The 59950-nt window shown below is 34.4% G+C and overlaps 1 protein-coding gene across 1 annotated transcript; it reads right to left on the reverse strand.

Annotated features, from left to right (window-relative positions):
• Positions 1-9900: 9900 nt before the first annotated feature.
• Positions 9901-35976, reverse strand: LOC308654099 (UDP-glucuronosyltransferase 2B31-like; the record flags this gene model as incomplete). The annotated part of the gene is made up of 6 exons (XM_081303071.1): positions 9901-10180; positions 19990-20209; positions 21085-21172; positions 23012-23143; positions 33790-33938; positions 35253-35976. 6 exons carry the CDS (start codon positions 35974-35976, stop codon positions 9901-9903), a joined length of 1593 nt encoding a protein of 530 aa, XP_081159197.1.
• Positions 35977-59950: the final 23974 nt, after the last annotated feature.

Genomic DNA, 59950 nt, shown 5'->3' on the forward strand with positions numbered 1-59950 from the left:
ATCGATATTAAGTATGTTACAAGGTTAAATTTTTGTTCCGTATGTATTAACTGGCTACATAGGGTTAACAAGATAAACCTTGAGATGATATCTAGTTTTGCTCATGTCATAGTATATCTTCCCCAAACAGTTTTTGAAAAATCTTCATCTCAGCTTCATAACATGATATATACTGTCCCCTTCTATATGATAATTACATATCTATCCCATTTAAACTAAAATTAACCACTGAAACACTAACTAAAGAATGTAACTATGCATTTATGCAATTTTGACATGAGTTCAACTTAATGGTATTTGGTTTTGTTAATAAACCAAGAAATTATTTTATGACAGAGAGCCATGAGGATTCTTTCCTATCTGTATTTATACACAAGATATTTATCACCTGGTCTATGAACCTAAAAATATCTTAGGGACTGCAACACAAAAGGAATCTACCCAAATCTAAAACTATTAAAGGTGAACTCTGACAAATGACTTGATTTCCCAGCCTTCAGAGGAGATTAGAATTTTCATCTTATACTCCTAGCAAAAAGATTCAACAAGGCAAGCTTACAAAGCCCTAGGTAGACAATTTCCATTCTTTATGTACTGATGTAAATAACAATCCTATAAATCCAAAGAAGTGAGTCACATTTTGTCAAGAATAACATTATTTAGATTATCACTGATCGTAAATGAGCTTAAGAATTGTAGGTACATTTTATTAAAATGGAATGTTATAGCACATCACTTTGTGCTGCTTTAACATGTACGTTTAACAGTTTCATGTGTCCACACTCAATGAATTTTCAATTCTAATTCCTTTCAATATGTGACTATAACTACCAAATAAAACTGCAGTATTTGCTCCAGGCCTCCTGACTTTGTCCATAGAGAACTATATCCTGACTTCGCAGATACTTATTGGGCTCTCTAAAGATATCCCATCTACTGAAGTTGAATGCTTTCAGGTTTTGCTCTTAGAAATAACTGTGACTGTGATATTGATACCTATTTATATTGATCACTAAAAATTCAAATTGTACACCAGAAAATTTGTCAGATGGCCATTCCCATCCTCACTCCATCAATGGTGATTTGGACTGAAGACTAGAGATCTCAAGTGACTTCCCTCACAAATGAGACACCCAAGAACCAAACATCAAACTTTTTGTTTTGTTTTAATGGAATTTATTTTTCATTATATATCTCAATGCTAACATCATTCAGCAAATATTCTCTGCTACCAGTCTCAACCTAGGACAGAGCTGGTTGAGAAAACAACGGAGAGGGATGAGATAAGTAAATCAATTTAGAGTTTTCAGAGAAAGAAGTGATTTTTCCCTCATTGACTACAAGGGAGTATTGATGCAGATTCTGTCCTTGAAAAAGTCTGGTCAGAATCTTTAGATCTCTTTTCTCTTCTAGATTCTGACTGTTTAAATCTCAGCTATTTTTTGCAAAGTTCAGTTTTAGCTCGAATCCTGCAAATCAGTCTAACAAGAATTCTTAACCTTTTCTCTCTGGTAACCATGGATATTGTATCACTTTCCTTACCTTCTACCATTCTACATATGTTGACTGAGCAGCGTTCTGTGTTCAGTGAGAAACTTGTTATGAGACTCTTAAAACATAAGAAATAAAATCAAGAATTAGTAAATGGGATAATATAAAACTAAAAAGTTTCTTCACTGCAAAGGAAACAAAAATATGAACAGAGAGCCTATGGAATGAGGAAAATTTTTTGCCACTTGTACCTGAGATAGAGCATTGATCTCCAGGACATATAAAGAACTCAAAAAATGGAACACCAAAAACACAACTAACCCAATCAATAAATTGGCAAAGGAACCGAACAGAATATTCATACAAAAAAAAATATGATCAGTCAACAAATATATGAAAAATATTCAACATCACTAGTAATTAGAGAATTGCAAATTAAAACTACAGTGAGATTTCATCTCATTCGAGTCAGAATGGCAATTATCTAGAATGCAAGTAATAAGATATGTTGGCAAGGATGTGGGGAAAAAGGTACACTCATACATTGCTGGTGGAACTGCAAGTTACTACAATCAATATGGAAAGCATTATGGAGATTTCTCAGAAAACTTGGAATGGAACCACCATTGACCTAGTTATCCCACTTCTCAGCATATACCCAAAGGACCTAAAATCAGCACACTATATTTATGAAGCCACATCAATGTTTATAATACCTCATATAAGAGGTTGTGAGGGGAATGGGAAAATAAACAAGGAGAGAAATGAATTACAGTAGATGGGGTAGAGAGAGAAGATGGGAGGGGAGGGGAGGGGGGATAGTAGGGGATAGGAAAGGTAACAGAATACAACAGTTACTAATAGGGCATTATGTAAAATTGTGGATGTGTAACCGACGTGATTCTGCAATCTGCATTTGGGGTAAAAATTGGGAGTTCATAACCCACTTGAATCTAATGTATGAAATATGATATGTCAAGAGCTTTGTAATGTTGTGAACAACCAATAAAAAAATACCTCAATTCACAATAGCTAATTATGAAACAAACCTATGTGCCCTTCAACAGATGAATGAATAAAGAAAACGTGGTACATATACACAATGGAATATTACACAGTCATAAAGAAGAATGGAATTATGTCATTTTCTGGTAAATGGACGAAACTGGAGACTATTCTGCTAAGTGAATTAAGCTGATCCCTCAAAAGCAAAGGTACAATATTCTCTCTGATATGCATTTGCAACTCACAATTGGTGGGGTTGCAGATGTGGGGTGGAGAGGTGGGGTTTATTGGATTGCACAGGGTGACCTTGGGGGAAAAGAGTGGGGAGGGAAATGGAAAAATAGTGGAATGAATCAGATATATATTTCCTATGTGCTCCATGTTCAACCACAAGAATGGAAAATTATACTCCAGGTATGCATAATATGTCAAAACAGATTCTAGTGTCATGTATAACTAAAAAGAATAAATAAAAATTCTAAAAAGCAGAACATTGTTACTTTGTTTTCATGAGAATCTCCTTGACTTCCAATATTTGTTCTTACTAATATTTTTTCCATGGGTCTCCACCATGCATATTCATTATAAATCCTTTTTGTTATTGTTGTATTCATTGACAAGCACAATGTCTCTCCTATCTTGCATAACCCCATCACAATGATCCTTAGAACTGCTGAAATGGTCCTAAAATTTTTCTTCCTTACTGCTTTTAAACTTGCTAAGATTTTCATGAAAACTTTTTACATAAATGTAGTGAGGTGGATATTTAGGACACCTTGTATGTAGGTGATATTGCCATGAAATAATATGATAGTTTCTACTTTCATAAATTATTAATATATATTCTTCTATTACAGTATGCTATATTTCATCTTTATTTGTACTTGCTTGTAGTTCTGCTAAATCACTTGTGTTTATTTCAAGGAAATTATCTTGAAATTTTTAAAAAGTCAAATTTCACTAAATACTCTTTGCAGATTTTATGATTTGTCTTTTTTTTTTTTTGGTTTTTGGATTTTTGTTCTGGTTTTACTAAAAAAACCCATTTATTACTAACCTGTTTTTGGTGCAAGATTCTGTTGTACAGAATACTACACAATAATATGATGGTGAGGATTATGTGAGGCAATATGGTGCATTTCTTGGTCCTTTCTTTCTCTAAAAGTAAAATTAGGTACAATTCAGATGATTTTTTACTTACCCTTCTCTGTTCTCTAAAATTCCCTATAATTTAAATTTAATAATAATATAATAAATTTCATCTTAAATCCTTGTTATCCTTGGGAGTTTAAAAATCACTGGAGTTTAGGATTCTGGCATTACGATTTAGAATTTCTATGAAATAGTTATAGGTCTATTGATTCTCCATACAAATTTGTGGCTACGTGTTTGATGAACATATTTCTTTACTTGTTTAGTTATGGCATGTTTGCCTTGAATTCACATTGTAAAACTGAGATTTGAGTAGATTGTGCTGCCTAGAACTGGCCATGACAAATTCTTGTTATCACCTTACTGTGTCTGCCAGATAAACTTGCACAATGGTTGGAGAGCTCCACCAGGCTTTTCACCAGTAGAGATCTAGGCACACAATTCTTTATCTCACATTAATCTTTAGAAAAGTCCTGAAGAAAAAGAACATGCTTCCTGGAATTGTCTTAGAATTATCCTAACAGGTGGTTTCTGATTCTTGCTATATTTATATTCTATACAAGAAGAATTCTGCTTGTTCAATAAAGTATCCCCAAAAATATGAAATGGGGATCCAAAAATTATTGGAAATTTGACAAAATTATTTTCTTAAGTTTCTTATTGTTTTTATTTTCAATTTATTGTTTTGTGTTTTCCTCTGTGAAACGACGTCTACATACTCCCAAACTAATTAGTATATTTTGCTTACTAACCAGTGATTAAATTTTGTTTGAAAAAAAGGTTTAAAGTAAAATTGAAATAAATTAGTATTTAGCTTATAGGCCATATATTATCTGTAGAGCATTGTCCAAAATTATACTTTTAGCTTGATGGCATCTGCTCAGGATGAATGCAGTGTTCCTGTGACACATACAGTACATCAGATATTCTATGTGATTCAGAAGACCTTTAGTACTGTAGGCAATTTTATTCACTATTTAATCTCACTGATGCTCTGCTAAATCCTCCTACATCCAGGTTGTGGAAAATATTTTCTCATTATTTAATTAATTAATTAATTTAATTTATGTATTACTTACATAATTAAGTAACAAATCTTTCTATTATTGATTAACCAGTGATAATGACAAGACATTCTCATTCTGTAACACAGTTGTAAAATTAAAAAGTTTATTATAAATATTGAAATATTATGAAAAAGGAAATTAGTTACTAATAATCTCCTTGTTGTTCAAAATTTAAATTGATTTAGTTATTTTTTTAAAGGCTGGAGATATAGCTCAGTATCTCAACATTTGCTGAATATGCAGGAGGACCTGGTTCCATCCTAGATATCAAACACATATAAATATGAGTGTTTTTGTTCTGTTTTGTTTTCTATTCATACAACTAAGTGTATATATAAGGCAAATATTTAGAGAACTCTAATCCTATTATATACAGTTTTTTTATCCTCCTAGAAAATAATAATCTTACTTACCATTTGCCCTCATTTTCCAAATATATTTGCATAATGGCTGACAGTGGGGTTGAGTATTCTTTGATAAGATGATTGTAATAACATGAAAGAAGTATAAGCTTTAACATCACTCTTCCATATTATGTATGTAATTAACTTTCAGTGTTTGTCTTATCAATAACTACTCTAAATATTATGTACACCTTAGTTATTTGTCTCTATATAATTTATAAATTTAATTGTAAAGTAAATGACAAAATGCACTTTTATTTTTTCTCCTTTACTACAATTTGTAAAATTTTGATTTTCTCATAACAGTTATGTAATTTGAGGAGATTGGTGTGATAGTACAATACATATATATATATATATATATATATATATATATATATATATATATTGGTGTGATAGTACAATACATATATATACTATGTAATGACAATGCCTGTATCACCTCAGGCATTTATGAATTCTTCATATTGGGAACTTTCCAAAACCTTACATCTAGCTATATTAAAATATACAATAAATAAGATAATGTGTATTTTTCAGATTTTTGATATATTTTCCAAATATCTGATCCCTGTAAATTACAGAAATTGCTGGGAATCTAATAGCAAATGGTAAGGAAGCTCTTTGGAGCAATTAGAATTCACATAGATCTGACAATCACCAATGTGGATGTGAAACTTGTTCCCAAAACTCTTCACTACCATAATAGACTTTCTTATTGGTCGTGATTAGTCTGCTAATCATCCTTTTTCTTTTCTTCTTTTACCTGTTCTCTTAACTTTTCTATTGACACTGTCATTATCCCTTATATTGAATGGAGAAATCATTTAGCCAAGGGTTGGACTTTGCAGAATATTCATTTCTCTGCTTGTGGAATGGAGAATTAGTATATTTGGTTCTAAACTTTGAATAAAATCAGATTTTCTGTCTACTAAGAAGAAAGTAACCAAAAGCATCCTTTGAAAGATCAAGTAATGATGTAGTAGAAAATGCTTGCTTTCAAATTATGTCATGAAGATATGATATTCATTAAATATACATTAATTCTTTGATTCTTTTAAAGAATATGTTTTTAGATCTGTTTATAATTATAAATCAGGACACCCTACTAATACAAGAGGTACAAATTAATAGGTACTCATTAAAAACGCACAATTTGTATTCCTTGATACACGTGCAACATACATTTTTTACTGTTCTGTCAGGCAGTTGTGCTATGGAGACTCATGTCCTCTCTGGAAGTTTTCCTGAGAACACCAGTACCATTGGGTAGACAGGAAACACTTCCGGTTTTTCCTTTCTTATAAGAATTTTCACACAATTTCTCTTTCTTGCTCACAGTCTAACTTTCAATGCAGAATGAAAGGGTGTTTGGGGCAGAGACTGTGCTACATTGTTTTTCTGCATATTCAGCACTTTCCTGTGGTACATGTTAGTCCCTTCTCAATATTCTTTCAGAGAATGACTGGTATTTTCTTATGTTTTAAGTAAAGAAAATCTTCATTTAATTGACCCTATCCTCAAAAGTCCCATCAAAAGTCCATATTCTTCTGTAACAAAAATGAAATTCACTTATTTGTAGTGGTATAGACATGCAAGAATTTAAATTTATAGGTATCTTTGCTCCATTTCAGGTAATTCTGTCACTGCTAGTGAGTCATTTTGAGCAAGAAAGAGAGAATCATACCTGATGAAGATGTAAGAAAGATAGAAACAACTAAATGGGAATAGGTTTACTTTGGGCAGAGGTTTGGCTGGTCTGCAGTGGAGTCCTCCAACAAAATGAACATTTGGTAGGGTTGGGAAAGAAAACTCTGAATCCCAGTAGGTGTGAATGAGCCAGATATCTGCTTTGGCCTCTATATCTGATAATGTAGTGGGTCATACTGAACAGGAAAAGGAAGATTAAAGCTATAGTGCTACAGCTATTGGGAAATTGTCATGTAAATACACATATGGCTGGTGTCTGAAAGGACTTTCCATAATGAAAGCAAATATGTTGAAAAGTGCATGTAGTTTAATAAACCTATGTGTTTATTTACTATGTGTGCATGGAAAATGTGTATATAATCCTGTTTATTACATATATGTCACTTATATTTACATATCTGTAAATTGTGTCATATAAAAATATATATGACACAATGTGAGAAAATGTGGGGAACACACTATGTGTAATAATTTCTTTATTCCAAATCTTAAATATCATCATAATAAGCCAGCTGGTATAGAGGTAATCATGTATTTTTTATCCTCTAAATCTGGAATGATAATAGAAACAAATGTAAACAAATATTTTGAGTTATAAATTCATTCAATGTATGAGACTAATGGAAAGAACTTTCCAGCATTCTTCCATCTCTTTTGTACAATTCAGAGGAAGAACTCTGATCCTTGTTTCTGCAAGTGAACTGAAAGGAGTTTGAATATGACTTTTGCTCTTTATATCTTCTACTGCTTTGAGTTCATGTTAGGAGCTTGCAAATATTTATTATATAAAAATAATTTACATTAAGAGATGGAAGTAGTTAAGAATATATAATAGAAATTCTTTCACTCATTTTTTCACTTTACAATTTAAAACACAAGTCTAATAATTTTCATTTCTATGATTTAACATTATATGCCTTAAAGAGAATAAATTGCACACTCTTAGTAAAGAAATATGGAAGTGCTAGAACCACAGTTATAGGCCTCCTAGTCTGGTACTAAAACATTTTCACCAAACTGAGAAGGAATTCATTAGGCAAAATGACAAAATTGTTTCTAAACTAAGAATCTAATTGAACTAAAGAGAAACAATTTTCTGGGTGCTACATAGACAGTTGAACTAGAGAAATATGTGCATAAGTCCTCAATCTGTGTGCTTATATTCATCAAAACATTTCCTGAAGTTTAAAATTAGTTTTCAAAAATAAAGAGAGTGAACATTGCAATAGTAAACTGTATTCAGTTGCCTAGAGAAGTCCTCAGAGTTCCATGTGTTGGGTATATGCGTCCCTGGTGTGTCTTATACAAGTGATGGCCAAAGCTTTCTGACACTTCAATGTACATTTTTCTTCAGTACTTTGAGTGTATTAAGTGATAGTTTTAAAAATAATTCTTCTCATTAGGAAACAGACATTTGAGAATAATGGGAACACAAATTGAAGAGAATAATTCTCTAAAATGGGCTCACTGTGCTGACCCCCAACATGTTTTATTTTCCAAGAAGCAATTGACCTGCAGCCCTGCCTGGCCTAAGTGGACAGGATATGTCACATTTCTCAGCAAATTACCTGTTAACTGCAGGAAAATGCAGACTCAAGATAATATTAATGGGAGGAACCTAAGAGACACTTGTCTTAAGATCCTAAAACTCTGGAAGATAACAATAGTTCTTCCTCAATGTAAAATCTGTAAGAATGTGTAGTTAAGAATCCAATTAGAAGCTGAGCACAATGGTGTACACCTATAATTCCAGAGACTCAGGAGGCAGAGGCAGGAGGATCATGAGTTCAAAACCAGGCTTCGCAGTTTAGCAAGGGCCTAAATAACTCAGTGAGACCCTGTAAATAAAATACAAAATAGGCCTAGGGATATGGGCTCAGTGATCAAGTGCACTGAGTTCAGTCCCAGGTTCTAATATAACAACAAAATCCAATTGGAACTACTCAGCATGGGTCTTCCTGCTCCTCTCTGAGAGGAAAGATTCTCTCCTTTGAGAGTGTCCCCTTTCCCTTTTGGTATATCCCTTCAGTAAACTCATTCCTGTTACTCTGAGTGACATATCTGAAATTATTCTGAACTGATCATAAGACTTGGGGTTTGAAGGGGGTCTTTGCATTGCCTCAGTGTCTCAGAAGTTTCCAGCTCTGTTAACACTATGACTTCATAATTTTGTAAGATTTTGGAAGCCGTATATGAATTATGGGTTTGTTTGAGCCAACATAAGGCTGGGAAGCTGCTTTTCTGGGAACTCCTGTGTGAAATTCCCAAACCCCTGATCATGCTGGTTCTCTGCCTTAGCTCAGAGTCTTAATCAAACAACAGCGCCCCAGAGTTGGGCAGAGATGGCCTTGACCTGCTAAGCATAAAACAACCTGTTTACCAGAGGATCCTCTGCTACACTGAAATCTTACACCTACTGAACCCCTTTTGTCTGTACTGTTATAACAAAAGCAAACACAGGCTATTTCTTTGTTAGAGTCAGATCCTTTTGTCTGTTCAATCAAAAATCAAAAAAAATAATATTTTATATATCCACTGAAAGAAGGAATGAAAATGAGGACATCTAGGTGAACATTTTTAAAGGGCTAAGAGCAAAAGTGAATGAGCTCATGAAACCAAATATTTTCCACTTACTTCTATTTAATAAGAGAACGCAGGTAGGCATCACTACATTTCTAAAGCCACTGACAAATGACTTTGTTTCCTTCATCTTTCAGGATAGAGGGATGCTGGGGCTGAATGTACAATGAAAGGTAAGCATCGCTTCCAGTTTCCTGGAAAACAAATGGAAAGCAAATCACAACACTCTAATTAGAGAACTCTATCTTCAAAGAGGTGAAAGCTACAAAACAGAATCAAATGGGAATATAAACGCATATGGTTTAATTTTATTTTCTCAAATAACTTTTCCTTGAACAGAAATATTTCTGTCTCTTACACAGGGAGTGAATTTCATGAAGATAAAATTTGACTTGACAAAGTGATTTGAGAAAAGTTGTTAGGATAGGTAGGAATCTGGCCATATAGCCTCCTCTAATGGGAGCACCGGGAGAAGCCATGCCTAGATAAATTTACTCTCTTTTTTTCTTCTTTCCAGTTTTAAAAAACATCTGGAAACAAAACAGACAGCATTTAGTGATGGTGAACATCCCAGTTGCCACACAGGCCAGCAGGAACCCAAGCACATCCAAAGAGTAGTACTGGAACCAGGAGAGGTCATGGGCAGCCACCCGGAGGTGTTTAGCTCCTTTGTGGCGCATGACAAACTCAATCCAGAAGACAGCTCGGTCCAGAGGCTTCACTGGCTGATCATGGTGAATTCTTGATAACTTCATAGCATTCTCTTTATATCTAAAGGTGAAACATACAAGGATCAACATTGAAATAAGTTAATCTGTCTATGCACACGAAGTCAATGAAAGTTTTTCACAAGTGCCATATGGATGATTTAAAATAAATATCAGAGACTTGCCCTGCATATGATTTTTTTTTCTTTTAACCCCACATAATGTCTGATTTTAACTTATGTTCTGATGTATAAATATTTCAAAAGTGCCCATGGAATTTCAAGAAGGTGAGTCAAATTCTTCCATCAGAGGAAATACTTATGAACTATTCTGAGTCCAATAAGTGAGAGAGAAAGCATATAATTTGTAAAAGATCACCTTGAAGCTTTAAAGAGGAATCATATCATGGTGTGCAGTGCTTCCTAACTATTCTCTCTGTTTTTCCTCTTCTTTTTTACCCTCTACTGTATTTTCCACTCAGTAGCCAGTTTGGGATTATTAAAATATACACATCTAATTATGAAGCTCTTCTCAAAATTTTCATGTGACTTCTCATCATAAGTAGAATAAAACTGAAGTCTATTCTTGTACTAATAGATTCTGATGGGTTAGACACTGGCCGTGATTTCTGATATCATTTTTCCTCACTCATTCTATCTAGGCATATGTGTCCTTTTAGTTTTATTTTTATTGACTTTTTTAGTTATATGTAACATTAGAAATAGCTTGCATTTGCTTTAGTTATAGCAGTACAGACAAAACGGGTTCAGTAGTGTAACATTTCAGTGTAGCAGGGATCATCTGGTAAACAGGTTGTTTTATGCTTAGCAGGAAAAGCAAGAAATATAATTTGCTCTAACTCAGCCCCTAGCACTCCTCTCTTCCCATACCCTCCCCTTGCTTCACTCTCTCTACTGATCTTTCTGAAATTTATTTATACTTTATTTAATTAGTGTTTTTTGTGTATAATTGATATTGGGATTCACTGTGATATATCCACAAATATACACATGAACTTTAGCCAGATTTTTTCCACTCTTCTTCCCTTTTCCTGTTCTTGCTTATTCCTCCTCAATATCCTTTGTTCACTCTATTGATCTTTCCTCTCTTTTGATAAAATTCTCTATTCTTTTTTCCCTTTCTCCCCAGCTGCACCCCATTATGTTGGATTAACTTGCTCATATGAGAGAAAATTTTGACCTTTGGCTTTTTGAGCCAAGCTTGTTTCACTTGGCATGATAGTCTCCAATTCTATGTATCTACTGGCAAGTGCTATAATTTCATCTTTTAGGACCAATACTCCAATTATGTGTATACACTACAATTTCTTTATCCATTCATCTGTTGAAGGGCACCTACATTGGTTTCATATCTTGGCTACAGTGAACTGTGCTACTATAAATATCAATGTAGTTGAATTCCTATAATGTACTGATTTTAGATCTTTTGAATATGTACTGAGAAGTGGGATAAGTGAATCATATTGTGGGTCCATTCCTACTTTTTAGTGTTTTAGGCACATGTGTGTTCTCCCTGTTCCCCAGTGTCACCCATGTGTTCTCCCTTGACACCTTCATAGTTTATAATCTCATCTTGCTTTTCCTTGAGTATCCTTTCATACAATACCCCCAGTCTTGCTTCTTTCTCTTGGCTAAGGTCTTGACCATCATGTCACTCCTCAGAGGTACTTTTCTTGGCCATATTAGCATAGCAGCCCTAGGCATTTCTTCTATTATTTTATGTTGTTTTAAAAGTATTTCATAATAACATAAAATATATTACATTTTCTAAAATAAGCCCCCAAGAGTACAAGAAAAAACACATCATATCCTAAGTGATCACCTGGAAGTATCACAATTAACTTTCAGGGATGGTGAAGTAAGGACACCCATGTGCCCACTATTGGATCAAATTATAGGATTTGCAAGTCATATGTAATGCCACTTAGAAGATCCTTAAGAATCAACTAGAAGACTTAAATCTGATAATGAAATACAAACTCAGAAAAATAATAGTATACAAATCACCACACTAAACACAATAGCTTTTTTAATATACAAATAAAAAACTCAGTGAGAAAGAAATCAGAAAAACATTTTCAACAATACCTTCAAAGAAAAATCAGTAGGAATAAATGTAATCAAGGAAGTATGAGTTTTGTACAATACAATTTATAGAATATTGAAGAAAGAAGATACTAGGAGATGGAAAGTCATGAATCAGCAGAAAGAATACTTTGGAAATAGCCATCTGGCTAAAACCAATCTACAGATTTAATAAAATCCCTGTCAAAATATCAATGGAATTCTTCACAGAACTAAAATAAAAATCATAAAATTTATATGGAAGCCCCAAAGACCCCAAATATCCAAAGCAATTCTGAACAAAAGGAGAAATGCTGGAATCATCACCATTCCAATTTTAAAATAGACTACAGAGCCATAATAACAAAAAGAAAATAGTGTGGGATAAAAAGAATCACAGAACAATGAAATATAATAAAAGCCCAAGAAATAAACTCAGACAGGTATAGCCATCATATTCTTGAGAAAGGTGCCCCAAATACACATTGGAGAAAAGACAGCCTTTTCTAAAAATGGTGCTGGTAAAACTGGAGAGCCATATGTAGAAGACTGCAGCTTAATCCCTAACTCTGACCCTGAACAAGAATGAACACAAAATGGGTATAAGACCTGAAACTTTGAACCAACAAGAAGAAACACTTCAAGATATAGGTACAGGCAATGACTTCCTGAATAAGACTCCTATATTTCTGAAACTTATAGGAAGTATCAAAAAATGTGACTCACCAAATTAAAATGCTTCTGCAAAGTAAAGAAAACAACCACCACAGTGAAGAGGCAGCCTATAGAATAGTATAAAAACTTTGCCCTCTCCTCTTCTCACAGGATTAATATTCAAACTACATAAGGAATTCTAAAGGCTTAATACCACAAGACAGGGATGCCCTCTATCACCACTTCTATTCAATATAGTTCTCGAAACACTGGCCAGAGCAATTAGACAGAGGAAAGAAATTAAAGGCATAAAAAGAGGAAAAAAAGAATTTAAATTATCACTATTTGCAGATGACATGATTCTATACCTAGAAGACCCAAAAGGGTCTACAAAGAAACTACTAGAACTAATAAATGAATTCAGCAAAGTGGCAGGATATAAAATCAACACGCATAAATCAAAGGCATTTCTGTATATCAGCGACAAAACTTCTGAAATGGAAATGAGGAAAAACACTCCATTCACAATATCCTCCAAAAAAATAAAATACTTGGGAATCAACCTAACAAAAGAGGTGAAAGATTTATACAATGAAAACTACAGAACCCTAAAGAGAGAAATAGAAGATGATCTTAGAAGATGGAAAAATATACCCTGTTCATGGATAGGCAGAACTAACATCATCAAAATGGCGATATTACCAAAAGTTCTCTATAGGTTTAATGCAATGCCAATCAAAATCCCAATGGCATTTCCTGTAGAAATAGATAAAGCAATCATGAAATTCATATGGAAAAATAAAAGACCCAGAATAGCAAAAGCAATTCTAAGCAGGAAGTGTGAATCAGGTGGTATAGCGATACCAGATTTAAAACTATATTACAGAGCAATAGTGACAAAAACAGCATGGTACTGGTACCAAAACAGGCAGGTGGACCAATGGTATAGAATAGAGGACACAGAGACTAATCCACAAAGTTACAACTATCTTATATTTGATAAAGGGGCTAAAAGCATGCAATGGAGGAAGGATAGCATCTTCAACAAATGGTGTTGGGAAAACTGGAAATCCATATGCAACAAAATGAAACTGAATCCCTGAGTACGGGATTTCAGACGGGGAAGGTAGTGGTACAGTTCTATCCCCCACAAGGGAAACAAAACAATAGAGTGCCGGGGTTCCCAATAGCCACCCTCCACACCCAACAAATGGCAGGCCCAGAGTACAGTTTGAACTGCCGAGAACCATCACTCAGGGGAAATCTGGTCTAGCAGGAGAAACCAAGACTAGCAGGAGAAACCAGGGGACTAGAGGCAAGGCCCTCGTGACTGGGCGGCTGTAAACTGCAGGCCCGCCGACGACAGTTCACCCACTTCCCGCGTAATTGGGCGGTAGGAGAATGCCCGCCCGCTGGCGACTGATCACCTGCCCGCGGCCTGTGATACTGGGCGGCTGGAGACCGCATGCCTGCCGCGACCGGGAGCTGAAACCAAACAGAGACAGTCCAGTCACACCCCCCCCCATTAGGACACCCCGGCAAGGAGACTGGGGCCCGTCATAGCAGAGTAGTGTCGTCACTGGAGCTCGGACGTCAGAATTCCTTCCCAGAGGAATCCACGTTAGCAGGCATAGTTTAACAACACAAAGGAGAGAAATCAGAGTAATACAGAAACAAAACAAATCTATAGAAGAGAGCAGAAACACAACAATCAAATAGAGCTGGAAAGTAACATGGACAACATGAGAAAACAAGGGAAAAAAGGATTACAAACAATGCAGGACAACTCAATTCTACAGGAAGACATAGAAACATCAGAAACAGGGATAGGGAAAGAACTCAAGGCATACCTAACTCGAATGGAAAGGAATATTAGAGAAGACATGAGACAGCAAGTCCAAGAAATAAAAGTATATTTTGAAAATGAATTAAACAAGCAAATTCAAATGGCAAAGAACGAGCTCTACCAGGAGATAGAGCTCTTAAAAAAAAATCAAACAATAATCCTAGAATTGCAGGAAACTATAAACCAAATTAAAAACTCAAACGAGAATATTACAAATAGACTTGATCAAGTAGAAGTCAGAACATCAGATAATGAAGACAAGGTTTATCAACTTGAAAAGAATATAGTCAACACAGAAAAGATGCTTAAATCCCACAAGCAATCTATTCAAGAGATATGGGATTTCATAAAAAAACCAAATTTGAGAGTCATAGGGATAGAAGAAGGCACAGAGATTCAAACCAAAGGAATGGACAGCATATTAAAAGAAATAATTCTAGAAAACTTCCCAGAGATGAAAGATGGAATGGATTGCCAAATCCTGGAAGCCTACAGGACCCCAAACATTCAAAACCATAATAGACCAACTCCAAGACATATAATTTTGAAGATAGCCAACGTACAGAACAAGGAGAGAATATTAAAAGCTACGAGAGAAAAGAGGCAGATTACATTCAGGGGTAAACCAATTAGGTTAACGACCGATTTCCCATCACAGACTTTGAAAGTGAGAAGATCCTGGAACAATGTATTTCAAACGCTGAAAAATAATGGATTCCAACCAAGAATACTGTATCCAGCAAAACTGAGCTTCAAATTTGACAATAAAATTAAAATCTTTCACGATAAACAAAAGCTAAAAGAATTTGCAGCAAGAAAACCAGCTCTGCAAAGCATTTTGAGCAAAACACTACAAGAAGAGGAATTGAAAAATAGTGCCCAAAACTAACAGCAGGAGGTAACTCAGTAAAGGAGGAGGAAAGTAACCAAAATGTAAAACTAGCCTGTTCATGGATAGGCAGACTAACATCATCAAAATGGCGATATTACCGAAAGTTCTCTACAGGTTTAATGCGATGCCAATCAAAATCCCAATGGCATTTCTTGTAGAAATAGACAAAGCAATCATGAAATTCATATGGAAAAACAAAAGACCCAGAATAGCAAAAGCAATTCTAAGCAGGAAGTGTGAATCTGGAGGTATAGCGATACCAGAGGTCAAACTGTACTACAAAGCAATAGTAACAAAAACAGCGTGGTACTGGTACCAAAACAGGCAGGTGGACCAATGGTACAGAATAGAGGACACAGAGACTAATCCACAAAGTTACAACTATCTTATATTTGATAAAGGGGCTAAAAGCATGCAATGGAGGAAGGATAGCATCTTCAACAAATGGTGCTGGGAAAATTGGAAATCCATATGCAACAAAATGAAATTGAATCCCTTTCTCTCGCCATCCACAAAAATTAACTCAAAATGGATCAGGGAGCTAGATATCAAATCAGAGACACTGCATCTGATAGAAGAAAAAGTTGGCTACGATCTACATATTGTGGGGTTGGGCTCCAAATTCCTTAATAGGACACCCATAGCCCAAGAATTAATAACAAGAATAAACAAATGGGACTTACTTAAACTAAAAAGTTTTTTCTCAGCAAGAGAAACAATAAAAGAGGTAAATAGAGAGCCTACATCCTGGGAACAAATTTTTATCCCCCACACCTCCGATAGAGCCCTAATATCCAGAATGTACAAAGAACTAAAAAAATTAAACAATAAGATAACAAATAACCCAATCAACAAATGGGCCAAGGACCTGAACAGACACTTCTCAGAGGAGGAAATACAATCAATCAACAAGTACATGAAAAAAATGCTCACCATCTCTAGCAATCAGAGAAATGCAAATCAAAACCAACCACCCTAAGATACCATCTCACTCCAGTAAGATTGGCAGCCATTATGAAGTCAAACAACAATAAGTGTTGGCGGGGATGTGGGGAAAAGGGTACACTTGTACACTGCTGGTGGGGCTGCAAAATGGTGAGGCCAATTTGGAAAGCAGTATGGATATTCCTGGGAAAGCTGGGAATGGATCCACCATTTGACCCAGCTATAGCACTTCTCGGACTATTCCCTGAGGACCTTAAAAGAGCGCACTATAGGGATACGGCTGCATCAATGATTATAGCGGCACAATTCACAATAGCTAGACTGTGGAACCAACCTAGATGCCCCTCAATAGATGAATGGATAAAAAAATGTGGCATCTATACACAACGGAGTATTATGCAGCACTAAGAAATGACAAAATCATAGAATTTGCAGGGAAATGGATGGCATTAGAGCAGATTATGCTAAGCGAAGCTAGCCAAGCCCTAAAAAACAAATGCAAAATGTCTCCTTTGATATAAAGAGAGCAACTAAGAACAGAACAGGAAGGAAGAGCATGAGGAAAAGACTACAGTAAACAAAGACGAATGGGGGGAGAGAAACGGAGAGAGAAGGGAAAGCATATGGAAATGGTAGGAGACCTTCAATGATACATAAAATTATCAGAGGTTATGAGGGGCAAGGGAGAGGGAAAAAAGGGAGAGAATTGAACAACAGCAGGGGAGGTAGACTGGGAAGATGGGAGGGGAGGGGAGGGAAGGGGGGATAGTAGGGGATAGGAAAGGTAGCAGAATACAACAGTCACTAATATGGCATTATGTAAAAATGTGAATATGTAACAGATGTGATTCTGCAATCTGTATTTGGGGTGAAAATGGGAGTTCAAAACACAATTTGAGTCGAAGAAAATGTGATATGACACACACACACACACACACACACACACGAGAGAGAGAGAGAGAGAGAGAGAGAGAGAGAGAGAGAGAGAGAAAGTATTTTTGAACCATAAAGAAGGAAATATGTAATTTGTAGGAAAATAGATGGAAGTATAGATTTCAGTAGTAAGTGAAGTAAGTAAAAAATCAGAAATACAAATATTTCATATTTCCCCACACATGTGGAATCTGGCAGGGTAGGTGATAAAAAAGTAACAGAAAGACTATTATACATGAGGAAAGGGATCAGGGGAGAAGGAGGAGAGATTGTTAGGGAAATGAAAGTCTTTTAGGACATAATGTAAAACTAATATATTCATATTTACTTCTGATGTTTTAATCTGTATTCTCTTTTTTTATGTCTCTTTTCCCAGTCTTTCTTAATTTCTCTCAGAGTATTTTTATTATTCATTGTGTTAGGATTTTTTCTTGGAAATGTAGTTTTGAATTTGTCCTTTAAGTGATACCTTCGTTAAACCATTATACTAGCATTAGGAGAAATGAGAATTGAGTTGAAGACAGTCATTCTACCTTGAAACTATACTCCATATAATTTCCTTTTGCAGTATGAAAAAGGTTAATTATTGAAGTTTTGTTTTATCAAATATCAGGAAAAACATTTGATTGTGCTTCTAAGATTACCACAATTTAAAAAAAAAATCAACCATATGGAATGTTTGGAAAATATTTGCAAACCATATACCTGATGAGACTCATTAAAATCAATAATTAAAATATAAATAACCTGATTAAAAGTGAGCAAAAGGTTGGAACTAACATTTCTTTCATGAAGATAAGTGAATGACCAAAAAGCACATAAAATGATGCTCTTTAGCCATCATGGAATTCAAGTCAAGACCACAGTGAGCTACAATCCTTTTTACTAGGATGGCTACAATAAAATAAACAGGTGATAATAAATGCTAAAAATAATATGGGAAAATTGGAACTCTCTTATATTGCTTTTATGCTGCAAAAATTTTTGCAACTACTTTGAAAAATAGTTTGGCAGATCTTAATACATATAAAATTATCATATGACCTAACAGTTCTAAAACTAGAAATTACCAGAAGACATGAATACTTATGTTCATACAAATTATACACATTGTTCCTAATAATCAAAATTGAAAACAGAAACCTTTATAAACTGATGAATTGATAAATTACTTTGGATATTTCCAACCACACAATGTTATTCAACAATAAAAAACAATAAAGGCTGACCCTTGGCAAAGTATGATAAAACTAACAACACTAGTGAAAGAAACCATTGAAAAAGACCATAATTTTTATTATCTTTTTATGTGAAATATTTAGAATAGGATGATCTATAGATACAAAAAAATAAATGGAGTTTGCCTTGCCTAGGAGGCAATAAGAAATGACTTCAATGCATTGTCACATTTCTTTGTTGTGATAAAATTTCCAAAAATTATAGTATTTAAGAGTTTTATAACTATGGAAACATCAAATGTATTTGAATTTTAATTTACACTTTTTAATTCAGATATAAATGGTATATTGTGTGTTATACATCATTAGAATCTGTGAAAATATTAATACTCATGAAATAATTTTTGAGTAAAATAATTTATTATTGCAGAAATTTTAAGTATGGATTTAAGATACTGTCATATCTCTATAAGTTTATCATTCTTTTCTTGTGTCGATCCTGTCATATTTAAAAATTAAATCCTCATTGCAAATGGCTTTATATGGTAAGCATTTTGTGTATGTGTAGAAATGGTGCAGTAATCATTTACCTATGTAATTTATAAGATCAATGCAACTTTGAAATACTTATGATATTTGAAGTTTTATATAACTATGAAATAGTAATGGTTAACGTGGTTGAAAATAGATTTAATATGGGTTGAATCTTTAGATTCTTTCAAAATTACCCTCCTCCACAGCCACATCAATGTTTATAACAGCACAATTCCCAATAGCTAAACTGTGGAAACAACCTAGATGCCCTTCAATAGATGAAAGAATAAAAACAATGTGTCATATATACACAATGAAATATTACTCTGCAATAAAAGAGAATAAAATCATGACATTTGCAGGTAAATTGATGGAGTTAGAGAATATAATGCTAAGGGAAGTTTGCCAATCCCCAAAAAACAAATGCCGAATGTTTTCTTTGATATAAGAGGGCTGATTCATAGTGTGAAAGGGAGAGGAAGCATGGGAGGAATAGACGAACTCTAGATAGGGCAGAGGTTGGAGGAGCATGTGGTTATTCATGATGGTGGAATGTGATTATCATTATTATCCAAAGTACAGCTATGAAGACATGAATTGGTGTGGATACACTATGTATACAAACAGAGATATAAAAAGTTGTGCTCTATATGTGTAATAAGAATTGTAATGAATTCCAGTGTCATATATAAATAAATTAATTAATTTAAAAAATTACCCTCCTCAAAATGGGCTAAAATTTATATTCATTGATGAAAAGACAATCCTTCTATGAATACTACCCAATGTAAAACTTGTTGTACTCACAAAGGGTCATTAATGACCATCCTCAAGGCCTTGAGAAGATCTGCACTTGTCAGTGTTCTGTATTCCAATCTAATAGCTGCTCCCTTGGCCTTCACATGAGCAATGTTATCAGGTTGATCCGCAAACAAAGGAATGCCCACCATAGGGATCCCATGGTAAATCCCCTCATAGATGCCATTGGTTCCACCATGAGTTATAAAAGCTTTGGTTTTTGGATGACCTAGGATTGATTTAATGTCAGAAAAAAATATTAATTTAAATCTTAGAAAGAAAATGAGAAATGTGTATTATAAGACATTAAAGGGATCAGTGTGTATTTTAGTAGACAAATTATTGTAAACATGACCCTGCATTAATTATTATTTTTTATATCTCAGAGGAACAAGCACCTTAGTCCACTAGAGTGCTAACCTAAAACTACATGAAAGAGAGAGTACATGATTGAGACTTGAATATTGAATACAACATTAATAAGTAGAAAAAATAGAATATTTTTTAGTAAAAGAATCAACATGCACTTATGGAAAATAAGGTCATGAAGGACATGTTAGCATATTATCTCATTAAAAAACTGAATCACTAAGTTTGCTATGTAGCATGTCCAAAGCAGCAGGGAATAGGATGGTGATGGTACTGAATTCAGAGAAAAGAGAGACTACACTTCATTATAAAATGTGTTTGCACTTCATAATAAAGATTGTGCATCAATTTCTGGAGAAAATAAAGATTCACTGTCCATAAAAAAAAATTCTGGCTGCCATTTTGAAAGGTATTTGAAACACACCTGCAGGAGAAGAAAGAATAAGTGAAAGACATACAACAACACAGAGAGACAATCCAGGAACTCAGTGAAAAATTCTTGCAGAGGTAATTGCACCAGAAATAAAGATAACTTGGATTCTGTATATAATGACTGTGTATATTAAAATTACAGCTTTTTGCTTTGTTTTTTCAAACCATCCCTGGGCCTGGAAAATAATTAAAAAGAAGTTGAACATTGTGTTTGATTTTTTTAAGTAACAAGTATTGAATAAAATGTTTCCTGTCCAATTTTTAGCATCCAGATTGCTTTTCGGACTTATCTCAGAGTCTTACCAAGAAGGTCATTCTGGGGGATCCAGTTGTATATTCGAGTGTTGGGTCCTAATTTATCTGGCTTCTTGCCTTGGTATCTCCAGATGACCTGTTTGGTAAAGAATATGCCTTATTCTATGATTTAAAGTTTAATGTTATAGCATGTTTGCATTCTAAAACTTTAAGAGATCATCTAGTTCAACATTTAACACATAAGGAAATAAGTACAATTTTAAGTAACAAGAATTATGAAAATACAAACTAAAACTCCATAACTATTTTGTTTTATGCATTTTAATCCTAGATTTCATTTTCCAAATTAATATCATTATGTTTATTTATTGTGAGTGACATAGATAAGACAGGACATATATTGTTTAAGATGCTTATTTCAGTTTGCATTGTTTTTTATACATAAAAGCAAACCAATGCAGTCAGCTACTGTTAGAAATAAATTAATACTAACTAGGAATTACATGTAACTTGTATTTGACATCAATTTTATTAAACACTACCTAAAAAAACCTTTTACTTGTATTTATGGACCTTAACCCACACTTCTATCAATATTGGTGAATTTGGAAATTCTTTAAGTTTTAAAAGGAAGAACCCATTTGCAACTTACAAATAATTACATGGATATTGAAATAAAGTTCAAAATATTGAGGTTGCTAAATGTTTTAAAACTGTGTGTTATCTTTCAATGATGCAGTACAAATCTTGGTAGTAGTCTTATATATATCCAAGATGTTTTTATGTCTAGGAATAAAATAAGGAGCTGACTCTGGAAATTAAAAGCAATCTTCATGAACTGGAGTATTATTTCTAAGTATAATTTCATATCTTCTAAATGCAATGGGAGCAGCAAAGTAAATTTAGGTCTACAGAAGGGAAAATAATTGGGTGATTAGGAGAACCTATATCAGATAGGAAATTACAGAGCAGATGCAAAACACTCAAAGACCACAAGAGTGGATATGTTAGAAATTGTAATATTAAAGCATTTTATGGAGGTGGGAACTTTTGAATTTCAGCCCATGCCAGGCTTGCTTCTGCTTGACTCTTCCTTATACTCTCTTCTTCCTTTTTAAAAGGTATTAGTCTGATGTTTTAGAAGCAAAGTTCTTTGGCGTACATTTCATAATGCACAGGGTCCATTTCAAAGCAGAAATAATCTCTACGCTTTCTCTAATTGTCAGACATTGTCAGGATCATGTCCACTAGTGCAAGCTGTTTTTTCTTTTTCTACAAATGCATGTGACTGAGTGGAAATTTGGACCAATGATTTGGGTAGCCTTTCTCCTCAAAACTCCAGGAGCAGTTTATTAAATAAATTTATAGTTTTTTTTTTTAATGGGGAGGGGATGTATTTTGGGCTTACAGTTTCAGAAGTTCAGTCCATATTGGAAGGCTCCATTGTTTTGGGCCAAAGATGAAGTAGAATATCATGGCAAGAATACGATTCTTAAATGAGGGTAAGCAAGGAATAAGGGATTGCCTGGGATATCTAAAATCATGACAAAATTCAGCCTTCTTCAATACCTGCTTAGCATTATTGTGGTGGTCAAGTTATGAGTTAACTTTTTATAGCTTTCTGATAACATTAGCCATGTGTATAGTGCCCTCAGGGATCCTGCAAGGAAAAGGAAGAAGTAGCAGGGACGAATGTGGTACCTGTGTAAATAAATGTGATACCCTTACAATTAAATTTCAAAATGGACCTGTAAAATATATTTTTTATGATCACAATGTTAATATTAACATGAATTAAACACTCTCTACTTTTTAGAATTACCACACATAGTTTTGTTTAAAATATGATTTCTGAGATGAACTAGAGAGATCACAATAGGTTATGTTTCACAAAGGATGCTTCATTAAGCAAACCCTTTATAAAGTTTAACAGACTTTTTATATATTTGGCCACTAAGAGGGCACTTTTGCTTACCTTTTGTGGAATCTGTGCAAGGGCAAATGCAATTATATTGGCTTTCTCTTCTGGCATGTTAGAAACCATCGACCCCAGAGAAAACACCACAATACCATTTTCTCCAGAACTCTGTACAAATTCTTCCATTTCCTGTGAATAAAACATTTGCTCCATCAAAAAAGATGAAGAGGGAGAGGATACAAGATGTCAGATTAGAGGAAGGCTGCCTTCCTAGTTGCTCCAAGGATCCAAATACAAGCAGTGAGAATACTGCTTCTTAGTGAGGTGGGTGAAAGAAGGATTTCACTAAAATTCAATACTGGACAGTGAGAGTGTCTCAGAAACTCAGAAGTTTGGGTTCATTAAACAAAGAAGACTACATTGAAACCAAACTGTGGAAGCAGCTAAATCAGTAGTAATGGTACTGTCTGCCAAAGAGAAATTAAAAACGCAGGGAGGAAACAAAGTGGATATTTGATATGAAAAAAACTGAGATCAGAGAAGCAACATGAAGTTAGCTGATTCAGAGACTCCACTGAGCACTTGTGATTTAATGTGTTTATTTACTGCCTGGGGAGAGATGAGGTGGATTCATCTTGAGGTGGCCTTTCTCCAGTCTCTGTTGCCAGAAAGAAGAGATCTGAGCAAACACTGCTATAATGCCTACTGTGTGGCCTAGAGCTTACCTGGGAGTGAAACAGGCATAGATAAGATTTTACTCCAGGGGATTCAAGTCAGAAAAGCAAAGGGGCAGCACAACTTGCTTTTCCTTTGAGCTGGTGGCTCTTGTGACCAGCTGAAGTGGGTGAGAATCTGAACAAGGAACTTGTGGAAATGTTCAGGGACTGAGCCTAGGAAAGATGTGCAGGTGAACACAGAATGTGTGGAAGATCAGCCCCCCTGTGAAATGAGTAGAATTCTTAGGAGGCTTCTGAGATTCAGACTCCCTACAGAGATAAGCAACTGCCAGGGCCTAGGTGTGTGTCCATCCAATTTCTTCAGAGTATGTACCAAACAAAACCCCTGAGGTCTGATTAGACCTAAGTTTCCTCCATCAGAACTCATCTCATAGAACACTGCAGCAATCCCCCCTCAGGAGTGCATAGATCTGGTCTGTGCACACAAAGCTCCAACTGACACTTCTTCCCATTCCAACCTATGTCATACTGGCAAGAAGGGAAGCTGAGAATTATTTCAAACACCTTCAGACTTAGGCCATTCCAAGAGGTAGCTCAGGGAGAAACACAAAAAGAGGAAGGTGATAATAAAATCCAATCTTTGCTTTTACTCTCAGTATATAGCTAAAAAATAAATGGAATGATGAATAGTTGAGTGTAGTCAGTAACCATCCATTCTGACAATTTTGGCCACCTCAGTGGAAATGATTCCTTCATTTATCATTAAGAATATTTTTACTTTTTATTATTCTTTCTGTGTGTTTGTGTATTCTTCCATTACTGATTGGTTTATGGACATATATACATTAATTTCTTTTATTCAGCATTTTTCAAATGTAGGTATTTTTCCTTGCATTGTCTTTTGAGAGTTAGGGTTTTTTGTTCTGTATATATTTGTTTTGTTTTGTATTTTTTTAATGTTTGTTTCTGTATCTCTCTTTTATTCTCCTGGTTATAGTGAAAATCTATTCTCTATTTTTCTCTCCATTTATTTATTTCTCTTATTTCTCCTCCATCCTTATAACTCTCACCTGCTCTCTCTTCTGCATTCTCTCTATTCACTTTTTAAAATTTCAAACTTTTTCCCTATCTTCCTGTCTCACATTATTTCCTCTTACTGACTGTAATTTTGCCATCTTTAAACTAATTGCTTTATATAACTTTATATAGTTGACACCTGTTTCTTGTTTTAATGTCAGATTTAGTTTATATTTTTGCACTGATTCATTGTTGGCAATTGCTGACCCACTTGTTCTGTTTTTTGTAGCAATTAACATTTTAGAAGTCATAATAGAATCCAGGTATTTATTTTAATGCTGTATATTATTTGTATCCAATGTTGTTATTGTTTATTTCCCTTTATTCTGTGAGTAGCTGGATATTTACAGTGACACTACAGGTTTACAGGGTAGAGAAGTACATTGCTGAAATAAATTCAACCAAAATATAGTTCATCTTGCTTCACATGAAAATTAATGGCATTCAATCACTAACTATACTTTAATACAGAGAATAATAGAGTTAAAAACTCAAACTAATGATAAGGCCTCAAATAGAAACAGCTGGGGGTGGGTTCAGGGTTTCCACCTATGTAAATCCACTGCACAGAAAAAAATAGAGAGAATTAATTCAAAGGCTGTGAACACCATACTTATAAAACAGTATTAATCCAGATCACTCCAGGACACTTTGGAATTTTTTTTAAAGCAGGTAAATATTATGCCTTAAAAATGGAAGAGGCATGGGGTTGTGAATCAGTTGTAGAGTGCTTGCCTACCACACATGAGGCTATGGGTTTGATCCCTAGTACCACATTAAAAAACTAACTAAATAAAAGTATTGTGTCCATCTGTAACTAATTTTTTTTTTAAAAAAGTATGGAAGACAAATATGCATAAAACCCAACATAAGACTATTATAAGAATTATGTAAAAATAAGGTAACATGAAATCACTTAAAAGTTCCTAATTTATCAACAACTGATGCCAAAGATATTGAAATTTTTAAAACATCAGGTATACAATTCAAGAAGTAAATTATTACAAAATATAATCAATAAAATTATCATATTTTAAAATGATCAATGAATTATAAAAATGATCAATGAACTCCAAGAGAACACAGAAAAACAATTGAATGAATTAAAAAAATCATTACAGAATATAAATGAAAAATTCAACAAGATGGAAATATTGAAAAAGAACCAAACATAAATCTTGAAAGTCAAAGATAAAATAAATAAAAGGTCAGTTGAAAATCTTTATACTTCAGTAGACAATAGTGAAAACAGAACAGCAGATATAAAAGAAAAAGTGGCCAGCTGTGAATATTCAGACAGTTCTAAAGTAAAGAAAATAAGCAACCATGATGATAATAATTATTTAATGAAAGAGTCCATATAGAAGAAATAAAAAACAAACCCTGAAGTTCACAAATGAACAAATCTGATGGAAAGAGTAGCTAAGCAAATCAGAAATAGGACCACATTATACATAAATGAATCAAAATGACAGGAATTAATAAACATCTCTTTGTAATGACATTGAATATAAATCATCTCAATTCTTAAATTAAAATATATAGTCTGGAAGAATGAATTATAAAACCAAACCCAATGATATATTGCTCATAAACCACACACCTTACAGGTAAAGACAGCCATAGGCTGAAAGTAACAAGATAAAAATTGATACATAATGCAAATGGAATCAGAAAATAAGCAGGATTATCTACTCTTATCTGACAAACAGACTTCAAGCCAAAATTAATCAGAAGAGACAAAGCTGGTCACTTCATACTGGTAAAGTAAATAATCCAACAAGAAGATATAACAATTATAAATATTTAAGTCATAAACATGGATCCAACTAATTACATAAGAGACACTAGTCAAATTGAAGCCTCGGTTAGACCTGAATAAAATAATTCTTGGTAATTTCAACACAATTCTCTCATCTTTTGATAGGTCATCCAGACATAGAACCAATAAGACATCTTTGGACCTGAAAAATATTATAAGTCAAATGAACTTATGGATATCTATAGAACATTTCATTCAACAGCATCTGAATATACTTTATTCTCAGAAGCTCAAGAAAAACTCTTCCAAAACAGACAATATTTTAGACAACAAAGCAACTCTCATCAAATACAAAACAAGTGGTATTACTTATTATATTCTACCAGATCATAATTGGATGAAATTAAAAATCAACATGACAGAACCATACAAAAACTATATGAACATATGGAGATTGGACAATCTCTATTGTATAAAAATGGATTATAGAAGAAATTAAGGGAGAAATTGAAAAATTCTCAAACTCAACTGAGAATAGTAATATAACCTCTGGCACAGATTGAAAGAATTTCTAAAATAAAAGTTTATAGCTATGAGTTCCTGTATAATAAAATCATGAAGATCCCACATAAAACCTATTTTTTTCATTTCAAGGCCCTTGAAAAAGAAGAACAACATAATTCCAAAACCAGTAAAATAGCAACAAGGAAAGAAAAATAAATAAGAGAAAACAGGAAAGAAAGAAGTCAAATTATTAGTTTGTAGATGATATGATCCTATATCTAGAAGAGCCAAATGACTCCAACAAAAGACTGATATTGCTAATAAATGAATTTGACAAAGTAGCTGAGTACAAAATCAACATACAAAAATCAATTGCTGGGCTGGGGATGTGGCTCAAGCGGTAGCGCGCTCGCCTGGCATGCGTGCGGCCCGGGTTCGATCCTCAGCACCACATGCCAGCAAAGATGTTGTGTCTGCCAAGAACTAAAAAAATAAATAAATATTAAAAAAAAATCTCTCTCTCTCTCTCTCTCTCCTCTCTCACTCTCTCTTTAAAAAAAAAATCAATTGCTTTCTTATATACCAACAATGAATATGTAGAGAAACAAATCAAGAGAATTATTTCATTCACAATAGCCTCAAAACAAAACAACAACAACAACAACAACAATAAATACCGAGGAATAAAACTAACAAAAGAGTTAAAAGACCTCTAAAATTGAAGAATGAAATTAAATAAGACATAAAATAAGATGGAAAGACCCCCATGTTCATGGATAGGTAGAATTAATATTATTAAAATCACCAACTATCCAAAGCAATATACATTATATATATATATATATATATATATATATATATATATATATGTAATCCTCATGAAAATATCAATAACAATCTTCACAGAACTAGAAAAGATAAGCCTAATATTCATCTGGAAGAATAAAAGACCCATAATAGTCAAAGCAATTATAATCCTAAAAGCAATGCTGGAGGCATCACAATGTCTGATGTCAAATTATACTACAGAGCACTACTAACAAAAACTATGTGGTACTGACATGAATATGACATATTGATCAGTAATATAGTATAGAAAACCATACACATGCCAAAAACATACATTGGAGAAAAGATTGCCTTTTAAATAAATGATGCTGGGAATATTGCAGAAAAATGAAACTACACTCTTATCTCTTACCCTGCACAAAAACCAACTCAAAATGAATCAAAAACCTAGAAATTAGAACCAATACTATACAACTTCTAGGAGAAAATGTAGGGTCAACACTCCAGCATATAGGCACAGGCAATGGCTTTCTCAAATAGAACACCTAAAGGTCAGGAAATAATTCCAAGAGTAGATAAATTGGAAGGCATCAAATTAAAAAGCTTCTGAACAGCAAAGGAAACAATTAGAATTGTGAAGAGATAACTTATGAAATGGAAGAAATTCTTTGCATAACACCTTCTGACAAATGATTAATATTTAGAATATATAAAGAATTCCCAAAACTTTACACCAAAAAAAAATCAAACAACCCAAATAATCAAAGAGAAAATGAACTAAAGATGCTTCTCAGAAAAATAAATATAAATAGGCAACAAAAATATAGAAACAAAAAATGATCAACATAATTAGAAACAAGGGAAATGAAAACTACACTGAGATTTTATCTTTCACCAGTCAAAATAGTAGTCATTGAGAATAAAAAGAAAAATAAATGCTGGAGGGGATATGCAGAAAAAATTTTTTACACTATTGGAGGAATTGTAAATGTGTACAACCACTATGGAAATCAGTATGGATAGTTTTCAAAGAGTAAGCATGTAAGTATCATATCACCCAGTATACCATTTCTCAGTATTTACCCTAAAGAATTAAAGTCATCTTATAACAGTGATACATGCATACCCATTTTATAGCAGTACAACTCATAATACACAAAGTATGGAACCAGCATAGGTGCCTGCCAATGGATGACTGAATAAAGAAAATGTGGCATATATACACAATGGAGTTTTATTCAGCCAAAATAACAAATAAAATTATGTCATTTTACAAAAAAATATGAATGGAATTAGTCTTTTACATGAAATAAGTCAAACTCAGAAAGTCATGGGTTGTATATTTTCTCTCATTTTTGCAAGCTAGAGAGGAAAAATGGAAAAAAATGAGGGTTGATCACATGGAAATCAAAGGGAGATCAGTGGAGAAAGGGACCAATGGGAGGGAGGTGGGAAGGGAAGCGAAATTCCTGGGAAGTTTTATTGGCCAAATTATTCTGTTATATTGTGTACATGTATGAATATGTAGCATCAGATCTCATCATTATGTACATTCAAATGAACCAATAAAAATATAGGAAAGCAGAGAAATTATTGGTATGTAAACTAAGAAGAGAAAAGCATGTCTTATGAGAATTTGGAAGTTATGGATATTTTTAAATTGACCCAGTCACTCACTTTCTTTGGAAAGAGATGTGTGTAATGACATAGAAGGCTCCATTAGGCTTACTTGTAGAAATAAGTGTGTGTGTGTATGTGTGTGTGTGTGTGTGTGTAAGAAATGACATAGAGCCATTAAATAGTAATTCAAGAGATGTTGTTAGGAATTATTATATGTAGACTCTTAATTCATAATTTTATTCATTACTAATGTTAAATTTTTTGTGTTAAATGCTATAGCTAGTACTTGGTTATAATTCTTATTGTTATAGTACTTCACTTGATTTTATTCCAGGAAGGTTATCTGGATGATTTTTTAGCTTTCAATTATTATTACTTATTTTGGTCCTTGTGAGCCCAGAAGTAAAGTTACCTGTGCATAGGATTTTTGTACATTTTTATGTTTCCTCTCTCTATAGTATTTCATTGCTTACTTTATAATTTGTGAGAGTTTCCCAAGTTTTCCTCTATAATAGCTCATAAAAACTGGAGATGCACAAACACTAGCATTCAGAAGATTAATATTATGGTTTGGAATTTCTTATACATAATTCTAAGGATCCTAACAATCCTGTACATGTCCAGATCTATACTGATTCATAATCAGCATTTTCACTGCATTGGAATGATACATATACTTGAGTAATCATATCTTTGGATTATTTATATGTCTCATCTTTTTCCCTGAAATTTTTTAATGATAATGAAGTTCTATGAGAATGAAGTGTGTATCAGTGGCTGTAAAGAACCCTTATTTTTCACCTCATTATGAACCATGGGAGCTCTTGCACCACAGTGGGACTTCCTCTGGCCCTTTTATAGAACAGGCCAACTTGTTGAGTAGCTCATTCACATATAGTGGACATTGCACTACTCCTAGGAACTTGTGACACATCCAGTTATTTTGTGATTCCCGTAACCTAGAGCAAAGTGTACAGAAATATATTCAATATATTTTCTCCCTTCTCAAAATATTCTTAATCTCCTATTGTACACATATTTTCTCACTACTACTGTCTTATAAATATACCCTTTTTTTAAACCAATTAATCCCTGGCATAGACAGGTCCCAGTCTTTCTGTAACATTATTTTTTAAATGAAAAATAATTTAATCATATGAAAATTTGGAAGAGCATGAAGAAAGTAGGTAATGTCTAAGAAGATTCGCCAAAATGATCTTTGGTTCATTTAGAGATACTGTTTGTTCAAAATTTGAATTTTTTTCATTGTGGTCTTTTTTTCTGTTCATGTAAGTACATGAATAGATACATGCACATATATAATGTAAATTGAAGATTAAAATTCTTTTGTATATATAAAATTCTTTTCTTCTCACAAAGAATGATATTATTATCATCAGTATTTTGCCTTTTAATCTCCAACTAAACTTGTTTTATGACTCAATGTAGTTAAGGATTTATTTGTAAAGTAATTGTACTGGGCAAGGTGGTACACGCCTGTAATCCCAGCAGCTCAGGAGATTAAGAGAGGAGTATCTCAAGTTCAAAGCCAGCCTCAGCAACAGTGAAGCACTAATCAACTCAGTGAGACCCTGTCTCTCAATAAAATCTAAAATAGGGCTGGGGATATGTCTCAGTAGTTGAGTGTACATGAGTTGAATCCATAGTACAAAAAGAGAAATAAAAATAAATACATAAGTAAACAAAGTGATTGTGATGATGTGGTATGTACCAGAATAACTTTTAAGATCATTACTTAATGTATGACATCACTTAAAGTGTTAATTAATTAATGTAAGGCTTTTTTTCCAATATGTATTCTATAAGTAACTTCCATGAACACAGATTACATTCATTTGATTTTTTGTTTGTATAATTACAATTGGTATACTGTGAAACCCAGGGTATTTGCATTGCTAAGAGTATTGATACATTTGGATCTTTCACATTTTGACAAATTTCTGTATTTAACAATACAGAAATTGAGAATCTAGTTATTAATGGAAAAGCAAGTAATTTGGGGGAGCATTACTTTGTATAATAAAGATCAAGAAGACAGTGTTTGTAATATTGGCTTGTATTCTAATCTTGTTTATTCTATTAAATAACACCTGCTACTATTATTCCTTATCATGATCACACTGCTATCTACCTTCTCATCCTCCTCCTCCTCTCTCTGCTGTCTTTCCCTTTTATTGACCTGGTCACTTTCTCCTACTGTGAATGGGGAAATCTCTCAAGATCAGAGGTTAATGGTTGAACACTTACAACAACTCTGTCTCAGTTTTTAGTCAGAACTTTCACTAACTTTGGTTTTCTGTTTGTATTGTATGGAACTTATCAAAAACAACAAAATAATTCTATTGAATATGAGGCTTGAGTAAGATCTCAATATGTTGGTGCTTTAAAGAGGTAGAAAAAAAGAAACTCTTAAGAGATCACATAACAGTATGGCAAGTAATGGTTTCTTCTAAGCATGGTATTTATTTAAAATGTTTTAGATTCTTCTGTTTCCTCCTATGAAATATTATCCTATTTGTTGACAGAATGATTTTGTAATTGTAAACTAAAGGGTGGACTCAAAAATAAATGACAAGAAATCTTATATCATCATTATGTTTGCAATTTTCTATGACCATTCTGTCAGGAAATTGTGATGTTGAGGCCTAAGTTTTCCAAGGGAGTTTTCCTGAGGTGTCCTCTAAGGTTGTCATATGGCAGATAGCTCTCTCAAGGTAACATCCATATCATGATCTAAGATGTAGTAGTCTGAGTTCTCAGGTGAGTTTGTTCAAATCTGGAATGAAGACAAGTAAAGGCCACACATTCATATCACTGAGAAAAGCAACTACTTTAAAGCTAAAAGGTTGTGAAGAGCTTGAACACTTACAATATAATTTCAGCAATTCCACTTACTCATTTGATTGCCAAAACTCACACATTTACCTTTAAGCAAATTGATGGAATATCTGTTCTCTAGGTCTTTGGGTGAAAATACAGTATTTATTTTTCAGAAATCTAGTTTCTGTTATATATGAAATTGTATCCACTGTGCCTGGCACATATTACCTAATTAATATTATTGGTAATAGAGCTATCATACTGTACCTGGGCAGCCTACATTTACAAGAGAACATCTATTGTAGTTTGTTTCAGCCATATTGTGAGTTTCTATCTCTCAATTTGAATATAATCCAAATTAATGTACACTGCAGTGTTTAGGGTATGCTAAAATGAATTAAATGTAAAAATACCCAAATACTACTATTTCTAAGTGTTAATCCTACCTTTTTGGTATAGTTGGGGTCTTTAAAAGTAGATAACAAAGTTCAGCTTTTCAGATAGAAAGATAGTTTTATAGAAACAAAAAAGGAATAATTACCATAGAGAATATTGCTATGGATCCTACATTTGTACCAAGGACATTGTGTATCAGTATTATCTAATTTTTCCAGGTAACACAATATGAAGTTTGACTATTAATAGATAAATAAGCATAGTCACATGTAAGAACAACCTCATCCATGTTTACATCATTTGTTATCTGCAGTCTTACAACAACTTTCTGAGTGGTTCCTCTGCATTGTCTTTCCCTCTAAAATCCTGCTTGGTGACTGCATTTTGAAATTTTTCAAATTGGAAACTTTATTCACATTTCTCTTATGCTTAACTCTTTTCATTGGCTACCCAATGTGCTTCACAGATATTTTAAACTCCTACTAATTATCTGGGTTTCACTTACCTCTCTAGCATCATCTGCACTTTGCTGAGCCTTCTTCTGATGAACCACTCTTGAAGTTCTTGGGAGTTTCCCTTACTATTGTATGTGTGTTTCCTTTTGTGTCTCCCTCTCTCCCTCAACCCCTTTTCCTCTCCTGTTGATTCTTTAGAATTCACCTTAGTTTTCAAGGCTTTTAGGATTTTTTTAAATGATCTTTGTTGGAGGTTTCATTAGTATTGTATGATTTCCTTGTGATAACACACACACAAATTTATTACTTGTTACAGTTTCTGTACCCAGATGGAATATAAAGTCTGGTTGATGCAGAAACTGTGTCAAGTTTATAACTCTCTATATCCAGCACTTATCTCTGGTATATGACAGTTACTTAATAAATATTCTTTGTATTTATTAGAATAAATTATTGATTCTTTATTATGTATTACATAATGAACGCCTCAATTTTCCTGATAATTCTCAAGGATGCCCGATATCCTACTTTCTTCTGTGACAATAATGAAATACCATTACATGTGATGGCATAGAAATGCCTGGGTCTCTAATTGGCAGAACTCTTTATCTTGCTTTTCATATCTCTGAGTTAAACACTCTGAATTAAGAATGCAGAGTCAATTCTACCAAAAATGTTAAACAAATAGAACAAAACAAACAGGAGAAGATTTACCTTAGGGAGGGGTTTGGCAGGTTTACAGTGGAGTCCTCCAACAAAGTCAAAATTTGGTAAAAGTGGATGAGGAAATTCTAAATCCCAATAGGTTCGAATGAGCCAAAAATCAGCTTTTCCCATTGTCTCATATATTGTAGTGGGTCTCCCTGAATGGAGAAAAGAGAAGAAAAGAAAATGAGAGACATGTACCTTGAATGCTTGATATATTGCCTTGAAATGAGTTGGATTTGTGAAGGCAAGGTGTTCAAATGCACATGTGTATGTGTGTGTTTGTGTGTTTGCATACTACAATTGATATGTTTTTTAGAGCACCCTTTTGCATACTATATTTTATTTTTTACATATGTTAATATGTACATAAACTAGTTGTGTTGGTACTTTGTAGTGTTCCATTAGTATATTTACAATCACAAATAATTAAATTATTAACCTATGCCTCCTTAGAAGTAAACATGCATTTTATTTTCTCTCTAAAACTGCAAAAGTAACCTAAATTTTTAGAATCTTTGTGAAATCCATTAACAATCAGTGCTCCTGTAACTGTAGAGATATCTTTGCTAGGAGTAGTCAGTCTAATTCTTACAATTGAGCAAACCATTCCCTTGATCCTTGATTCTTCAATTGAACTGTAATGATTTAGTGAGTATGCCTGAATTCCTAGTGACCACTATTGGACTTGCCTCATATTAAGAGATTAATAGTATTAACTTATTAAAATATAGATTTTTGAAAGTAAGAGCCAGAAAGATTACACAAATATTAAAATAGAGATTGGTTCTGATACTTAATTTTGTTCATATTGTCTTAAATGGTAAATGCAGTTTAAGAAATATAGACTTATAAGGTGTGGTTCCACTCTACACCAAGGTTTTAGGCCTTAACACATGATTAGTTTGTTTTTATCAAAGGAATATGAAATATAAGTTATCATAATTTATAACTTTCAGTGCCTGAGATACAGACACTTTTAACTGTGAAGGAATCTTCACAGCAATGCAAATAAATATTATTTTAATTTCTAACTGAGTAAACAATTCTATTCAAAAGTAAGCAATTTCCTCCCTGGTACATATATATGGTTGTGCTAGTAATACATGTGTATGTTATTAATGTACATATCTATCATTATTAAAACATTTAGTGACGCTAATAATGACTGTCCTTAAAGATGATAAGAATAATAAAATTGATACGTAATTGCTCAGAGAAATCTTCAGTGATTCAATTTGCAGGTTATTATTTCCTGAAGCATTTGAATAAGTAATTGCCACTGGTTTCTAACTGGCTCTATAATATAAGGGTCCATTTTTTATTGGTGAGACTACTTGTTCATCATATATTTTCATTCCATCCTTTTACTTACAGAAAAGAAAGTTCTTCTGTTTATATATTCATGCAAGCTCAGCTTCAAAGTCATGGGAAATTTAGGTTTCACAGTACTAATTAAAGAACCAGCTTACCTAGAACTTCACTGTAAAACTGATTCCATTTCTTCACATCAAATGTCTGGAACCAAAAATCAAAATAAAGCATATACATTATGTTTTTAATCCGATCCATGAATGTCATTTGATCACTTAATTCAGACATCACAATGGGCACGTAGGAAGGAGGGAATATAAGTCCCCCACTATACTTTTCATATGTATAGCCAGGAGTAAAGCGGAGAGTGTATACAAATGGTACTTTAAGTAACTCAGCCAGCAGCTCAGCACAGGGACCAATAGCATCTGCAAGAACAACATCAAATTTTGATTCATGTAGTTTCATCATAATGTTCTTGTTTAAAACTACATTTCTGCAGAGGTGTTCAATTGTATCAGAATATTCCTTGAAAACTTTTTGCACTAATGAAAAATATTGCCAGAAATCATCTTTTGGAGTATCATAAATCCATGCATGGATCCATTTGGAGAAACGTTCTTCCAAATTTTGTTTATTTGAAGGTGCAGGGTAAACCTCAAAATTAATAGCAGATGTTGTGTTGGGATTAATAAGAATGGAAGCTGTTGATGTCAGAACAGTCACCTCATGACCTCTCTGGAGAAGTTCATCCAGGATTGTCTTTATGTTGATCCAATGGCTGTATTCTCTGGGCCACACCAGCACTTTTCCACAGCTTCCAGAGCTAAAGTAACACATCAGTTGTATCAGCAGAAGAACCGAGTTCCTTTTCACATACATCTTGGTGCAATCCAGTGCTTCTGTTACATTAGCAGCTCTTCTTTTCTTCAATTTCTCAGGCTTATATGTCTCAGGATAAATCAATCCAAAGTTAAAGTATAACTCCTGCACTTCAAAGTACAATTGTGAAGGCTTGAGCAATGGATTTAGCCATCAATGGACTGAGACCTCTGAAACCTTAAGCCCCCAAAAAACTTTTTCTCCTCTAAGTAGTTCTTAGGTATTTTGGTCACAGTGATTAAAAAGTTGACAAAGTAATCACACCTCTCAATATTTTACAACCAAACCTCAACAGAAACATGGCTGGTGACAAGCTATGTGCAAATTACAAGACTCCCCCACTGAAAATATGATTTCAGTGATGCAGACACTTGAATGAATTCTACCTTACTATTTTTAAGAGTTATTGTTAATGCTTTTTAACAGTAGTGTAAAACATTCTAATATCTAATGTTACTGTTGTTTTTTTTTAATATGTTCTTAGAAGCAGACAATACATAGGAACTGGGACTGGAGTTGTGGCTCAGTTGTAGAACACTTCCCTGACATGTATGAGGCACTGGGTTCAATCTTCAGCACCACATAAAAATAAATAAATAAAATAAAGTCATCATGACCATATACAACTAAAAAATTTAAAAAATAAAATACCTAGGAACTTAACTTACCTTTAGATATTTATAATTATTGTTTTACTAAGAAATGTGTTGCATTCTAGTTATCTGAAGAAACATTTTAGTTATCATGTTTTTCAATTTAAGAATACTAAAAGGAAGTTACAGATGAAATCATTTTATTTCACTTTCTCTCAGATCTGTATTCCTATATAGCTTATCTTACAGTTGGGTGAACTTTTCCAATCACCACCCCTTAAATCACTCCTTCAATAAGGTTAAGATTTTTACGATTATGGTGGTAGGTTTAGAATTTCAAGAGTCCTGTTTAGAATCTAGGAGTATACATGTATAGCTACATGTTTAAATTATCATATTTCTTAGGTTATTGTTTCTATATGGCAACTTTTGCCCTGATATCCAGTTAATGCTTTGGTAGAATGTGCTATTAAGTAACTGGGCATGAGTAGTCTTTCTTCTCACCTTTCTGTGTCCCACAGGGAGCACTTATACCACAATCAAAGAGGTTCAGCTAGCATTTCTCCAGTGTAGATATGTGCAAACTTTTGATCAAATCACCTCACCTTTTAGAAAGCTCCTGATAAAGGCATGTTTGCTTGGGATTCTTTGAGAATTATTCTTATTTCAGATCATCAATACATATGAACTGCTAAATTATTATCTAAAATAACAGCAATCCCATATCATTTAATTTAAATTCTGTTGTGGGTTACTCAAATTTGCATTGTTTCTCTAATAAAATTCCTGAGATAATGAACTGATAAGTAAATATTATTTTGGCTCACAGTTTGGGACATTTCACAGTCTGTTGGCACCACTGCTTTGGGCTGATTTTGAGGGGGTACATAACAGTAGGAGAGTATATCAGAGAAAATGGCTAGGAATTTAAAAAGAGACATAGAGTAAGAGAAGGGGCTTAGATCCCAATATTACTTTCAAGGGCATATGCCAAATGACCTAACTTTCTTTCACTGGGCCTGACAATCTACAAATTCTACCACCTCCCAGTGTTGCCTTGAGCCAGGGACCAATCCTTTGGGACACATTCAAGATTCAAAGTATAAACCCTTTTCCCCACAAAAGGAAGAAAAATGTGGAGGAGACAAAAGTTTAACTACTTGTGGTTTCAAAACCAAAACGATATTCTTTCTTTTCTTTTCTTCATTGCATTTTATATGCACAATTTGTACATTTTTCACTGTGTAATAATGAGCAACTTTTGAACATAAAATGTATATTTTCTAATATAGAGAGCTTATATTTAAAAAAATTTTTAGAGAAGAGATAAACAAGCTAAAACTTTTCTAAATATTGACCATGCAGATTGTACATTGTCCAGAGCATTCTTAAAAATTACAATTATTTTCTTGTAGGGAGACCATTGTATTATTTCTGTGACTTGCATGGGGCATCAAGGTACTCTGTGTGATTCCAGTAAACTATAGCAGCATTAACTTATGTTCAATCTTTGTCTCACAGGTTTGTGGTCCAAAGCTATTCATTCAGTAGATGATATCACACAAAAAAGGAAGAGTAATACAACCTCAGTTGGTGAACTAATTACAAACATGGATTTGTTCTCATTCTGTGATATCCTTATGAAAATAGTACAAGCTCAATTTGAGAAAATTGTGGAAAAGTATAAAAAATGAAATAAGATTGACTTTCTACTTTTTCAACTAATCTATTATATTTCTTCCTTGTCCTCAGTTTCCAGTTAAACTCGTAATGAGGCTGACTTAGGGAAACTATACCTTCTTGAGTAAAATATTTTGTAATGATGCATTATGCAGATAAAGGTTTTAAGTAATTCAGCAAGGTAAGATAATCACATTATATTCAGTGTTCATTTTATAGATAACTGCTAAAGATAGTATTCTGTACACCTTGATCATTTTTTTCACTATATTATTATGAATATCTTATTAAACCAATGACTATATTAATTTTTAAGGTTCTTGATGAATTTTGACAGATGTCTCTTCTTTAATATATTCTGAAGTTATCTATGAATCTAACAGAAAAACAAGATATGTGGGGGAATAATTTCTTTCTACAAAATTTAGAATATTCACAAGCATTGATGCCAATTCAAATGTTTCTATGAATTAATAACAATAGCTGGTAATACAAATTATTGATGTTGCATTATTCTTGATCTTATTCCTTATCTTCATTTTCTTCCTACTCTCTACCCACACCCCCTCCACATACACAAACTGCCACTGCCACTTTCTCTTAAAGTGAACAACAAAATCCTTCAAAAATAGAATTAGAAGCCAGGCACATTGGCCCATGTCTGGAGGGTCTCAAGTTCAAAGCCAGCCTCGGTAGTGGTGAACCTAAGCAACTTAGTGAGAACTTGTCTATAAATAAAATACAAAAAATAGGTGTGGGGACATGGCTCAGTGATTTAGTGCTATTGATTTCAATCCCTGGTACCCCTGTCCCACCACCAAAAAAAAAAAAAAATAGAATTAGATTATACAAAACTTCCACAAGTCTTAGTTCAGGTCTTGTACCTAGTGAATGGTGACAATAGTTTAAATTAGTTCCATTCCAGATAATATTGGGTTTATTCTTTAAACAATATTTCATTATTTATGTTGCTTTTTATCAAGAATAGAGACAAAGATAATCTTCTGAAGATTAAATAATAATACACATAGAACACTTGTTTTCTACATATGTCTTAAAGTGTGGTATTGAATTAAAATACATTAGGATCTATGTTCCTTTTTAAGGAATATCTTGCTTTATATTGACAGAATTACTTCTTAATTATAATAAGAGTAATTTTCAGGTACAGGTGGTAGGAATTATTAGATATTTATTATATATGCAATGTACATTTTCTGAGAATTCATTTTGTTTGTGAGATTCATGTTCCTCAAGGAAGCTTTACAGAGATGGACTAGAGACTTTGTGGAAGACACTAAACAAATTCATTTTGATAAGATAAATAATACTTTTATGCTCTAAGACATAAAAGCCTGGAATCTGAAGTGAAAAAATAGTTAAAATGCATGAATGAAAAGAAAATGAATGTTGAGTTTGGCTGCAATATTGTGGGGGAAAAGATATTTAGTTAAATAACTCAAAAACATCTTCTATATAAACTAGAATATTGGTGAAAACCTTTAATACTTACTACAGTATTTTAGCATTTCTATTTGTACATTTGACTGTGAACACATTTGTTTTTAATCCAATCTATAAAGTATCTGTTCTCTAGCACTGTGTTAGAGAATACAGGGTCGATCTATTGGAAAACCATTTCCTATTAAGTGAGGAGTTATATCTAATGTGGCTAGTGTAAATTAATAGTATTAATAATAACAAAAGTATCAATAATGACAAGGCATAGTGTTACTTCTAGACTGCTAAGTACCAGACATTTTATATCAGCATTGTGTTCCTCCTTTATTATAACCATTTTGACACTCTTTTTATTACTTATTTACATGCTATCTTTCCAAGTATTATGTAAGGTATATGGGGGAAGAAATTGTCTGATTTGTTCCTCTGCATATCCAGAACTGACCTGTGCAGCATACTCTTCACGTTATAAATATTCTTTGATTGAATAATTGATACTTATGTGTTGAATAAGGAAGAACTTAATTTAACTGACATTATTCTCAAAGTATCTCTTGTATTTCTCTTTATTCTACAATACCAATGAAATGCAGTCATTTGTGATAGTGTGGAAACACATGGTTTTCAAATAGAAAGATCCCTTTATCTTATTTTGCATATTTCTCCATCGATGAGTCAAAACTCTGGATGAATGGTGAAAATTCATACCTACTGAAATTTCAAATCAAATAGAACAAAACACAGGAATGTGTTGACCTTAGACAAGGGTTTAACTGGTTTCCATTGGAGTCTTAAAAATAAATCAAAAAGTGGTGGTGGGGGGAGGGGGTTTAGGAAAATACCAAATTGTGATAGATTTGAATGAAATACATTTTGGATTTCCTCATTTCTCAAATAATGCTGTGAATCTTCCTTTAAGGAAAACAAGAAAAAAAAGCTACAAGGTATTAGAAAATTTTCATGTGAATATATTAGATAATGTTTGAAAAAAAATGTTGGAATCATATAATCATAGATGTATAAACTGTGGTTTTATAAAAACAATATATTTATATATTTGAGAACTGAAATATAAACATTTTGATACTTACATATTTGAATAATTACACATTCATATATATGCATCCATATTTTAATTTATATGTATATTATATACATAGTGTATGAACAAAGCAAAGTTAACTTGAGAAAAAATATTTTATTCAACTTCAGTATATTCATTTTTAAAAAAAAAATAATTAAAATGAAACACTATAGAATGAACTCCTTTTGTTTTCTGTTTAAAGGTCTAAAAGTAAGAGGTATAAATGTGAGCAACCATTGTAGCTCCAAAATTTATTGATCTTGCTATATCCATAAATACTTTGCCACAATTAGTCTATTTTGTAATAAGGTAGCTTGTTAAAATTTCCAAGGAAAACATGAGGAAATTCCTTAGGTAATATGCCAAATATTTTAATTTCTGAGGAGGAAACAGCAATGTGAGAGAAAACTATTTCTCATTTCTATACAAAAAGTGGTGCTAGAACTGTTCATAATTCCACACCAATATAACTATGTAAAGACATTCAGTGAGGTTTATAATTGTTATTTGGAAATAAAATTAAAAATAGCATTAAATAAATGTATAATTTCTAGAGAATTTCTAAGGTCTTCAATTAGTAGGATTAGGATATTCTGGAATGCCTAATGAGTGATGGTCACAGAGCTCTAAATAACCCTGCAAATAAGCCTTAAATCTTTGTGAGATTTATCACTGATTTCATATTTCCCTTTTATAATATCACCTGTACAAATTTCTCTGATTTCAAATATTCCTTCACACTCACCTTCAAATGAGGAAAGTTATGACTTCATGCTACCAACTGAAATAATTCATTTAGTATTTCACAAGTAAAAGTGATTCTACTTCTTCCTAAATGTGTAGACCCAAACATAAAATAATGTACATGCATCATATTCTTTCCTTCTCCATGAATACCATTTTGCCACTTAATTCTTAGATAAAAGCAGCTACGTCAAAAGATTCCTCTGTTCTACTACTTCAGTTTACACCCAGGGAAGAAGCTGACATTTGTTTGTTTGAAAATGTCTTTTTTTCTTTCTTATTTTGGAAAAAAAAATAGTTTAATAGTGTTGGAATAACTTTCAGTTTACAGCTAGCAGCTAGCAGCTATGAGCAGCTCAGAGTGCTTGAAGAATCTACACTCATTCAGACCTGATAGGAATGCCTTCAGGATGGGATGCTCTAGCAAGCCATTAGTAAAGCCACATCCTTAGCATTTGTGGTTGCCTTGCCAAGCTGCCAGGCCAGGAAACTGATAGACAGGAGCTTCAGACATGGAAATCCTAACTTAGAAACCCCTTCCCCTAGGGACAAAGACCCTTCCTGATGATAGCAACATTTAGAGCATCCTCGTAGTGTGGTTACATTAGGCGTAAGATGATTGGCCTATGGATACTATCTTGCTTATGTATGATTGAGGGCCTGCCCCACTCTAACCCTATAACAGTTGTATGCATTCCAAAAATAAACTGAGCTACTGGATGATGACTTGAAGTGGGTCTCCAGCCAGTTCTCTCACCAGCTCCCAGAGTCTGTGTGTTGACTCCATGTCTCTACCCACCACGACTGAGGTAGCCAAGCGACTAACTAACCACATCATCATGGTACATAGGATTTATCTTCAACAGAATTTTATCATTGTTTTGAATATGACATATTAGCCCCATGTGGGTCTCACAGTTTATGATATGATAAGAAGTCAATAGTTACTATTTGTGGAGTGCCTCAAGTGTCATGAATTGTTTTTCTCTTGTTCCTTCAAAATTTTCTCTCTTTAGTCATTACCTTTCACTTTGATGTGTCTGTGATTGGACCTCTGTGTGTATCTCACTTGGAATTCATTGCACTTCTGTATTTTATAAATCAATGTCTTTCATCATATATTAAAAGTTTTCAGGTATTTTTAAAGGTTTTTTTTTCTGCTCATTCTCTTTTCTTCTTGTACCCCCACTTTACACATGTTGGTGTGCTTAAATGTGTTCCATAATTCTGTAGGGCTCACTCATTTTTCTTCATTTTTTAAATCTCTCTGTTTTGGGGTCATATAATCACTGTTTACCAACCTGCTATGTTGACTGGCTTATCAGCTGCTGCTTCAGATCTATATTTGGGTCCCCTATGATGAACTTTTTAATTTCAATACAGTAATTTTCAATTCCAATATTTTCTTTTGATTCTTTTTAAAGAATATAATTACTATCACTACTTGTGTCTACAATATTAGATATTAGATTATAATTACAACTTCTTTTATTCTTCAACATTGTTTTCTTTAGGTCTCTGAACACATTTAGAGTGGCTATTGTGAAGAGCAGTGACTTGAACCATGGTTTCTGATTGCTTATGGCTGTATTTTCACCTGGAACTACCTGTAAAAAGGTACAGGTCAAGATGGCCCAGTTGTTATGCTGACACTAGTGCAAGGAGGCTATATACAAAGGCACTGAGCTATATTAATTGGGACCTTGAGTTCAGGCACCAACTCACAGAGATGGAAAATTCTGAGCATAACAAGATGACTCTAATATCTCACCAGTCCTGCATTCTTCATATGACCTGCTTTGCTGAAACTTTACCAAAAATAATCTTTTGAAGAAACCTATATAATAAATGTGCTGTACTAATTCTGGGCCATTCATCCTCTTTCAGAGGGTGATATTCCATTTGGCCCCACCTTTTTCTCCTTGTGCTTCTGTCTTTTCTCAATCCCCCTTTGTCCCTCCTCCTGCTTTTTTTTTATTGTTGGTCGTTCAAAACATTACATAGTGCTTAATATATCATATTTCACAATTTGATTCAAGTGGGTTATGAACTCCCATTTTTACCCCGTATACCGATTGCTGTATCACATCAGTGCTGGCATGGACTCCCCCCGGCCCCCAGGGCTTGGATCCAGCCCTGGTTTCTTGTTGTGCACGTCAAAGAGGCCAGCTCACAAGGCCTTGAAGGAGCTCACAAGGCCTTGAAGGAGCTCACAAGGCCTTGAAGGATTTGTGGTGTCTGTTTTCATATTATTCAGCCTATAATGGTCATGTGGGAACGTCCTGACCTGCTTGGGTCTGATAAGGCTCCTGGTTGAAGGCTCATTATGAGTCGACATGAACCACCTGTTTTCCCCTCCTCCTTGCTCCCGCCTACTAATGGCTTTCTATTCTATCTGAAAGAAATATATAAGTATGAGCTGAGATAATAAAGTCAGATTCCCCCTGGATGAAGGACCTCGGACTCCTGTGTCTTTTTTAATCCCGACGTCTCCCGCCGGACTCGGTCCCATTCGCCGGACACGGCACATCAGTTACACTTCCATTGATTTACATATTGCCATTCTAGTGACTGATGTATTCTGCTGTCTATCCTATTCTCTACTATCCCCCTCCCCCTCCCCTCCCCTCCCCTCCACTTTTCTCTCTCTACCCCCTCTACTGTAAATCATTTCTTCACTTGTATTATTTTTCTTTTACCCTCCTTTCCTCTTAATGTAATTGTTTTTTGTTTGTTTGTTTGTTTGTTTGTTTTTTACTCCTCTGAATTAACAGCCATGGATGACAGATGGGACCACAGCAGGCTATCTTAAAGGTTTTGCCTGTTAAATACAACTCATCCCTCTATTAGCAGATTCTACTGCCTGTTTGTTTCAGATGTAAAGATCACACTTTCCTGATTATTGGCATGTCATTTCAATTTCTGTTAAAACCTTTTTTTGCAATGCTGCAGATCAAAACAAAGGCCTCACACATGCTGGGCAAGTGTTGTACTATTAGACTAAATTTCCAACCCCCAAATTTTTGGTAATACAATATAGAAATTCTGGATATTAGATCTCCTTCTGTGGATTATAATTGGTTTTTGTTTTAAGATGAACTATTTTAATGAAATCTTTCTCCTACTACAGTGGTGAGACTTTGAATTTTCTCTCACGTGTGTAGATTTTTCATGCTCATAGATCTTGTGATGGCAGAGCTGGTAGCAGAACACTTTTTGACAGCCACTTTTAATGGTTCAGTACTCTGTTAGCCTTCAGAAAACTAAGATTTACTGAATGCCTGAAACCACCAACTATTCCTATACTTTCCGTAACATTGATGTTTTATTTTAAAAACAAATCATGCCTGAGGCTGGAGAATTTTTTTTTTTTTTTTGTCTTAGATACTGGTGTTTTTGCCCATAAAGATTAATAGGTTTTACTAAACCTGGATCACTTTGATTTTAAAGTGGTGTGAAGTATTCAGGAAGGCCTTGAGAATCTCCTTGATTTTATTTGCCAAGTTTTCATAAAATGTTTTAGAGTTTCTTCCTTCCTTCTTTCTTTCCTTCCTTCCTTCCTTCCTTCCTTCCTTCCTTCCTTCCTTCCTTCCTTCTTTCTTTTTCTTTGCATTGTTACTGATTACTGTAAGACAGAATATGTCCAGGTTCAAAATGAAATGGCCATTATCTTACTTTAACTCATGCAAATTATTTAATGTTTTTGTATTGGGTTTATGAAAAGATGCAGCAAGAGTCTCCTACTCAAACTAAAAAGTTTTCTCTCAACAAAAGAAACAATAAGAGAGATAAACAGGGAGCCTACATCCTGGGAACAAATCTTTACCCCACACACTTCAGATAGAGCCCTAATATCCAGAGTATACAAAGAACTCAAAAAATTAGATAATAAGATAACAAATAACCCAATCAACAAATGGGCCAAGGACCTGAACAGACACTTCTCAGAGGAGGACATACAATCAATCAACAAGTACATGAAAAAATGCTCAACATCGCTAGCAGTCAGAGAATTGCAAATCAAAACCACCCTAAGATACCATCTCACTCCAGTAAGATTGGCAGCCATTAAGAAGTCCAACAACAACAAGTGCTGGCAAGGATGCAGGGAAATCAGTACACTTGTTCATTGTCGGTGGGACTGCAAAATGGTGCAGCCAATTTGGAAAGCAGTATGGAGATTCCTTGGAAAGCTGGGAATGGAACCACCATTTGACCCAGCTATTCCCCTTCTCGGTCTATTCCCTAAAGACCTAACAAGAGCATGCTACAGGGACACTGCTATATCAATGTTCATAGCAGCACAATTCACGATAGCAAGATTGTGGAACCAACCTAGAAGCCCTTCAATAGATGAATGGATTAAAAAAATGTGGCATTTATACACAATGGAGTATTACTCTGCAATAAGAAATGACAAAATCATAGAATTTGGAGGGAAATGGATGGCATTAGAGCAGATTATGCTAAGTGAAGCTAGCCAATCCTTAAAAAACAAATGTCAAATGTCTTCTTTGATATAAGGGGAGTAACTAAGGACAGGGTAGAGACGAAGAGCTGGAGAAGAAGAATAACATTAAACAGGGATGATAGGCAGGAGGGAAAGTGAGAGTTAAGGGAAATTGCATGGAATTGGAAGGTGAGCCTCAGGGTTATACACAATTACATATAAGAGGAAAGGAGGAGTAGGAGGAAAATTATATAAGTGGAAGAAACGATTTATAGTAGAGGGGATGGAGAGAGAGAAGGGGAGGGGAGGGGAGGGGAGGGGTGAGGGGACAGTGGAGAATTGGATAGACAGCAGAATACATCAGTCACTAGAAAGGCAATTTGTAAATCAATGGAAATGTAACTGATGTGACACAGCAATCTGTATACGGGGTAAAAATGGGAGTTCATAACCCACTTGAATCAATCTGTGAAATATGATATATTAAGAACTATGTAATGTTTTGAACAACCAACAATAAAATAATAAAAAAAAGAAGAGGAGGAATATTCACTAAAGAATGGCCATATAGAATAACTGGTATTTTTTAAACACTCCTCTCCAAACACATTTAACATCACAGAATATCTGTAAGGTAGCTACATGGCAATGAGTCTCCTTCTGAAAGAAATGAATATATATATTTACTTTACACTGAGAGAGAATGAAAATTGACTATGTCCTGTTAGAGTACAGGTTTTATGTTATCACAACCTGTAAGTCAGACCTTACCTTATATCTACTGTCAATTTTTAAAAATGAGAATGAAATCATCCATGTAAATTTTTGCAAAGTCCCACAGTGAAAAAAATTTAAAAAACTACTTAGTGGAACCAAGACTTTCCCAGACAGCTCAAAGGTATAGGAAGTTGACTGAGGTGATAGTATTTCTAATTCCATGTGCATTGCCACTGAGAAATGAAGTGAGATGGTAATTTTGCCATGTCCTTTAGAAGAAAAATGTAGAACAGTACTTGGATGCATATTAAAGTCAAGCAACATAATTTGTCTTCCAAAGTTGAAGAGAACATTGTGAGAATACATATATTATTTTCAAGTGCAAATGAAACATAAAGGAAATTTCAGGCATGGTCGTAGATGAAATCTCGGCAAATTTAAATTTTTAAAATGAGATAAATCTGACTACAGTGAAATAAAACTAAAAAATCACTGGGAGAAAAAGGGAATGTACCCCATCTACTGTCAAATACATACATTTGGAGTTCCATTTATTGCAGCAGAGTGAAGTGTTCATAAATGACTCAAGACTTTCCCACTATTTCTACTCCCAATGTAAACACATCCTAAAGAAGGAGCTGTGCACAACAGCAATCCCATCCAGATATGTGTCTGAGAAAGATATTAACTAATGATTAGTGCGTTCTTGGAATCCAAATGAAACATAGGCCTTAACTGTAGGGAAAAAAAAAATTTATTCTATAGAGTGCAGTGACTTTCTGCTTAAAAAATAAGCACAAATTTTGGAACTGAAGATCTCTGTAGGCTACAGGAAAAGCAATCAACTGTTCTGAAGGGTTGTTCTCTAAAATAGAACACACATTCATATACTTGAAACAAAATTGAACATATAAAATAAAATGGAACAGAGTGGATGAACAAAAGAATGAGTAAGATCAGCAGTGGAGAGAATTAGTGAGTTTTCTGGGTTTTGGCATTAAACTTACCTATTAGAGCCCCCAATAGGAATCACATGTGTACTTTAAAAATTGCCAGTTAACTGATTGAAAGTGTGGGGTTTTTTTTCTTTTGTTTAAACACCTTATATTAGGGCCCATTGCATTCCCGGATTTCTTTGCCCTAACTATCTATCTTATACATCATTGAAGTACTTATGAACTTATTAAATATGTTCTTCTCTATTTTGATTTTTTTCTAGGTTAACTCTTGCATCATGCGTGTACTCATTATAATTGATTAGATGTTTCCAAATCTCACCTTATCTGACCTATAATTTCTGGTTAATTTTTTTCCCAGCTTCTAAAATCTATATTGATCTCAAATTCAGCCACAAACATGACCCTTGTCATCATGATTCAGGATTTCAACAGTTTTACGAGTTTCACTTTCTTACTTTCCTATATTAAAGGAGAGGTTTGGAATCTACAAGATTCAATATTGAAGAAACAAACATATGGATAACATTTAAATTTAGGCATTTAATATAAAAAGGGATTTATATAACTCTGTTAAGTCTGACTTCATGTTTGCATATTTCCCTAATGTGTAAATATTGCTCTATGTGAAAAAACTTTGAACTTAAAACAAGTGAAAAAATTTTGATGAATGCATATGAGTAGTAAAGGACTTATGTATCTGGCTTTATAATTTAAGAATTGAAAAGACTGATTTTGACAAAGTCATCGGAGATTTTGCAGAATTTCTTCATTATGAAATAAAAAATACTTTGATATATGTAGAACTTATAGAGCCTCATTTGCCTCATAATAATATATACACAAAATTTTCCAATTTTTAAAATACATTAATGTAATATAATAATATATTAGTATAATGCATCACTTTTCCCCTTTTTATTTTTAGATTAATTAATTAATCTTTTTTTACACAAATGAAATATAACTTTTCATTTCTCTGGTTGTACATGATGCATAGTCACAACATTCATGCAATCATACATGTACATAGGATAAAAATATATCTCTCATTCCACTATCTTTTCTACCCCCACACCCTCCTTTTTCCCTTCACTCAACTCCACCCAATCCAAAATTCATACATTCTTTGCTTGCCTCCCCCTTATGGATCAGATTCCACTTATCAATCAAGACATTTGGCCTTTGTTTTTTTTTTTGGTATTGGCTTACTTTGCTTAGCATGATATTCTCCAGCTCCATCCATTTATCAGCAATGTCATAATTTCATTCTTTAAGGCTGAGTAATATTTCATTATGTATATATACCACAGTTTCTTTCTACATTCATCTACTGGGGGGTATTTAGGTTGGTTCCACAGTACAGTTACTGTGAATTGAGCTGCTATAAACATTGATGTGACTGCATCACTACAGTATGCTGATTTTAAGTCCTGTGGGTATAAATTGAGGAGTGGGATAGCTGGGTCAAAAGGTGGTTCCATTTCAAGTGCTTTCCAGAGTGGTTCTATAATTTGCAATCCCACCAGCAATAAATGAGTGAAACATTTTCCTACATCCTCCCAACACTTATACACTTATTGTTGCTTGTATTCTGGATAATTGCTATTCTGACTGGAGTGAAATGAAATCTTAGAATAGTTTTGATTTGCATTCCTCTTACTGCTAGAGATGGTGAACACTTTTTCAAATATTTGTTGATCAATTTATTGATTTTGTTGATTTTTTTATTTTATTGATTATTTTTTGTACATTATAATTTATTTGAATTTTGCTTTTTATTGATATGATGGTGTTGCATTACACAATTAAACCAGTCAGGGTCACTCTAAGGGAATTTTGGGAATAAATAAAGACATAGACACAGAAAGTACCTTTTCTTTGGGTTCAGTGACCACTTCTCAACTGCAGCTCCCACAGGAGGGGCAAGGCACGCAAGAAAGAGAGTGAGGAGCACATGCTGAATGCTTTTATTGGGGAGAAGCTGTCCAAATGAGGCAAGGGGTCAGGTTTCAGAGAGTTGAGTCTAGTTTCATGATGTCTTGCTGTCAGCAGGTTGACTGACATCTAGAAAGGCCACATCCATCTCATGTGCTGTGTGGGGATCATAGGCAGAGTGTGAAAAAGAGGCTGACATTGCCTGCTCAAACAGAGGGGCAACATTGGTTCAGTCCACCCTGTGCACTCAATGCTCATAGTTCATTCACACACAACCCATGGCTGGCTTGCCATATCTCCATATTCTCATCATTCAAGGCTAAGGGGCACTCCGTTCCAATGTGGCAGCTCCTGACATGATGGTACATTCAAAGTTTAATAAAAGAAGCTAGTACTTATCTACTTTTCTGGATATTATTATAATAATTAGCTTCAATAACAATTATTCTTATTTTTGCACAAAAATAGTGCTGTAAAAATCTTTTGTATGTGTCAAAAATGAAAATTATGTCTCTCTTCCATCCAACTAACTAAACTTTTCTCTTGTCAGGCAAAAGAACTGTTCTTCATTTAATTTCTTTCCTTTCAGAATTTAAAAATGATATTTGCACATATTAAACAGCAAGTTGTGGAGTCCAGCACAGGCTTTGAAAATTGCTGCACACACTATTTGTTTTTATTGAATTTTTATTTTATTCAAATTTCAATTTAAATTGGTTCTCTATTTAATTTTCTAATTATTTTTTCTATGCAATGTGGGAGAAAACTAAATAAAAAGAAAAATACAAATTTCTGGTTTTCATATCCTAACTAGTCCAGGTATTAAAGTAACTAGAAGAATCTAACTAGAGAGGTAAGGCAAAAGATGGGAGATGCTATTGTAGAAGGAGGGAAATATAACATTATAATCTGGTGGAACTGAACCAAACTCGCAAATCTCCAACTGCCATTCCTAACTAAAAGGAATAGTCCCTCCTCTTATTTTTTCTCTTATGACTAAATTGTATAGGATCATTAACAAAGTAAAAAAAAAAAAAGCAATTCAAGAATATTTAAGTCCTCATGTGGAAATGATCTTTTGTCTTGCTAACCAAAAATTTTACCAAGTTGCACAGTTTTGGGTAAGAAGCTACTTAGGATCATCCACAATTTTTGAAACAAAGAAAAATTCCACACTGAAATATTTTGTATTTCATGAGGATGTATACTGTAAATGCTCATGTAGCACAGAGGATTTTCTTTAAAAATGTGTGAAGGGATTTGAGGAGACTTAGCCTGGCTTCCATCTGCCGTAATTCATGGATTATTTCCCATGAGGTGATCTCATCATCCATGATAACTCTGTGCTCATGAAAATCAAATTCTCTCAAGGAACAAAGTACACATTGTTAAATCCCCCTGCTAGGCCATTTTCAGTAATTTTCTACCTCTTCCTCTGCGATTTTCCATTTACACATAGCTCAATAGTCCTCTTTGTTGTGTCCACTTTTTACTGGTCCCTCTCCAGATTTCCTTCTTATTCCTATGAAAACGTCACTTGTCTTCATTTTAGTATGAGTTGAGCTGAATTTATGCTGTAGTCTCTTTCCCCTATGTCAAAGGTCTGAATAAGTTAGGTTCATCCACCTTTAACAAAGATATGGTTCTGGTATGCTTTGAAAAGCACACATGGTTCATTTGTTTGCAATTTATACCAACAGATGATGTTTCAGAAAATTCACAATAAAAAATAATTAGGTTTCCTGCTATTCTGAAATCAATAGCTAAGGTTTCAGTGGTCTCATTTTTTTTCAGTTATGACGATATACAAGATAGTACTAAAATAAAATTATTTGAGGAGTTTTGAAACTATATAGAAGTACATATACCATTATATAGAAGCATATACACATTAATGTTTAACAAGAAATAAAAAATAATTCAGGAAGACAAAAACCTTATAGAACATGGAGCCTAATCTTGCTACACTTTGATTCAGAGTGGTTGAATTAAATGAGAGGGTCTGCCTATCATGCATACTGACCATATTTATCAAAGAATTCTACTCTTTTTCTTCTTTCCTATCTGTTCATAAACTTTTTTGGGGAAAAGTGGGTACCAGAGATTGAACTCAGGGACCCTTGACCACTGAACTGTATCCCCAGCCCTATGTTTTGTATTTTATTTAGAGACAGATCTCACTGGATTGCTTAGTCCTCACTTTTTGCTGAAGCTGCCTTCAAACTCTCAATCCTCCTGTCTCAGTCTCCCAAACCACTGGGATTACAGGTGTGCACAACTGCACCAGGCTTCACAAACTTTTGATAACAGACATTTTATGATAGGAAAACTCACAGTTGCCATACAAGCCATTAGGACCCAATCACATCCAGAGAGTAGTACTGGAACCAGGTTAGGTTGTAAGAAGCTGGCCACAGGTATTTGACTCTTTTGTGTTTTATGACAAACTTGATCAGTCCAGGTGTCTCAGAGACTGGTCATTGTGAATGGCTGATAACCATATAGCCTTCTCTTTAGAGCTAAAGGAAAATCAATTAAAAATAGATTGCATTAACTACAAAACATAGAGATGAAATGGTTTGTGTATATGGGAAAATGAGTGCACAAAATGTGGAAAGGAAATACAGTATTTTCTTCAGTGATTATTACACAGATCTTAGTTCACAGACCAGAACTTGAATCCATAGGATTTAAACAAATGAAGAGAAAAGATGGGAAAGCAGAGCTCAAGTTTAGAGCTCAAACTCCTACCTAGAGATTGTATTTATTAAATGCCAAAGGAAAAATCAACCAGAACAAAAAATCTATCATTTGACAGTGCAATGCTTGAATTATCTAGTAAACAAATATTAATGAATTATGAGTACAAGTACTCAAAGAAGAATCACAATTTAGTGATAGAAACCAAGTCCATGGCTTCTTTCAGATACCAGTTTGAAACATGATAAAGACTTCCTATTGATCTGAAAATGTATTGAAATTTTATTGCTAGGAGCCACATGCAAATAATATGATGCATGGCACTTTCGGTTGTAAGGTGACGCCAGCTAGCCATTGAGATGATATGATTATGTTAAGATTTACATTCATATGGAAATTGGACTTCTGCTGTTCACCTTGGCCTGCTAGGGGACTCATGTTACGGGACTCCTAGAGAGTTCCCATTGGTTGGGGAAGGATAGTAGGAGGGAATTCTGGGGGAGGTCTGGGCCCCCGGTTCCGGTAGACGCGCGTGTGGGTGGACCGTTTTTTGGCTTGCTGGCGCTTACGGAGTATTGGCGGCTTTTCCAAAAATAAAGTTTTGTTCCTGCTTGAGTGGCTCGTGATTCTGTGCCCAGCCAGACTGAGGCAATTGGTGGCCCGGACGGGGAACGCCTGAAGCTTAGAGGTGAGTAAAATTGCTCGCCCCTGAGGGAAGGCGACAGAATGGGTGACCATTTCAAAAAACAATGTGACTGTTATGTAAAAATGTGAATATGTAACAGATGTGATTCTGCAATCTGTATTTGGGGTGAAAATGGGAGTTCAAAACACAATTTGAGTCAAATGTATGAAAGATGATATATCATGAACTATGTAATGCTTTAAGTAATCAATAAAAAAAAAGAAAAAAGAAAAAAAAAACAATGTGTTCTTGTTTTGATTTATTTTGTTTTTATTTCAAGCTCCCTAGCCCTAGAATTTTCTCAGGCGAACTGGGAAAAATGTTTGGCTCAAGATTTGAAGTTATTCGGCCCTGAGAAAGAGAAAATTGATACAACCATTCTCTGCTCTGTTTTTGTTTCATTTTGCTTCGGCTTTGTTTTATCCTATCTTATTGGGTTACGTTACCTTTATAGTAGATTAGAATCTAGTACAAAACAAACCAAAAAACTGTTAAGTAAATTGTTAGAGGTCCAAACTATGGTAGAAAAAACGCTAGGTCAAGCAAAAGAGAAGGTCTCTCAAGCTAGTCAGACAGAGGAAAATTTAAAGAAAGAAACCTTAGAGGAAAAACAGCCATCAGGTGGAGAATTACAACAGGAGGCTGCTACTAACTCCGTTCTATCACCAGAGGGCGTAATTCAACCAACAGCTCCATCTACAGCTGAGCGGCCCTCAACTCCCATAGTTGATGGACGGAATTCTGAGGCAGGACCCCAAAGATTAGCATGCCCTGTACTTGAGCAGGCAGGAGGGCAACGAATTCACCATGCTTTAGATTTCAAAACAGTAAAGCAATTAAAGGAGGCTGTAACAACCTATGGGCCGCAAGCTCCCTTCACGGTAAGCATGGTCGAATCCATTACCAACTTGGACATGACACCAGCAGATTGGGCTAACATGTGTCGATCTGTGCTAAATGGAGGACAATATTTGTTATGGAAGGTTGCCAATGAGGAATTTTGCATGGAGACAGCTAGGCGAAATGCAGAAGCCAGTTACCCTCAAAGAAATCTAGATATGTTATTAGGAAAGGGACCTTATGAGGGTCAAAGACAGCAAATTGAATATGACCCTGGCGTATACGCACAAATTGCTGTAGATGCAGTTAGGGCATGGAAAACTTTACAGGGGCATGGAGATTTACAAGGTCAATTATCTAAGGTAATACAAGGAACTAATGAACCTTACGCTGAATTTGTAGATAGGCTTATTCAGACAGCCTCTAGAATATTTGGAAATACAGAACAGGCAATGCCATTTATAAAACAACTGGCTTATGACCAAGCAAATCATTGCTGCAGAGAGGTCATTAGACCATGGAGACATGAAGATTTAAACACATATATTAAATTATGTGGAGACATTAATGAACAAGGGCAAGTCTTAGCAGCAGTACAACAGGCTTTAGATGCTAGGCCAAAAACATGCTATAATTGTAATCAAACAGGACATTTTTAAAGGAGTTGCCCCATAAGAGGAAGGTTTAACAAAACTAGGTATCAAAGGAATAGAATACCGGGTATTTGCCCACGATGCCATACAGGGAAACATTGGGCTAATGAATGCCGTTCTCAAACCACCATAGAGGGTATTCCGTTATCAAAAAATGGACAAGGACCAAGTGTTTACCCACGATATCGTGGAGAAAGGTATCAGGCTCCATTGCCAAAAAACGGACTAGAGGGCCCAATGCCCCGGGGCCCAAAACCACAAATATACGGGGCAATGGAGGAACCCAGCAGCACCATCAAGGTAGTGCCCAGGACGCATTATCCATTAAATCCCTCATCAGACAAACTAGAGGGAGTGCAGGGTTGGACATCTGCGCCTCTGCCAGAGCAGTACTAACTCCAGAGATGGGAGTTCAAATCATTCCCACAGGAGTAAAAGGACCTCTTCCCCAGGGAACAGTAGGCTTATTATTGGGACGCAGTTCTTCTACACTAAAAGGACTTATGATAAGTCCTGGGGTAATTGATCCCGATTATGAGGGTGAAATAAAAATTATAGCTAGTTCTCCAAGAGGTATATCAGTGATTTCACCAGGAGATAGAATAGCACAGTTATTAATAATACCCAGCCTGCATGACAAATTTTCCAGTTGTAATGTAGAAAGAGGTTCCAAGGGATTAGGCTCCACAGGTGTAGACTGGGCTATGCTGTCTTTAAATTTAGATTCTAGCCCAATGCTAAAATTAAATATTCAAGGACATGACTTTAATGGGCTGATGGACACAGGTGCTGACCTCAGCATCATATCTCGTCAAGAATGGCCAAAACATTGGCCATTACAACAAGCCACTCAAACGCTTCAAGGCCTAGGAGTGGCAACAAATCCCCATAGAAATGCTATGGTATTAGATTGGAGGGATCCTGAAGGATGTGGAAAGGAACTATACAGCCTTATGTATTGGATCATCTTCCCGTAAATTTATGGGGACGAGATGTCCTAGATCAATTAGGATTGACATTAACAAATAACATCAATCCTAACTCGCCCACTACTAGGGCTAAACAAGGCTCTAGGAAAGAAAAAAGATTAAGAGAACAAGAACAAGGTATGACAGCACCTATTCAAATAGATCAAGAAATAAATAGACATGGATTGGGTTTTCAGAAAGGGCCACTGAGACAATCAAAATTACTTGGAAATCAGAAAGACCAGTGTGGGTTCCTCAGTGGCCCCTGACTAAAGAAAAGATACAAGTAGCCCATGACTTGGTCAGACAACAATTAGCAGAAGGACATATACAACCTTCCGTATCCCCCCATAATACTCCCATTTTTGTCATTAAAAAGAAATCTGGTAAATGGAGATTATTACAAGATTTAAGAGCTATTAATAATGAGATGGTTATTATGGGACCTGCTCAATCAGGGATTCCCCAATTGTCTCCTTTACCAAAACCCTGGCATGTTTTAGCTATAGATATTAAAGATTGTTTCAATTCCAATTCATCCCGAGGATAGTCCACATTTTGCATTTACTATCCCTGCACTGAATCATGAAGGTCCTGATTAGAGATATGAATAGAAAGTACTCCCTCAAGGGATGGCTTATAGCCCAACTATGTGTCAAATTTATGTTAATAAAGCAATCCAGCCACTTAGAAATCAAAATCCTGAACTACAAATATTTCACTATATGGATGATGTGTTATTGGCACATAAAGATAAAAACACATTGCTAGAATGTTATGCCACACTTACAAACTTATTGAAAAATTATAATCTAGAGATAGCAATAGATAAAGTACAATTAAATCTTCCAATTAATTATTTAGGAGTTATATTATCCTCAACCATGGTCCATCCACCAAAAATTCAAATACGAGTAGATCAACACAAATCACTTAATGACTTTCAAAAATTATTGGGAGACATAAATTGGATAAGGCCTTATCTAGGCATACCAACAGGAGAGTTGGGACCTTTATTTGATATTTTAAAAGGTCCATCAGATCAAAATTCACCCCACATGTTAACACCTGAAGCAAGAAAAGCATTAAAAATAATTGAAATATATATGGAAAATATGCATTTGGATAGAATTGATATAAGTTTGCCTTTATTATTTATTGTACTACCAACAAAAAATATTCCTACAGGAGTATTTTGGCAAGAAGGTCCATTATTGTGGATACATTTATCTTATTCTCCTAACACTATTCTTACTAGGTATCCTGAGGCTGTAGGACAATTAATACTCAAAGGAATAAAAGCAGCAAAGGGAGTGTTTGGGATTTCTCCCAATAAAATTATTACTCCATATACTATGAATCAAATTGATGAGTTAGCTAATGAGTTAAATACTTGGGCAATAATCATGTGTAAAACTAGTGTTTCATTTGATAATCACTTACCATCTAATGCTTTGTTGTCTTTTTGGTCTAAGCATCCTGTAGTTTTTCCAAAAATGACAAGAAAAACCCCTATCATAAATGCTCCAAATATATTCACTGATGGGTCAAACAATGGTACAGCAGCAGTAGTTACTCCTGATCAAACTTTTACATTTTTAGTACCCAAACAATCAGCTCAAAAGGTAGAGCTTAATGCAGTATTACAAGCTTTTATGATGTTTAAAGATTCTGTATTTAATTTATTTTCTGATAGTCAGTATGTAGTTAATGCTATAGTATCCCTTGAAGATGCTGGTAGGATTTCCCCTTCTTCTACTGTTTTCTCTTTGTTTTCTGCTATACAAAGTCTAATCTGGGACAGAAAAGATCCATTCTTTATAGGACATATCAGGGCACATACAGGATTGCCTGGGGCCCTTAGTATGGGCAATGAAGTAGCAGATAAATCTACACATGACATACATATTTTCTCCACAATAGAAGAAGCTATAAATTTTCATAAAAGGTTCCATGTCAATGCTAATACTTTACAAAAGTGTTTTAAAATAACTAAAGAACAAGCCAGACATATAATAAAACAATGTCAAAATTGTGTGACATTTTTACCACAAGTTAATCTTGGAGTCAATCCTAGAGGACTGATACCTAACCATATTTGGCAGATGGACATCACACACTTACCAGAATTTGGAAAATTAAAATATTTACATGTTACAGTTGATACTTCTTCTGGATTTTTGATGGGCTCCCTTCATGCCGGAGAAAAAACTAAAGATGTTATAGCTCATTGCTTACAAAATTTTGCCACTGTTGGCGTTTCAAAACAGTTAAAAATGGACAATGGTCCTGGTTATACTTCCACCTCTTTTAAACAATTTTGCTCATCATTTGGCATTACTCACATAACAGGAATTCCATACAATCCACAAGGACAAGGCATAGTTGAAAGAGCTCATCAAACTATTAAAATGTACTTATTAAAACAAAAGGAGGGAATTGGAAAGGGGTATATATCCCCCAAAGATAAACTTAAAATAACCATTTTTACTCTAAATTTTTAAATTTGGATTTATAGGGACTTAGTGCTGTGGAAAGACATTTGTATCCAAAAAATGTACATAAGCCTAAGGTACTTTGGAAAGATATTCTAACAGGACAATGGAAAGGTCCGGATCCAGTGATAGTCTGGAGGCGGGGCTCTGTCTGTGTTTTTCCACAGGAGGAACAGCAGCCGATTTGGATTCCAGAGAGATTAACCAAAACAATTTCTACATAAAAAGAAGATGATTTGACTCAAATCCATAACAGCTGATATCCAGAACTCCAGCTTGGCTATTCTTAGATCTTCAACAGTGATCAACCAGGATGCTTTTTTCAATATCTATTTTATTATTGCTTTTCCCACATCATAAAGTTCCATTTTAATTTTGAGCTCATAGAGACATAAATTAATGTTTTTCTGATCAGTTTTATTTTTTGACTATGGAGTTTTTAAACATTGCAATGGAGATTTCACCTAGGTAATCTACAAGGCCTTTACTATTGTCTTATATGTTGTATGTTACGTGTGCACATTTCTGTTTTGTGTCGTATGTCTGTATGTGCATATGTCCATATATCATATATGAGGAGCGCTCATAAAAATATGGATCCCAAATTTTTTTTATTATTCACATGATTTTAATGGTTTAATTTAATTTGGGTAAACAGCTGTTGAAGACTGTTTTAATATGTGTACAAATAAGCAGGTTAACAGATCTGTTTGTTTACTTTCACCTTTCCTATTCATTATATTTAATAATTCTGTTCAGGATAATGTAAATTGTTCTAAAAATTGTTTTCTTAATACCTGTTGAAATGTTACATTTTTTTTCTTCTATTTTCTTAACATCATTGTCAATCCCTATTTTCATCCCAGTGCCGGTGAAGACAAAGATGAAACCAACCTACAACTTCTTCAATAATTATCACAACAAACTGTATAAACTGATGCATCAATGAATAATAACTCAAAAAGTAATGCTCAATCACTGAGTCAATTTATTTTGGGAGGAAATGGACATATTGATAGATTCCTCCACTTTGAACTGCTTACAAAACTTGCCTCGACTATGTATCACTTGTATGCATTGTGCTCTATCTGTTGATACAGCGAATTATGGTAGTGCTGGCATATCTTTGCTGTAGTGTCACCAGTGATGCAATTTTTCCTAAAGAGCCATCTATTGACTTGATGTCATGGCATTTCTGTATCCTCCTCCCTTCTACTAGTGATGGTCTAATTTTGGGGGCCAACTGAGGTGAGGCAAAGAATTTCACCCCCCCCACCGGCACCAAGGTCAAATTTGGGAGCCAACAGAGGTGAGGCAAAGAACCTCACCCCCCCACTGGTGCATAGGCCTATCCACAGGTATGGCTATATACTGGACCAGTAGTCAGTGACGGGTATGATTCAGTTGCAGTGGTATCAACCTAAGACAGGAGGCTGACGCCTAGAGGTCAGTTTTCCGATGACGGGTAAGAACCATGTGTTGAATTGGACATACCTAACAGGCACGGTCCCTAGCCACATTGCCTATTGCTTAATTAAACAGAAGGGGGCAGATGCTAGGAGCCACAATCAAATAATATGATGCATGGCACTTTCGGTTGTAAGGTGACGCCAGCTAGCCATTGAGATGATATGATTATGTTAAGATTTAAGATTTACATTCATATGGAAATTGGACTCCTGCTGTTCACCTTGGCCTGCTACGGGACTCATGTTACAGGACTCCTGGAGAGTTCCCATTGGTTGGGGAAGGATAGTAGGAGGGAATTCTGGGGGAGGTCTGGCCCCCCAGTTCCGGTAGACGCTCGCGTGGGTGGACCGTTTTTTGGCTTGCCGGCACTTACGGAGTATTGGCGGCATTTTCAGAAATAAAGTTTTGTTCCTGCTTGAGTGGCTCGTGATTCTGTGCCCAGCCAGACTGAGGCATTTTATGGATGGATTAATGATTAAAACAATAAAAGCAGATTAAATCCTGGCTATGACTCTTACACTTGTCCCTTTTATAAAATTC

The sequence above is a fragment of the Spermophilus citellus genome (assembly GCF_964194105.1).
Source record: "Spermophilus citellus genome assembly, chromosome: 8".
NCBI lineage: Eukaryota > Metazoa > Chordata > Mammalia > Rodentia > Sciuridae > Spermophilus > Spermophilus citellus.